Genomic DNA, 72,089 nt, shown 5'->3' with positions numbered 1-72,089 from the left:
ATGCCATTTGCAGCATGTCAATGATGAGGCCGATATCGAGATGCTGTTTTCACAAAGCGCAACTCAAACAATAGCTTTTGGATATTTGGCACGTCTGCCTCTTGTCTGAAGTTGCCATTTAATCTGAGCATTGATAACGTGAGCATCATTAGACCCCAATGCTATTTTGACAGCAAATTATGGCCCATTTCTTCAACAAGATTCAGCTGCCAGTGAAATTAGTTTGAGAAGAAAACATGAAATTTGTCACTCAGAGGCAGAACACTTTACAGTCAGGATTTTATTTGCACAGACAAACATGCTTTTATGAAGGATAATTTAACCTATAATGGGCTCTTCGCATGTTTGTTTTGCATTATGGTCGCTAGCTGAAGTTCATGCTCCATATGTCTATTTCTAAGTAAATAGTTTTGCCTGTAAAACATGGTCTGCATTTAATGTTTACCATGTGGAGTGTAGCGTGAGACTTTGTTTAAACAGATCTTTGCCACTGGGGTGATTGTTTGTACTTGGGTCACATTATGTTGGAAGGCTAGATAACTGAGAGGGCACAGTGTTAGGACCAAATGGCCTTAAAGGCACAGATGATGACGTCTATACGAAGACAATGGGAATGATTTTTACCCTTGTTGTTTGCGGGTGGGGGTGGGGGGTGGTGAATGGGTGGAGCCAATCACCCAACCATTATAGAACATGTCCCATTTTCGTTTCCATTTTTGAAATAGAGATAATAATTGTCAGATTCTTTTCGGTGGATGATCTGTTTGGCCGGTTTCCTACCCAAGCGGGGGATAAAATTACCCCAGCTTTCTCCCTCAGGTGATCAGCATCTACCACTTTAAAGCACTTTGATCCGTTTAGTTGTGCATTTTTGCAGCAACTGTCATTCTGCTGAATGCCACAGGCTATTAAAAATGTTGACAAAAGTGATAATGGGTGTTTCTCTAAATAGGATATATCTCAAGTACTGGTCATAAAACCCAAAGGTTACCATGACTCAGAGAATTGTAATGATGGACCAGCAAAATAACATACCTTTTAACAACGCAGCTGCATGGGCTATTTTCAATATTTATTTTTAACTGTTAAAATTCCACGGTTCACTGCATACGCAAGGAAAATTCTTCCCAATACCAAAGGAATGCATTAACGGCAATGGAGCCAAAAATCAGATGCACTCCCACTGTAGATCTGGCAGGAGTGCAGTGGAAGGGTCAGAAATTTAGGCAGGACACAGGAAGGCAAGATCACAGCCTTCCCTGGGATCTTTCTAAGGGAAAAGCTCTAAGAAAGGCCCAGGGCTTTAAGAAGTGTCATGGTTGGAGATGGGGACCCAGCGATAGGAATTGCCTCCAGGGGTCAGTGACATAGAAAGACAACAGAAGGCTAGAAGGTCCATTGGGACCAGCATCTCAGCCTGCAAAACGATGCAAACGGGACTGACCTGCAGGGGATTCAGGCTGCAGAGTGGCTTGGACCCCTGCAGGACAGAAGAATTTTGGCCAAATCTATTGCCCCACCCACTCCCTTATTTAGTTGTGTGTTCTTAGAAAATGGCTACAGCCCATTTGTGCCCTTGCCAAAGTTAAAAGTTCTGCCAGGGTGAACGGAAAACTGGACTAATCTGGATCGGCATCTGGTGATCCTACTGGAAGTGCGTACGTGCGGCTTCTGGGTGAGAATAGACTGGGGTTCTGTCGTGACACACCCCATTGTCAAGTTGTCACTCATTATCAATGTCCACACATGGCCAACTTGAGAAAGGGGAATCTGGTTGGAGAACGCACAGGAAACAGTGAGGATATAAAGAGAGAGGGGGGCTCAGGGCCCACATAAGGGAAGTAAAGTTAGGACATAACAGGGCAGCTTGGTCATGTGGAATGCGTATCCTGTAATATGTGGAAAGTCGTGGATACTGCAGATGTCCTAGATGACCATATGTGCAGGAAGTGCTGCCAGTTACAAAAACTTGAACTCTGGGTTTTGGAGACACTGTGGCGCATCCATGAGGCTGAGAGCTACATGGATAGCATGTTCAGAGAGGTGGTCGCATTGCAAGCTAGGAGCATTAATGCAGAAAGGGAATGGGTGACCACCAGGCAGTCCAAGGGAACCAGGTAGGTAACTCAGGAGTACCCTGGGGTCCCGCTCACTAATTGGTTTTCCATTCTGAATACTGGTGAGGGTGTTGGTCCCTCAGAGGAGTGCAGTCAGAGCCAAGTTTGTGGCACCACAAGCGGCTTGGCTGTACAGGAGGGTAGGGAGAAGAAAGGATGAGCAATAATGATAGGGGATTCATTAGAGGAACAGACAGGTGTTTCTGCAGCTGTAGACGTGACTCCAGGGTGGTATGTTACCTCCCTGGTGCCAGGGTCAAATATGTCACCCAGTGGCTGCAGGATATTCTTCTGTGGGGGTGTGGGGGGTGGGGTGGTGATCAGCCAGAGGTCATGGTCCACATTGGTACCAATGACTGAGGTAGGAAGGGGATGTAGTCCTGTGATCAGAATTTAGGGAGCTAGGTCAAAAATTAACAAGCAAGACCCGAAATCTAATGATTTCCAGAGCACTCCCAGTGCCACATGCAAGTGAGTACAGAAATAGGAGGATAAGGCAGGTGAATGCTTGGCTGGAAAGGTGGTGCAGGAGAGAGGGCTTTAGCTTCCTAGGATACTGGGACTGGCACTGGGGAAGATGGCACCTTTACAAGCCAGACAGGTTACACCTGAACAGAGCTGGGACTGACTTCTTTGTGGGGCGTTTGCTAATGCTGCTGGGAGGGCTTTAAACTAACTCAGCAGGGGTGTGGGGACCAGGAGAGAGCATTAGAGAGGAATACCAGGATGCACAAAATACTGGGAGAGACAGGTAGCACTAGAATTAAGAATAGTAAGTTAATAGGTGGAGTCGGAGTAAGGGAGAAAGTCATGAAGTCTAAACCAGGGTTACTGTGCATGCATGTGAATGCACAGAGCATGGTAAATAAGACTGGGAGTTATAAGCACAGATTGCCATGTGGAAATATGATGTGGCAATAACACAAACTTGACTCAAGGAAGGGCAGGACTGGGTGTTAAATATTCCTGGGTACAAGGTGTTCAGGAAAGATAGGGTAGGAAGAAAAGGAGGAGGGGTGGCGGTATCGGTCAAGGAGAGCATTGCAGTGCTGGAGAAAGAGGATGTCCCAGAGGGTTCAAGGATAGAAACAATTTGGCTAGAGCTAAGAGCCAAAAAGGGTGCAATTACATTGCTCAATGCAGCCTATAGATTGCCAACTAGTGGAAAGGATGTAGTGGAACAAATCTCAGGGAAATTACAGAGATGCAAACGTTATAGAGTAGTTATAATCGGGGATTTTAATTACCTGAATGCAGCAGTGTAGTGGGAGTGTAAAAGGTGGAGAGGGGGCAAGAGTTCCTAGATTATGTTCAGGAGTAATTTCTACAGCAGTGTGTTCAGTCCAATAAGAGACGATGCACTGTTGGACCTGGTACTTGGAAATGAGGTGGGCCCAGTAGATCAAGTGTCAGTGGGGGAACATTTAGGAGGCAGTGATCATTGTATCATAAGGTTTAGGATGACGGTAGAAAAGGACAATGTGCAATCCAGAGTAAGAATAATTAACTGGGCAGGAAGCCGACTAGACTAGGCAAGAATGGAGCTGGGCCAGATAGACTGGAACCAAAGGTTGGCGGGAAAAACTGTAGCTGAATAATGAAGAAATGGTTCGGGCACATTCAATGTTTATTCCCTCAAAAGGGAAAGGTAGGGCAAATAAACCCAGAGCTCCCTGGATGAAAAAGGAGATAGAAATTAAGATGAAGAAGAAAAAGTGTAGGTGTAAGGTAGAAAATACATTTGAGAACCAATTGGAATATAGAAGGTTCTGAGGGGAGGTGAAAAAGCAAAAAGAGGAGCAAAGAGGGATTATGAGAAGAGACTGACAGCCAACATAAAGGGGAATTGCAAAGGCTTCCATCGGCACATTAATAGTAAGAGGGTGGTAAAAGGAGGAATAGGGCCGATTGGGGACCATAAAGGGAATTTACACATGGAGGCAGGGGGCATGGCTGAGGTGTTAAATGGATACTTTGCATCTGTCTTTACCAAGGAAGCAAGTACTACTGAGGCCACGGTGACAGAGGAGGAAACTCTGTCACTGGAAGGATTCAAAATTGTTAAGGAGGAAGTGTTGGATAAACTGTCGGTACTTAGGGTTGACAAAGCACTAGGGCCGGATGAGATGCATCCAAGGATATTGAAGGAAGTAAGAGTGCAAATTGCAGGGCACAGGTCATAATATTTCAGTCTTCCCTAGACTCAGGGGAGGTGCCAGAGGACTGGAGAATTGCAAACATTACGCCCTTATTCAAAAAAGGTTGTAAGGATAAGCCCAACAATTACTGACCAGTCAGTTTAACTTCAGTGGTGGGGAAGCTTCTAGAAAAAATTATTCGGGATAGAATTAGTAGCCACGTGGAAAAATGTGGATTGATTAGGAAGAGCCAGCATGGATTTCGAAAGGGGAAATTATGTTTAACTAACTTGCTGGAGATTTTTGAAGAGGTAACAGAGAGGGCTGACGAAGGCAATGCTATTGATGTGATGTACATGGACTTTCAAAAGGCATTCGATATAATGCCACACAACAGACTTGTGAGAAAAGTTATAGCTCATGGAATAAAAGGGACAGTAGCAACATGGATAAAAAAGTGGCTGAGTGATAGGAAACAGAGGGTAATGGTCAATGGGTATTTTTTGGGCTGGAGGAAGGTTTGTAGTCGAGTTCCCCAGGGGTCGGTATTAGGACCCTTGCTTTTCCTGATATATATTAATGATACAGATCTTGGCGTGCAGGGGACACTTTCAAAGTTTGTGGATGATATGAAATTTGGAAGCATTGTCAATTGTGAGGAGGACGGTGTAGAACTTCAAAAGGACATAGGCAAGTTGGTGGAGTGGGCAGATAGGTGGCAGATGAAGTTCAATGTGGAGAAGTGTGAGGTGATGCATTTTGGTAGGAAGAACATGGACAGACAATATAAAATAAGGGGTGTAATTCTTAAGGGTGTGCAGGAGCAGAGGGACCTGGGTGTATATGTGCATAGATCATTGGTGATGGCAGGACAGGTGGAGAGAGCAGTTAATAAAGCATACAGTACCCTGGGCTTTATCAATACGGGCATAGAGTACAAGAGCAAGGAGGTTATGCTGAGCTTATATAAGACACTAGCTAGACCTCAGCTGGAGTATTGTGCACAGTTCTAGGCACCACACTTTAGGAAGGATGTGAACTCATTGGACAGAGCGCAGAAGAGGTTTAGAAGAATGGTTCCAGATATGAGAAACTTCAGTTCTGAAGATAAGAGTAGAGAAGTTGGGCCTGTTCTCCTTGGAGAGGAAAAGGCTAAAAGGAGATTTGAGAGAGGTGCTCAAAATCAGGAGGGGGCTGGACAGAGTAGATGGGGAGAAACTGTTCCCGCTCGTAAAAGGATCGAGAACGAGAGGGCACAGATTTAAAATGATTTGCAAAAGAAGCAAACGTGATGTGAGAAAAAACTTTTTCACTCAGCGAGTGATTTGAGTCTGGAATACCCTGCCTGGAAGTGTGGTGGAAGCAGGTTCAATCGCGGCATTCAAGAGGACATTGCATGATTATTTGAATAGAAACAATGTGCAAGGGTATAGGGAAAAGGCAAGAGAGTGGCACTTAGCCATAATGCTCATTTGGAGAGCCAGTGCAGACACGATGAATGGCCTCCTTCTGTGATTCTGAAGTGCTGAATGAGAAAGTTCAAAAAAGGCTAAACAATGGACAGAAAAAGGACCCTTTAAAGATCTGGTAGCAAGATGAGGCAACTTGAGTGATACTCCTGTTCAATGAATAGATTTTAAACTCATGAACCCAATCCAAATATGATGGCCTAAGACATACCAGGGAATTAATTGAATCTAGTCTTGTTTCACTTTGAATTATTATATTATAAAAGTATTATAAAAGGTGTTCTACTGGCTAAAGAATAATAATTTGGCCAAATAGAAATAGATAGACTCTCGCTTTGATGTCCAGCATACTATCCTAGTTATTTATCAGGGAATCTCTATGAATGGGTTAAAAGTATTGAGATACTAGATGTGGGAAGCAACATCCAAAGAAATCCAATGACCATACAATCAAACATCATAATTTTGGCATTTAAGTAAAGGTCTAATTCAGGAAGTATATACATAATTATGGGGGAGAGAAATTCAAAACTATCTATTTTTCCAGTGTGAAATTGATGTTGGAAATCTAAATTTCACGTCGTGATCTGGTTTGGCTAAACCATGCCAGTTGCCATATTGGTTTTGAGCAACTTTTAGTCATCTAAAGTGCCCGCCTGGAACAAGGGTTAGGTTCCTTATATGGGCATACTGAGGTCCCACACCAATGCTAAATGAGAATTCAGCTCAAAAATGGTGGAACATGCTTGTTCCATACTCCATCTAGTTGTACCAGCCATCGAGCTGACTAACGTGCGATCCTTGAAGGGACTGCTGCTCCAGGGATTGCCTTTCCTGGACCTGCCTACAGACCTAACCTGCCAGCTAGCTCAGTGCAGGAGCCAGGTGTTATCCTGCAATCCCAAAGCCGCAGTGGGGCAGCAACTTGCAGTTCACAGGTGGTATTTATGTGGAAGGCCCAAAACTGAACTTGGTTCAAGAAGGCAGCTCACACGCCTTCTCCAGGGCAATTAGAGATGGACAATAAATGCTGGCCTAGCCAGTGATGGCCACATTGCATAAATGAATTTTTAAAAATCCTCGGGCAGACATGGCATGGTGGTCTGTTGACTTTACACTTGTCTAGGGCCCAAGCTGGATCTCTCCCCCCATATCTTTCCTCTTTCAAGTGTCCAATGCTGAGAATTTGAAACCACTCTTGGCACACCTGGATCAGGTATGAATAAGCTGCCAATACTTCCAGCTGTTGTGACCATATTGCTTTAAATGCTCAATGTTGAAACTACTTGTAGTTTAGCAATGTAAGAATGACTTCACTTCATTTTCTTTGCACTTCTTTGAACAAGAATGATATTTTCATTAGATCCATGACTCCAGATTCCCAATAACATTGATGTTAAAAATGTTCTTCCTGATAAAGGTGAGATGAGTTTTGGAAAGGGGCTTCTAACAAGGTGCCCAGGGCTCCTCATACCACAATCGGTAAACTGGTGCCGTATTAAGCCATTGAAACCCTGAATGACTCAGATTCAACATTTGGTACATATTAGCACCTCTTGACCATTTGCATGTATGCTCCAGTTCTGTTCACTGCATCTACTCTAGAATGGAGGGAAACTGCCAGGTGATTGTAGTCATAGGAACATTCAGATATAAGAACAGAAGGCCATTCAGCCCATTGAACCTGTTCCACCATTCAATTAGATCACAGCTACTTATGTATCTCAGCTCCATCCACCCACCTCAGTTTCATTACCCTTAATACCCTTGTCTAACAAAGATCTATCAAGGGCAAAATACTACAGATGCTGGAAATCAGAAACAAAGAGAGGAAATGCTGAAAATACTCAGCAGGTCTGGTAGCATCTGTGGAGAGAGAAACAGAATTAACCTTTTTGGATTAAATGTCATCAACCTGAAATGTTAACTCTATTTCTCTCTCCACAGATCTGGTGAATATTTCCAGCATTTTCTGACTTTAGTAAAAATCTATCGATCCCAGCTTTGAAATTTTCACTAGCAGCCCATTCTCAAGATGGGTTTTGGGACAAGAGTTCCAGATTTCCACTATTCTTTGTACGAACGGAGTCCAGTGACTTCCTGTTATAAACTGCTCGAGTAAACGCCCCCATGAGGCAAAGAGAGATCACGTGAAGAGGAGAGAATTGTGCGTTCTTCAGGATTCACTTTCCATTGCTGGCTTTTGCCTATTGTTGGTAGACACCTTCCTTTTCATACGCATAAATACAAACACTAAAGTGGAAAAATGCATGGTTAAGCTACCTGACTGAAAATGGACCATAGGCTATGGTTAAAAAAAAGGGCAGACAATGAGAACATATTATGAGACTTGCGCACAAATTGCGAGGGTCATATGCAAGCAATTCACAGCTGTATTACAGATGGGTGTCAAACTGCTCCATGTATAGTGCATATTGGCAATCTGCAATGTTGTATGACGTGCTATACTGTAGATCAATTAAAGAAAAGTTACAAAGAATGCTTAAGATTATATCCGGTGATGTTGTTAGCAGTGAACGAGCTGACTTGTTGAGCAATGGTAGAGAGATAAACCACGGACAGTAATTGATGATTGAAGTGTAGTTGCAGACGGCGCAGAGAGGCTCCGGCATCTATTTTAAGGAAGGATAAACAAACATCTGTAAAGATTTGACAACAGCCAGAAGAATGTTCATTTTGTTCAATGTGGACAGCAGCCTCAAGTGTCTGCTTCGAGCAGTATGAGGCTTTATCTACAAAACGTGTGGGCCATTATCTGTATAACAGTGGTGGTAGGTTGTGCCAAAGTAAATAAGTTTAGCAGCTGTGGCTTAGAATGCCTTACACTAAGATCATTTTCACGTGTGAGCAATTTTTCATTAATCTCTCAGCGGGTTTTTTGTTTCTTTTGGTATGAGAAACACAGTGACTATTCACAGGAAGGATGATTTTGGCATCCCTGTCATGGGGATGCATGAAAGAGCCATTTGGATTCCTTATAACCTTACAAACTGCACCAATCAATCTATGCGGCCATTCCAATTCAGGAAATAATGAGAGGGAAGAGAGACATCTTAGACTGAAACCTCGATGCACAAAGAAGGATCGATTGACAACAATGTAATTTCTTCCAAGGCAGAAAGTATTATAACCTACACCTAACCTAACATGCAATTAGGCCCAAATCTTTCCCAAAGTTGGGCTCTTGGAAATGAAAGGTACAACATCAAAATTAGCAAAGCCCTGATTTTTCACGTGACCCACAGGACCCAACGTATCATTTTGATTTGTGAGGAGTGAATGCGATGTGTTACATAATGCTGTTTCTAGAATGTGCCTATTGGCCTTTGCCCCTCATTCTTCACAGAGGAAGTGTCATTCTGTTGCTCGTGATATTCAGTAAGCTTAATTGCTGCTGCTTGAAAACAGATATGAGGGAGCTGAATCCCCATGAATCATTTAGGAGAGAGAAAGACACTTTTACCATCAAAGAGCACCCCAAAGATGATTAAACCAGTTGGAATTTTGCCCCCACCAAATCTTTTTATTGTTTTGAGGCCAACTGGTCAATAATCACATATAAAATCCTGAGGGGTCTTGACAGGATGGATGTGGAGAGGATGTGGAAGAATCCAGAACTAGGGGGTCACTGTTTAAAAATAAGGGGTCACCCATTTAAAACAAAGATGAGGTGAAATGTTTTCACTCAGGGGGTTGAGAATCTTTGGAACTCTCTTCCTGAAAAGGCGGTGGAAGCAGAGTCTTTGAATATTTTTAATGCAGAGGTGGATAGATTCTTGGTAAGCAAGGGGGTGATAGGTTATCGGCGGTAGGTGGGCTGCAGATTTCAGGTTAGTATCAGATCAGTCATGATCTTATTAAATGCGGAGCAGGCTCGAGGGGCTGAATGGCCCACTCCTGCTCCTGGTTCATATGTTTGCATCACATTTAAGTAAGCTAAAGCTAACTATTTGGACATTTCAAATATTTTTGAGAACACACCAACATACACCAATCATATCAAGGGATATTTTTCCTTTATGGTTTGGAATTTGAAAATTCCCTCTGATAATATGCCTGAAGAAAATAGATAATACCCATTTATACAGGGAGCCAAGAACAGTAATAATTACAAGCCACGCATAGTTGGCATCAAAATTATTGATTCATTTCTGTACCCCTGTACAAGTTGTGTTCTACTCCTAACTAAAAATTTCACTGCCCTGATTTGATGGAAAATAATAAACCCAAATCAATGGGTGATTGCCATTTTGGTCCCAAGTTCTGAATTTGATCATGAGAATGAAAGAATACCAATTGCTCTCACTCACACCCCGAGTGCCAAACTGGAATATAAAGATATCTAAATAGCAAATAGTTCATTTGTCTGACAGCGGAGTACTCAAAGCTTTATGAAGTTAGTGAACAGGTTGGCAAGCTCGTTTCATGGGCAAGTCATCAAAGTCTTGATAGACAACATCTGGCAAGAGATGTTAAACTTTTCAGATGGCTAAAGCCTGGAGGCAGCCTCCCAACAGCAGGCTGGAGGTGGCCAGTGAGTCCTCCTTTTATACCTTCCCCCCTCCCCACCCCTTGCCCCACGTCCCTCCACTCGGGGCCCCTGCATGATTATGGCCTAGCAGCTGTGGCCCCACTTACTTTCACTGATTTTTTAAAGTCTTTAGAGGGCACCTCCATCTTGAGGTGGCTCGCTGCCACTTTCCTACATCGCCCAGTGAGGTTGCTCATGGGCCCAGGCGCCCGCATTGGTCCTCGCCTCAGAAACCATCGAGGTCAGGGCACAGAAATGGTTCTGTGTCTACTGTGTTGGAACAGGGAAGGAAACTGCTGACCAGGTGGGGCTCAGCGTTTCCTACTAGAAGGACCCAGGAGAAGTTCAGAAGAAGCTTTATAACTTTAAAGGAAAAAGCAAAAATATCACAATTTTTTCATTTGGGTTCAAAGGACAGTCATGATAGAATCTTTATAATGTGGTGTGTTAAAGATCTAAGTGGAATTAATAGAATCTTCACACAACCAGGTAACTGAATACAAGATTAAATTTTGCATCAGTGCTACTATGTAGCTGAAAGATATATTCAGATTCTAAAATGCTAAAGTGAGAATGTAGCTAATATATTTAAATTATGTAATATCTGCCAAGAATTTCTCAACCATAAAATTAATGAACCTCAAGTAGAGATGAAAGTATTTTTGCCATAAGGTAATTGGGTCAGCGGAATAACACATCCTCAATAGCAGACACTATATTGCATGTCTTTTTTCAAAAATCTTTATGAATAATTTATATCTATTTGACAATGGGAAAGATAAACATAAACCCAGATCGGTAAATATTTCATGTTGCACAATTGCTCTTGTGGGGATTATAAAACAGGTAATCAATCGTGGCTATCAGAGGGTGGTTAGTAGTTACATAGGATTACATAAGATATACATCACAGAGACAGGTCATTCAGCCCAACAAGCCCATGCTGATGTTTATGTTCCATTCTCATCTCTCCCTGTCTTTCCTCATCTAACTTTATGTCAGCATAACCCTCCATTCCCTCATCCCACATACACTTATCTAGCCTCCCCTTAAGTGCGTCTCTACTATTCGCCTCAACCACTCCCTGGGTGGGAGTTCTAACAACTCTCTTGGTAAAGAAGTTTCTTCTGAATTCCCTATTTGATCTCCTGGTGACCGCCTGATATTAATGATCTCGAGTTTTGTTTTCCCCGATAAATGGAAACCCACACTATGGGAGGGTCCCCAGCATGTACCCATCTCTGAGCAATCGTGCTGCTCCCAACACCTGTGGGTAGCTAATTCAGCAATTATATCCCCTTAGGGACAAATTGGTGATGCCGCCAGAATTTACTGGTGACAGATGGACCTATCCGCTCAGGCCATAGCCTGGAGGCAGCCTCCTGGCCGCAGGCTGGAGGGAGCCAGTGAGTCCTCCTTTAATTTCTGACCCCACCACGTCCGTCCACTCAAAGCCCCTCCATAATTATGGCCTGGCAGCTGTGGCCACACTTACTTTCACCAATTTTTCATGCCTTCAATGGGCACCTCCATCTTGAGATGCCACTTCCCTACATCACCCAGTGAGGTTGCTCACAGGCCCGGGCATCCCCATCGGTCCTCTCGCCCCTGCTGCCAGCCCTATATTGAACAGGGCTCCTGGAAGTGACCGGTTAATTTGCCAAATCTGGGTGGAACCCACAGGCCGGGGCACCTCAGAAACCTTTGAGGTCGGGACTCAGAAATGGTTCCTGCCCATGGTTAAAAACTAAGGTGGTAAAATACCAGCCTCTGTACCGACTCTATCGAAGATCCCTATTAGGTCACCCTCAGCCCTCTCTTTTCAAGAGAAACGAGACCCAGTCTGTTTATCCTTTCCTGATAAGTACAACCTCAGAGTTCTGGTATCATTCTTGTAAATCATCTTTACACCCGCCCAGTGCCTTGATTTCCTTTATATAATATGGTGACCAGAACCATTCACAGTTCTTTAACTCTACAAGATACAGTTTTAGCTTAACCTCTCTACTTTTCTACTCTATCCCTCTGGAAATAAGCTCCGATGCTGGGTTTGCCTTTTTTTTATTGGCCTTATTGACCTGCATTGCGGCTTTAAGTGATTATCGATTTGTACTTCAAGATCTCTTTTCTCCTTCTCCTGATTGCTAACTTCTATGACGTAAATGATTTCCTTATTTTTCTTTAAAAAATGTAATATCTCACACTTGGCTGGAGTTTAATTTGACTCTTTTAGATGGGAGGAAATACCATAGAGAAAGTTAGCAGTGAGCTCCCTTAGCTGATTAAACGGTGAGATAGAATCCATGGTTGGGCACCTTGCATATGGTGACTGCTAAGATAAGGCCAAAAGGTTTTACTGTTTCATACAGCCATGCCCAGTGAAGGACTGTTCTATTCATAACTTCAAACCTAGACTCTGTTGTACGGGAGCTTCTACAACTGTATTTTATGTTTTAAAATGGACATAACAAGGTGGCTAAGATGGTCACCAATGATCAGGTGACTCTCCCTAATTCAACACAGGTTATCCTCAAGATTCCACAAAGTTCCTAATTGAATCACTCTGGTTGGGGAGCTCGCTCATGAATGGACATACCCAGACAGGACCCCTCTGTGGAATTCACGCCTGCCATTGTTCAGACTCAAACTCAAAATCAGTGGACTTCCAGACTTCAGGTCTCCAAGTTGGCAACTTAACTGAAGGAGAACTTCAGAAAACCAGTCAACCACATGTAGGTGTGAATGACCATCATCTATCTTCATTGTATAGCAATAGCATTCAGCTTTAAACCATTCTGAGTGGACAGTAGCAGTTGATCATGTGACCAAAACTGCCTTCTGATACCAAAATCCTTTATTATCCCAAGGACCAGAACAAGTACCCTGCAAAGAACACCACTGCAGAATACCAGATGCCGAACAAGGCAGTAATAACGAAACCTTTTAAAACTTGGAGGCTGCTATATCTTATAAACATCCCAGCCTGATTCCTAATCCAAGTCAACCTGTAAAGAAACATGACCTCCTGGTAAGAAAATCTATAAGTGTCTAAATTTGCGACGTGATGAACTTCCATCTCTTCGAGGGAATCCTGCAATAATCCCGATCTACAACTCCAGCTACTGAACCCACCTAGACTGTTTTTTTGGAATGAAATGCTACAATACCAGGCCCAGAATGACTGTTTTCCTATGACAAGCCAAACACACAAACTATTAACTATTCTTTTGTTTATCAATTATAGAAGTGTACTATTCTCTTTAACTGTATCTTCCTCAAGTGTGTGTATGTGTGTGTGTGCATGAGTGATTTAGCCTTTAGATTTTCAGGGTGAATGCACGAGTAAATAATCCTCTTCATTTAAATCAACAAAAGCATGCTGCTGTTATTTAAATTGGGGGCTGAGAAACACACACATCTTCCTTCCCAACACCACATTAATTACAGACAGTAAGAGAAAGGTTACGAGGGTTTAAGTCCTCTCCTGACCCTGTCCATAACATATACCTTCCAAAGCTATTTTTTTTTAATGGTAAAGGTGTTTGACAGAGCAGATACTGTGAAACTACCTCTTCTGGTGGGGAAAATCCAGAACAAGGAGGCTTTATTTTAGAACTGGAATTGGGCCAGTTGTGCGTGTGAGATCAGGAAGCATTTTTTCACACAAAGGGTAGTGGAAATCTGGAACTGTCTCCCCCAAAGGGCTATGAATGCTGAGTTAAATTATACTTTCAAGACTGAGGTCCATGGATTTTTGTCTGGCAATAGGGAATATGGAGAAAAGTGTGCAAATAGAGTTGAGTTACAGATTGACCATAATCTAATAGAATGATGGAACAAGCTCAGGAGGTTGATTGGCCTCCTCCTGTCCTCCTGTTAAAGGCTTGATTCTAAATGACTGTTTTTGTAACATTTGCAAATGGTCAGATCAATAATTAGATTTTCTAAAACGCCCTCAAAGGCTCAGTGAGTATATGCGATACTGAATCCTTTATACCAGGTAAGTCCCAGGCTCCTGTCTTTGGGGTCGGGCTATCACCTGATTTCAGCTCCAATCAGCATCACTTTTCCCTGGCTAGGAATGACACTTCTTTAGCTGCTGTGTGAAGTTTCCTTCCAGAGACTACACGTGATTCCGTGTCAACTGAAGGCAGCAGTGGATTTGAGAATGTTGAACAATGTGCTGATGCCCACCTATGATGAATGGCCACGGCATGTACACTGGGATGTTACTAATGCCCTTAGACACTTATCCACGCCGCTTCACCACCAGCAGGAGAGGAGCAAAGAGCATTCACTACATCCTGTTTTCAAAAGAACTACTTTCTGAGGCCTAAAAGGGCAACTCAGACCGCCTGAGGCTGTTTGCAACTTTTGTGTCATATTTAACAACAAGATAAGCTTTTCTCCACTTATCAATGCCATCACTAACTCCGCTTATTTCCACCCTGTGACGTCGCTCCAAATTGTCCCGCCTCAGCTCGCCTGTTTTGAAACCCTGATCCTGACCTCTGTTACCTTTAGACTTGACAATTCCAACTCACCCTTGATCAGCTTCCTACTTTCTACCCTCCGTAAACCTTGAGGTCTTCCAGATGTCTTTTGCCATGCCCTTAATCACACCGAGTTCACTTGCCACCTTGTGCTCACTGACCTTTATTGGCTCCGGGTTAAGAAATGCCTTGATTTTATAACTCCTGTCCTTGCTTTCAAATCCTTCCATGGCCTCCCTACCTCTGTAATCCTCTCCAGCTCTCTCAAGTCTCTGAGATACCTGCGCTCCTCCAATTCTGGCCTCTTGAGCATCCTGATTTTAATAGCTCCGTCACTGGTAGTTGTGCCTTCAGCTGCTAGAGTCTTAAACTCTGGCATCCCCTTTCTAAACCCCTCTTTCCTCTTTTAAAATGCTCCTTAAAACCTCGTCTTCGACCAAGCTTCTGGTCATCTGCCTTAAGATTTTCTTATGAGCTCAGTGTCATATTTTGTTTGATAATTCTCCTGTGAAGCATCTTGGGATATTATACTACTTCAAAGGTACTACATAAATACAAGTTTTTGTTGTTGTTTATAGTTAAAAAAAAAGCACTTTTTTTTTCTTTAAGCAGGGCTTAGACATCAAATCACTCATGATTTTAATTATGGCATATTGCAGCTTTAAACTCAGTAATAAAAGTGGAAAAGGAAACCATAATGTGAGCAATTTCAATTAAGTATTTTTATTGAATGCATAAAGCTCCAAGAATAACAGTATAATTGTCTTGTTATAATTATTAATGTGCCATTACTTCTATTCTCCTGGAACCACTCCACAGTGTAATTCTATGTAACAAATTCCCGGACTCTTGGAAGCAATACAGGAAAAATCTTGTTGTTTTATAGACAATCCTTTTCTTACCCTTAATCTCCAACATACCTTTCTCCATCACAACCTTTCTTGTGCCCAAGCGTTTTTGATACTGCTATGGCATTACTTCTCAGAACTTTCCTTTCATGTTCCTCTTATGTCCCAAATACACTTTCTTCATGGTTTTCTACTCTCCGCACCCTCACTGCATCGAAATCAAGACTTATCAAGCTGCTACCCGCTTTAATTCTACCACAGAACTTCAAATCTTCTTACCTCACTCAGACTTTGCTTCCTCTCATGTTCTACCATTAACACCAAATTCAGCCACTACCTCGCTGCTACCCTCATGATTTGCCTTGCCTCCTTTTCTACTCTTGTCTATGTTACTGACTTATGTTCTCGACTGTAAAATGTGATCCGCCATTACTTTCTCGATGAAATGGTATTGCATCTGCTTCATTTACGTGGAAATGAATAGGTTATTAATCTCGAGTAACATGTTCCCTGTGGAACTCCAGTCTTAGCATTAGTATTGACAAATGCTAATTAGTTAATTAACAAATTAGTATTAACAAAACCAGGGGTGGGCAAGGAAAGATGGTGGCACAGTGGTAATATCACTTGATTAGTAATCCAGAGGCCCCCAGGTGAATACTCTGGGGACAAGGGTTCAAATCCCACCCTGGTTGCTGGTAGTTTGAATTCATAAATAATTCTGGAATTGAAAAGCTGGTATCAGTAATGGTGACCATGTTGTGTTGTAAAAACCCATCTTGCTCATTAATGTCCTTTAGGGAAGGAAATCTGCAATCCTTACCTACATGTGACTCCAGTCCCACAGCAATGTGCTTGACTCTGAAATGGCCTAGCTGGGCAATAAATGCTGCTCTTACCAGCGACAGCCACATCCCATGAAGGAAGAAATTCTGACGGCAGACAATTTTGTGGGTACTTCATTATTACTTTGTAATGTTCACAGCAGGATTATTTCAGAGTAAACTAAAACACATTAAGTTCTGGATATGAAAAAAAAACTTGTGCTTCTCTTAGTGCTTTTCATAATGACCAGACATCTCAAAGTGCTTTACAGCTAATGAAGCACTTGTTTGAAGTGTAGTCACTGTTGCAAAGTCGAAAATGCAGCAGCCAATTTGCGCAGAGCAAATGTGAAGTAATAATGACTAGATAGTCTATTTTTAGTGATGTTAAAAGTTGGTCAGGACACTGGGGATAATTCCCCTGCTCTTCTTTGAATAGTGCAATGGGATCTTTTACCTCCATCCAAGCAGGGGGATGGGGGTCACGGTTTAACGTCTCATTTAAAAGACAGCACTTGCAATTATTTTTTCTTTAGTGTTGTATTCAATTCCTTGGAGTGGGATCTGAAGCTTGAGAATCAGAAGCAAGAATGCTACCAACTGAGTCAAAGCTGACATTATTACAGGCTGACTGCATCATCAGATGATGTCATCTGAAGGCAGCACTAATATCTGTCACATTGTCCACAGCTAAAATTCTCCCCACAAGAAGATTTTGTTGATGTTAGTTAGCATAGTTCCTCATAGCAACAACAAATGGTGGAAGTGTTTCAATGAAAACTACTTTTGCCCAATAGCTGCCTGAGCAAACATACTGCATGGACATCTGTAGGTTCAATTCTTGATCAATGGGAAATTAATTGATTTTGGTCAGGATAGCAATAGGGTCACACAATTGGCCTCTGAACTAGACGATAACATCAATTGGCATTCCTTTTCCTAATTCCCTACATTACAACAGGGACTACACTTCAAAAGTGCATCATTAGCTGTAAAATGCTTTGGGATATCCTGAGGTCATGAAAGGTGCTGTAGCAATGAAAGTTATTTCATTGTTTAGCCACTGTAACAGTGACCCTTGCTGGAAAATGTGCAAGCATGAACATTGATGAACGACTTTAGGAGTGATTTTGACTATGGGTGACAGCGTAAAATGAGGGCAATATTGGATCAGCCTCTTGTTGTACATCTCTCCTGATTTTCATTTCTCTCTGCAAAGAAGCATGATGGGCATTGATCCGATATCACCTGCTTTTCATTATCATCCAAAGTTACAATTGTCCTATTCAGTGAGGGCAGGGTAGGAATGTAATTCCCCCTCCATGACCAGATTGCCCGGATCAACACACACGGTCTAGATTAGGACTGCCCAAACTGTAGGTTGTGACCCCCCACCCACTGCACCCCCCACCCCATTCCCGACTTCCCCCACCCCCTCCACACCTCCCACAAGTAGGGTTGTGAGATGAGAGTTTGCGGTCTTGAGCTTCGAGGTAGCAATGGTTGCCGTGGAGCTCGAATTGATTTCTGACAACTGTGAGGCCCCTTTAAATGCTTGCATTTTTTTTTGTTGGTTGGCGTAGCCTAATGGACTGCCCTCTGAGGCCCAATTGCTGCTGCCAAAAAAAGGCCTATGAATAGGGAGGTGTTCGTTTTTGTTCTGGAGAAACCCTGCCTTTTCATCAACTCCCCACACGCTCAACTCCTGTTTACTCCCTCCCTCCCACATTCAACAGCTGAAGCCTCCACCTCTCCGCTCAACAACTGAAGCCCTTCCCACCCCATTCAACAAGTGAAGCCTCCTCCTCTCCCTGCCCAATAACTCTTGTAACCCCCAAATTTTCACTCTGGAGCCACACGGAGTCTGAGGCATTAAAATGTCACATCACATCACAAAAGACTTTGGGAAACACTGGTCCGGATTCACGTGTGAATAACGGGCACTTTGGAAAAATGCTGAAGCGATGTTGTGGAATCATAAATCACTCGTCACTGAAGTGAAAGGTAGTAAGGGTGGAAAATTGGAGGGGAAAATACTATTCAAGGAAAGCAATCTCAAGGCAGGAGTGTGATGATAATAAATCCCTGCCCACACTCTTCAGTAATCTTTTCTCTTTGTAATTACTTCCATCTGGCAATTATTTCATTTATAATTGTCATTGAATTTTTGCTTTTATAGAATAAAATTCAGGAATACCATGCAATAGTTTGGTGTGATTGGATTATAATTTACCTCTCTTCTGCCCTGCAAGCATGGCTGATAACATTGTGAAAATTGTATCCTTCAGTAGGTTAATATATTTGTTGGTATCTCTAATTGAATTAGAGATTAGGACATGATTATCGTTTTCTTAAGAACTGCCTAATGTTGAGACTTTCTTCAAAAATGCATCTCGATAAAGACTGAAATTGTAACAAGATTACAGCTCAAACAGGATTAAAGATACCAATGATTCTACTGAGTTAATTCCAAAAAGGCCTTACCAATCAACTCCACTGGAAGTTTGAACTAAGGCTAACTTTAAAAGGATCTCAAATTAAATTTTGGTTTGATTACTTAGTATTTTGAAATATTTCAGAGTACAGGTATTGAAAGACACCTCAAAGCGAATTGATAGAAATTGTAGCTCAATTTATTCATCGCATTTCAATCACCCATTAAGGCTACTAAACTATCATTGCAAACTGACTGAACAACCAAATTTTGTGACCCTATCCTTGACAAGATGTGCAATGCATACTCACAAGACGTCAGTCACCAAAAGAGAAAAGGCTTGTTGAAAGTAAAGATCAATGTAATGCAGTATCCTCTCTAGCCGCCTCCTGTGCCTAACCTTCATTTACTACAATACACATGAATGATTTCCAGAGACATTACCTACTGTACGAGCATGCATGGAATTCATTTCACACCTTCCTAGGATTTAGAATCAATAACCCAAATTGTTATTTGCACATGCATAAAACAGGAAGTGTAACATGAAGGATTTGCCATTGTTAGAATAACTGCCATCATATTTTACTTTGAAGATCAGTAAAATTGGTGCTTTTAGCTACACATAAAGTCAAGCTTATTGAGAAGGCAGCACACTTTGTTCAAGCAGGACTTAAAGCATAAGCATATTCCACTCAATTATACGAAAAGTTATAACACAAGAACTAGAAGCAGGAGCAGGCCATTCAGCCCCTTGATCGAGCCTGCTCTGCCATTCAATAAGATATGGCTGACCTTATTGTGGACCTTAGCACCACTTTCCTGTCTGACCACCCCCCCCATAACCCTTGACTTCCTTGTCAGTCAAAATTCTATCGAACTCGGCCTTGAATGCATTCAATGACCCAGCCTCCACTGCTCTCTGGGGAATGGAACTCCCCTCTGAGAGAGAGAGAGAAAGAAAATTCTCCATATCTCGTCTTAAATGGGAAACCATGAATGTTTAAGCCATGTTCCTTGTATCTAGACAAGGGAAGGTTCACAGGTTTGGTGAGAGGCAATTCTGTGTTCAACAAACAGGAAAATGGGAATGCAGCTGAAATCTCGCCATCTCATCGGATAGCCATGCAAATGTTGAACCAGCTTCTCATGTGCTCCGGCTCAAGAATGGAACAAGAGGTTTCTCGCCAAGAAATATCTACAAACACATGTGAAATGCAGCCATTCAATGTTGTATAACTTTTCTCCTTGGAGCCTTTGTTTATCATGTTGGATAGTGTGTCCAACAGCTGGTGACAAACAGCAAGTACATTTGGAAACACTGGGTAACCAGGAAAAATGGTGGTGCCTGTGTGGAGGAGGCGGGGGTGTTACAGGTATATAGCGAAATGAATAAACTTCAGCTCACACTAAAATATGAAATCTAAAACGAATTAATGACTGGGTGTTAAGATCTGGCGTAAAATAGGACATAGTACTTGCAGGAATCATAATCATTATCTGGAAGGATGCATTTGAATTGGAGAAGTTCCAGAGCAATGGGAAGGGGGGAAGAATTCCCCTGCACTGTGCGTCGCGGAATCGTAAACCTCTTTATGAGGAACGAGTTTACCATTTCGTCAGGTATGCAGAGAAGAACTTGTCAATGTGTGCTGAAAAGGCACGGAGATGGGTCAGGGTGCAGCAAAGCAAAAAAAATGCCCACAGAAGGTGAGAGCAGGTAGAAAATCAAAAGCCACCAAAGCAGACCGGACTTTTTACGCAATTAGATTTTTTGAATATTCATGCAAACGTATTGGGTGGAATCGCCCCAGATTTGCACTAAGTGCGGCGGGTGGGTGGTTAAAACGGCGTTTCTCCCATCAGCCGCAATGGCGGCTTTTCCCAAACCCGCCACATTAGTTATGCATTCCCGGGAAACACTACGTTTCCACGGCGGGCGGGCTCTCATTCGCCATCATCACAGCAGACGCCATGTTTTAAAGTCCAGCTGCGCACACACATGTCAGAGCTTCCAGCCCACGGCTGCTACAAAGAAGACATGGCCCTGTAAGGCAAAAAGACTGCAGCCCCGGGTTCAATGATGCAATCCTCGAGCGTCTTTTGGACGCAGTAGGGGCTCGCCGTGATGTTGTCTACCCACGCGCTGGCCGCAAGATAGGCAGCAACCTCACTAATCCGGCTTGGGAGGCAGTGGCAACGGTGGTCAGTGCCAAAACCCTTCAGAAGAGGACAGCCACCCAGTGCCGCAAGAGGATGAATGATCACCTCCATTCCGGTAACGTTAGTTACTCTTCTCAACGCTCTCAACTCACACACTCACAAACCCATCACACATCCACAGGGCCCTCACTCACTGCCAGTTCAAGCGACATCACCATTCACTCTCTCACACTCACTGTAATTGTCCTCATCCCATCCATGGGACCACTCACACATGCCAGGTATACTTATCATCTGGCCTGGCAGGCATCCTGATACACTCTCCCCATCTCTACTCACGCAGGACAAGCTGGCACACAACAAGAGGGGGAGGTCGCAGACCAGTGGAGGAATGCCTGAAATCAAGGTCCTCATGGACTTTGAAAACAGAGCCATCCAGCTGGCCGGTGAGGATCTGGACCATTCCTGTGCTGACGGTGAGGTCGGTGGTGCTCTACCAAGTGAGGATCCAGCAGTGCAACATCCATCAGATAACCATGCTGTGAGTGATGTGTCCTGTTCCACAGGCCACTGCCAGGCACTAATTATCTCTCCGCGCTTTCACAGGCACATCTGGGAAACAGCCGATGGAGTCCACGAACCAGGGCCTCCAATCAAGACCCGAAGAAACCTCTGAAGAAGATGGAAGCAGCCTCCTTGAAGTCCCATCACAGTATTAACCCACACCCTCCACCAGCACAGAGACACACACCTCACTGGGATCGAGCTTTAGAGTAGCTTTGGGATCACAATCTGGTGAGCACATCGCACTGTCTGACCCACAGCAGGCAGAGGCAGGGACTTCCCAGGTCCCCGGCACCTGAGTCTGAGTCAGATGATGAGCCTCTGGACTCGGTCATATTACAGTTGCTGGAGCTGCAAAGGCAGGCTTGGGAACATCAGAAAGGGATGCCGGCTGCACTCTACAGATTGCAAGGCACGATGGAACAGCCTGTCCGCCTTCAGGCTGAGGTGATAGCGCCGGCATGCCAACGCACCGAGGTCCACACTGGCAGGATGGCAGCCATCATGGAGACCTTCGTCCAGGATGTCACTCCTGCACTGCTGCGCGGGCTCAACTCCATCGCCAATGCCATAGTTGGCCCCCAACAGTATCAACGCAAGGGGGGTGCGGGACAGCTTGATCTCACTCCAGCTACCACTTCTCTTCAAGGAATCAGCCAGGGGCCCTCGGGTACCCAAAGGGAGGAGGATCAGCAGGTGTACCGCCCCCTGGGCCATCCATCCAGGTGATTCCAGAATTGTATGGCCCATCTGAATCCCCTCTTCTTATGATCTCAGCAGCTCCAGCTTCACAGGTCGCGGAGAGTGCCTCTGCCACATAGCAGGACCCCAAAAGCAGGCCAGGGCCCTCCAAGTCTTGGCCCTCCAGAGGACGCCTGCCAAAGTCATTGCACACAGGGCATTGCAGTCAGCAGGCTGCCTCCACCTGCACTGTGTATGTCCGGGGAGCACTAGGACGTAGCGGCAGGGTTAGAAGGTTAAGAAGATGTAGTTGCACAGCCTGGGCACGGGTGTTGATCACTTGTATATACTGTTCACTATTGTCAATAAACTCCCAAGAATGTCTCCCTGCCTATGGCTCCTTGTTCTGATGAGCAGTGTTCATGTCACTCGGATGTGAAACCTTTCTGCACAAGATAAAGGCAGGTGTCTCAGTCCAGGGCCTCTTACCTGTGCTTTGTGCAGCCTTCAGACCAAAGTGATGGTCCAACCTCACACTCCCTGGAAACATTACTGGTGCTGGTCATTGCTGCGAGAATGTAGTGGGCAGGTGTCACAGAGTTCCATCATTCTCTCTGTGTGCTCTCAGCACCTTTAAGGTGGGGCTGGCCCCCATCACACCAGCATCTGTGACCGGTGATGCTGTGCTCCTGAAGGATTCAGGTGCTGAAGGCTGACAAAGGATCAGATGCTTTTAAAGTTTCACGGCCACATCTCTATGATATGACCCTGATCACAGAGCGCAAGCGAGCTGCCCTCGGCCAGACATTCTCAGAGGCAGTGTGAAGATCTATGGAGTGTCCTCACTGCATGTCGTCAGCATCCTCCCACACTTGAGTGACTCTTAGGGCCTCCACTGCGTCTCCATGACAGAAGCATTCTCACAGAGGGTATGTGCACTGCCATAAGCCAGACTGGAGTCAAACATTCATAGATGCAATGTGAGGATTTTATGGTTTCTCCTCACTGCATGTCATCATCATCCTCCACAAATCTAGCAGCTATGAGGGCCTCCCGAGTGTACCTGCCTCCTCTGGCCACTGCGAGGGCCTCAATGCCATCATCGTTGCCTTCGAGGACCTCCTCACCTTCATCCCCATCAACATCCTGCTCATCGGAAGAGACGTGCAGCTCCTCCATCTCCTCAGCCAGCTCCTCTCCCCATTGCAGCGCCAGGTTGTAAAGGGCGTAGCAGGTGATGACGATGTGTGACACCCTCTGCGGACTGTACTGCAGGGCTCCACCAGACCGGTCCAGGCACTGGAACCTCATCTTCAGCATCCCGATGGTTTGCTCCACCAAGATGTGAGCTGCAGCATGAGCCTCGTTATAGCGTCGCTCTGCTGCAGTCTGAGGCCGCCGCACAGGTGTCATCAGCCACGGCCTCTGTGGGTAGCCCTTGTCCCTGAGGAGCCAACACTGCAGCTTCAGTGGACCCTGGAAGACACCAGAGATCTGTGACCGACTGAGAATGTAGGAGTAATGGACCCTCCCTGGAAACCGTGCACAGACCTGCAGGATGCGTTTGTGGTGGTCGCACACCAGCTGTACATTCAGCGAATGGAATCCTTGCGGCTGACATTGTTGTCCACATGTTACACCGGAGATCGGAGTGTAGTCGATGGCACTCTGCACCTGTGGGACACCCAAAATCTGGGCAAATCCAATCACTCTTGCATCCTGGGTGTCCTGGTCCCGGGCGAAATACACAAAGTTGTGTGCCCTCTCTAAGATGGCATCCATGACATCATGGATGCATTTTTGGGTGGAGTCTTGTGATATCCCACAGAGGCCACCTGTGGAGCCCTGAAAGGAACCAATGGCATAGAACTTGAGCACCACAGTCACTTTCACGGCCACTGGCAATGGATGCCCTCCATGTCCCCGTGGTGCCAAATCCTGCAGCAGGTGGCAGATGTGACCAACCAGTTCGCTAGACATGCACAGTCTTGGTGACATTGGTTCTTGATCATCTGCAGGAATGAAAGGCAGCGTCTATAGACCCTGGGTCTAGCTAGGCGCTGACCAGCAATGGCTCACTGTGGCTCTTCAGCACCATGTGTGGGAGCCCCAGCTTCCTGGGGGTGCTGCTCCTCCCTCTGCACAGCCAGGAGCCTCAGTTACTGTCTCCTCAGTCATCTTTGCTCTCTGTACGCCATGAGGCATACAGCTAGTTCACCAGGCTCCATGATCCTGAGATACTGATCCTACAGGATGGAGGAATGAGATGCATGGTTTAGCATGGGTGTACTAAGAACCTGTCTTGGTCAAGTCTGAAAGCCCCTTCATGCATCCCGGAGAGTGCTGGTCACCACTTGGATGGCCAGAGATTGGTGCGCTGCATGGCTGCCTGAAACACCACCCACTTCCGCCTCACTTCACCCAACCAATTGACAGCAGCTTTGCCCATTGGACTGCAGGCTGTGCTCTCAGCTCAGGCACAGGCATTCTCCTAACCCACACTGCAAGGCTGCACTGTTAGCTTGAACCATGGGGGAGACTGGACCAATCCGGGATGCTGACATTGCAAGGGGCTGTGAGCATCTCCACCAGTGACTGCTCCATGGCCAGATTTAGCGAGGAGATTGTACAATGTGCCCAGTCATCCAACTGTTCTGTGCCCAAGGGGTGAAAAGCTCTGGAGCACTTGGTGGCACTTTGAGGGGAGAGCTGCCCTTTGAAGGTGGGGGCAAGGGCAGCCCTTATACCCAACCCCCCCCCCCACAACTCACCTCAACTGCAGGGCAGCCTTTACTTCCCCCCCCCCACCCAACTCCACCCCCAAACATGCCTCAAATTCAGGGCAGCCCCTGCTCCACCCCCCAAAGCACTTCAACCACCGGGCAGCCAAGGTACCCCACTGCAGGACAGCCCTTTCTCCCTCCGCACCAACGCGCCTCAACCTCAGGGCAGCCCTTGCCCCCTCCTCCACAACGCGTTTCAACCTTGAAGTCCGACAGGCGACCAGGGCGAGTGCTCCACAACGTTACTGTGCACTCACCTCCGAGTTCCCTTCAAAGTGCAGCCCGCCAAGTGAGCTGCAGCGAAACACGTCGGAGTGGAATCACGCCAACATGGGCGGATGATCCAGCAGAGTTAGGGGAGAGGATGAGTCCTGCCAGGCTGGGTTTATAATGATACGCTGATGTGATGAGGCTCCAAATGTCCGAATGTAGGGAATGCGGCCACCCATCAGCGGGCAGAGTGGGCGATCGCAAGTTGGTTTCACGACTCCATGAAACCCATATTTGGCTTTCCCGTCATATTGCCCGCTCCCACCGCCAAACACGCCCGGCACCAGCGGGCACGGAAAATCCTAGAAAAGTTTTACGGCAAATGGAAATAAATGCTTCCCCGGTTAACATGACAAATGTTCTGATTTTATTAATGGGGTATAATGATGGTGGGCCTATTAATGTTCCTTCTCACAAATGGTTGGCAGCTTTTAAAGAAACAAGTGGTTAATTTGACTTTTTCCTGTATTTTTTTTGTCCGTTCTTTTCTCTTTTCTTCTTATTGACCTCTCTTTATTTATCAGCGCTGTTACCAGCTGCACTAAATTACCTTCTGGGTTTCGGGAGAGCTGTCTGTGTACCACATGACAGAGCTGTAAATGCCTCCCTAGTTTTATGTGCTGTGACCAAGATCAGACAGTATATAGGGGATTTAAGTTACTCAGCTGACAAGTTAATGTTCACAGATAGAAACACAGCACAGGAATAAATTACTTGCAGGGATTAATAAAACGGCAAAGTATGTCGAACAAGAGCACTGTAAAAGAAGCAGATAACTACACTTTGGGGCATTAAATCAGCTTAATAGAGTTCAGTACTATAGATAAATGGCACTAAAGCCTGGATTTTCATGCTGACAGAATTGTAAGCACCAGCATTTGCAGCATCTTTATTCTAGTGACAGCAAAGACACCAAAGGATTGTGTTTGGGGGGGAGGAGGGGGTCTTCCCATGGGCATTGAGAAAATGGGTGCTTATTGCAGGCAGGGTACCTGGTTATACCTATTGATAAGATCAACAGTGTCCCTACCATGATATCTTCAAAGAATTATTCCCACCGTACCTCTCTGCTAGACTGGAATGCTACCCTCAGCCGAATGGGCATTCCTCAATCAAGTGAATAGGAAGGATCTATTTCTCTTGGCAGAGAAGTCAATCATCAGGAGGCACAGATTTAAAGTAATTGGTAGACGGAGTAGAGGGGAGTTGAGGAGAATTTTTTCGGCCAGCGGGTGGCAGGGGTCTGGAACTCGCTGCCCGATAGGGTAGCAGAGGCAGAAATTCTCTTTGCAGGTGAAAAAGCACTTGGATGTGCTCTTGAAGAGGTGACTGACCAAGAGCTGGGATGTGGGATTAGGCTGGAAGCCTCTTTTACAACTGTCACAGACATGAAGGGCCAAATGGCCTCCTTCTGTGCCATGGATTTGTAGGGTTCTAATCCAATATTGTACTGTTTTCCAGTGACAATCAGAGGGGATCAAAACATTGTTTTTCGAATGTTCCACTCTCCCCACATTAACAGACAAGGAAATGACCGCTAAAAAATTCTGAAGTAAGTGAACAATTAGCGACTCATAACTATTGGCAAATGGCAAAACGGTCGGATTAATAATTCGGGTAAGAGATGAGTTGTCCACTGGTACTGTTGGCAGGAATCCCACTGCTTGCAAAAACCAAACTCCAGTCCTAGCTAATAACTAAAAGGCCATCAACAAGCAACCCAGAATTAGTTGTGTTTTTGTGAGAGGATGGAATTGGTACTCTCCAATTGTCTGCACCTGCGTATCTGACAGGGAAGGGAACCTCCAAATTGTCATTAATCCCAATATTTTATAATGATTTAAAATGTGTGATGGGTGCTCATCTGATGAGCAAGAAACATTACATGGAGTGGTAGCAAACTAAAGCTCTTTGGATTTGCCTTCTGGACCATGGTCAGTTAGCTGCTCCCAACTATGGCAGCAGTTCAATTGCGGCAATTACCCTCAGTGTCACCAGGTTAGAAGGGGGATAAATTTTCCAAAAATCCACCTCAAATCACAGCCCTCCATTAGCGAATGCCTTTGGGCAGCTGTCAGGTGACAATAAAATCTGGGTTGGCTCCCATGCTTGAATAGCTGTCCATATTCATGTCCGAGGTTTGCAGATGCAAATGGGCAAATGGATAAGCTACCAGTGCTTGTGGAAACTAACTGAACAAGATTCTGATTGGTTGGCAAGTTTACTCTGAGTGGTCGAGGCGTTGCCATGGAGAAAGCAATGGGAAACCATAGGGTCCCCAAGCTCCCAAGTAATTCAAAAAAGGCACTAGGCTTGAACATATTCCTTTTGCTTGCAGAGAACAGGTCCCTGTGGGTGAATATCTGCCACTTCTAGCAAGCGTAAATGAGTGTAAATCAGGGTCAACTTGCCAACCATCAGCACCCTTTTCTCCTGTAGTATAAATTGTTGTGATTGTTTGAAGTTTGGCATTCTTGCATTTGTCCTGATGTGTGCAAGATGAAAAGTTTCAGCAAGTGTCTCTCTTTTCAGCAGTATTCAAGTTCTGTATACCAAGCGATAGAACAAGAGTCAACAATTTAGGAAAGAATAGCAATAAGGAGGACAATAGAGAAGTGGATGTGTGACCATTAAATTTATGAATATTGAATAAGATTTGATACTATTTTTGAAACTTTTTAAAGGCCCTTGGAGACACAAGGCACTGTATTGAAGATGTTTTTTCTTGACTCCATCGCGTCCTATAGAACAACTTAAATGATTTGCACAAGATAAAAGCAAAATTTGCAGTTGTGTCTGTTGGACACTTCAGGCAAGGTTCTCAAAATTGAGGCAAGTGCTTCTGATGACAACAGTAAAAATTAAGAGCAGGACGAGACCATTCAACCTCTCGAGCCTGTCCTACCATTCAATTAGGTTATGGATGATCTGGACCCCACAAGAACATAAGAAATAGGAGCAGAAGTGGGTCATGTAGGCACTGGAGCCTACACTACCATTCAGTAAGATCATGGCTAATCTTCTACCTCAGCTCCACTTTCCTACCTTTGTTCCATATCCCTTGATACACCTTAGCTAACAATTACCTCACTCTTGAACATTTCAATTGACTTAGCACCTACAGGCTTTGATGGAGTTTCACCGACCCTTTATGTGGCAAAGCGCTTCCTGATGTTGACAGTTTAGCATATTTGGAATACAAAACATTTCTTAGTACTTCAGCGAAGAGCGTATTAAAATATGTGGTAATTAAAAGTTGCAAGTTAGTGGAAATAAGTTCTAATTTATTACAGATAGGTACCGTCTAAATTTGATGAAATTCCGATGGACAGAGGACAGAAAGGTACTGATGTAGCCTTATTCCTCCTATGGTTCAGATCCTCAATGAAGTACTTGAATGGTTAAATTTATATGTACCTCAGCATCTGTAATACAGGAATTGTGTATTGGTTTGCAATTTTAATTCAACATTACCCTTTCTTTAATATCCCATCCACCATTTCCCTGTTACCCGCTGAATGTGTTTGTCCATTTTTTGTTACTACATGATTGTTACACGTTTGTATGTTCTTAACTTGATTACTTACTCCATGTGCGCTTTTTTTAATGTTAGTCGCACTGCAATTCCGTCTTCGGGCTGTGAATGTGTTTTTTAAACAAAATACCATTATTATTATGCAAATTGAATCAGAAGTCCTATGAATATACTGCAAATCTAGCTTTTCAAGGGTTGAGTGTTCTTTCCATTGGGAAAGCAGAAGTGATTTTGTCTACTTTCTGTTAGTCAAAATAATCTTTCATCGGCAAAAATCACAGCTATTAAAATAAATGTTTGAGTGTCGGGAAGTGATGTTTGATTTAGTTGAAGGTTAGAGGTGTCTCCTAACAAGCACACAGATATCAGGCTGGGAATAGAAATTTGATATGTGGAGGATATGTGAAGGGGAAAAAAACATGTGGTACTTGGAGTGAGGTGTCAAAAGTTTATGCAATCTGGAGCCTGAAGGAATAGTAGTAACATTTGGAAGAAATATTGTAACTGAAGCAAGGCCAAGGATACAAGAGTTCCTGTCAGACAATTCAGCTTTGGAACATGAGTAGTTTATGTACTGCCATTGTTTTATGGCATTTGAGCTAACACTTTTGACTTATTGCATAATGGCTGGTGCTATTAATCTTTCAAATGTCAAATTAGTTTTGCGATCTTCACATGGGGACTATAGCTCACCTGTACTAATAGTTCAAAGCCCACACCATTGTTCTTTACATGAAAACTAGCATTAGAAGTTATGTAAATTATCCACAGAATTCAACTTGTGCAAGCTATCGAAAACAACAAATTACGTCTTCAATTTGTCATCGAGAAGTCGCAAATTGGGAAGTAAACAGATGTTTAAAGGAGCTGTTATATTCGATGCTAAAACTTTACTAGAAGTCATTTTTGCCAGTGGAGTAGAAAATACACACATAAACACACACAAATGAACACATACATAGTATTGCTGAAAAAATACATTTTGTTGAAGCTTTATGTCTTGCACCCATCAGGACAATCACAAAAATACCAATGTCAAGGGAAGCAACAACTTTGTGCTGCATAAGAAGAGATTGGTGATTGGTTGGCAAATGGTAGAGGCATTGCCATGGAGAATGCACCAGTTAATGGTGACTAATAGTTAACTGCCAAGCACTGTTTGAAATTTAAACCAGGCAGCTTGACTCTGATTGGTCAAGGCATTGCCCTGAAGAATGAACCAGCCAATGGCTATCACTTATTTTGTTTAGCTGAAACAGGCATGATGTGTGTACACGTTCTTTATGACGGCTGGTTCATTCCTCAGGGCAATGCCTTGGCCAATCAGAGTCAAGCTGCCTCATTTAAATGCTCAGCAGGTAACTGTCAGTCACCATTAACTGGTGCATTATCCGTGGCAACGCCGCTACCAATCAGAGTCTACTTACCAACCAATCAGCACTCTCTTCTCATACAGTATAAAGTCACTACTTCCCCTGACGTTGGTACTCTTGCGATTGTTCTGATGAGTGCAAGGTGAAAAGCTTTGACAAAATGTCTTTTTTCGGCAATACTCAAGTTCTACGCTACCAAACGACGATTTGAACATGTACATAAACACACGCATACGTATTCATTTCTAATTTTGCTTGGAACACCTTTTCTCAGTTGAAATGTAGGTGGACTTCTCCCCACCATGGGGCTCTTTGGTGCATTGGTTGAGTTTTTTAGAATATGTATCTCTTCCTTCTTTGGTGCCAAACATTTGCCCTGAAGATGGAAGGAGATGCCTTCCAAAACTTGACTGATGTGTCAGCACAACATGGTGAGAGAAAAGCCTGCTGGCGTTTTGATTATTAGTGCTTCACAGTGAATTGTTTTATTTGCATTGGTGTTACCTTTTGCTGCCATGAAAACCATTTTAACAGTTTTGACAACAAAGAATAGGAAATCCAGTTAATATTTCTAGATGGCTGTTGAATCTAAGGCTTTATGTCCTGCTGTGCAGCTTGAAATCATAAAATGTTAAAGCCCTACAGAGCAAAGTGAGGAAATAAATTGTTTGCCACAAGTTGGAATTATTTTCTTCCTACCTCTTCAATAATTTTGAACACGTCCACTAAGTCCCTACTCCTGATATTCTCTGAATACAGCCCTAAGTTTTTTTAAATTTTTAGCCACGACTATAGTTTTGCGACCCCAAGACAAAGGGGTCACATGATTGAATTAAGCATAAAAAAAAATTGCATTTATATGGTGCCTTTCACAACCACCAGATGTCTCAACGTGCTTCACAGTCAATGAAGTACTTTTGAAGTCACCACTGTAAGGTATGAAATGCAGCAGGCAACTTACACACAATAAGTTCCCACAACAACTTTATAATAACCAGGTAGTCTTTTTTCTGTGATAGGCACCTTGTTCTTTTTGAAACAGTGCCATGGGACCTTTTACAGCCACCAGAGAGGGTTTAACATCTCACCCAAAAGAGAGCACCTCCAACTGTGCAGCACTCCCTCAGCACTACATTTTTGTCTCAGCATTAATTTTTGTGCTCAAGTCCTGGAGTGGGACTTGAACCCAGAAACTCGTGAATTAGAGGCAAGAGCACTAGGGACTGAGCTTACACTTTGAAGACGACTTCCTTCATTAAATGCATTTGGCTCTTCAAGAAACATACTGTGCTATATGTTATCTGGAAACTTGAAATTCCAAATTACACTAAAGTCTGAATGAAGAGATTATATAATAAATTCAGAAAATTTGAGGAAGTGAATTAATACGATCCTTTGTTGGACAGAACTGAGTGGTGTCATGGGTCAAGACACTGTCCTTTCATCTCTGGACCCCTGGGTTTGGCTGTATCCAGTCTAACAGAAGCAAAGTAATTTCTCTCTGCTGTATGCATGGGTCCTACATAAAACAAGCTATTTTCCAATCGAGTACTGCTTGCAGCAGAAAGACTGAAGGTGTTTAGAAGGAGAAAGGCATTTGAGTATCCCAAGAACATGGTACAGGCAGCCTTGACAAAAAGAGGTAACGTGATTAGACTGAGATTGGAACAAGTTAGGTCAGGCTGTCCGAAATAAAACTTAATTAAAAACAAATAGTAGCCATTAATCAAGGAATACAGGCAATTGTCGCATGCTAGATTTAGAGCATTCTGGGCTCATAAAGCTCTGGTTAGGCCTCCAGCTGGAGTATTGCATCCAGTTCTGGTCGCCACACTTTAGGAAAGATTTGAAGGTCGTTGGGAGGGTACAGGGGAGATTTACCAGGATGGTTCCAGGGATGAGGGGTTTTAGCTACAAAGTTAGGTTGGAGAAGCTGGGGTTGTTCTCCTTGGGGCAAAGGAGATTGAAGAGAGATTTCATAGAGGCTTCCAAGATTATTACAGCTTAGGTAAGGTAGACAAGGAAGAACTCTTCCTATTAGTGGAAGTTTCCCACGGTTGTCCATCTCCTCGAGGCGTGCAGCCTGCGAGGCTGGTAAAATTCAGTGTGATGGCACCGTTGTAAAGAGTGTGCCACAGCCAGGGTATTGCATCCAGTTCTGGTCGCTACACTTTAGGAAGGATATGAGGGTCCTTGAGTGGGTGCAGAGATAGTTTATCAGGGATGAAGGATTTTAGCTGCAAGGTTAGGTTGGAGAAGCTGGAATTGTTCTCCTTGGGGCAAAGGAGATTGAGGAGAGGTTTGATAGAGGCGCATAAGATTGGGAAAGGTTTAGATAAGATAGGCAAAGAAAAGCTCTTCCCATTAGTATGATGGTACAAGGCCTAAGAACACAGATTTAAAATTTTGGGCAAAGGATGTGGTGACTTCATGAGGGGAGTGGGAGGTAGAGGGTGGCTGGGGTGGGGTGCTGTCGGTGATGTGGGAAAGAATGTTTTTACTCACTGAGTGGTAACGTCCTGGAACTGTGCCTATGATGGTGATGGAAACAGGGCCGATCAATGATTTCAAAAAGAAATTGTACTGGGACTTAAGAGAAATAAATTTACTGGGCTATGGGGTAGAGCAGGTGATTGTTATACCGAGAGCCATCATTGACCTGATGGACCAAATGATCTCTTTCTGTGTATAATGATTATAGACTCATAGACGTTTACAGCACAGAAGGAGGCCATTCGGCCCATCTGTGCCGGTCAACAACGCTCTGACGTCACTAATCTCATTTCCCAGCACTTGGCCCATAGCCCTGGAGGCCATGGCAACACAAGTGAATATCTAAATACTTCTTAAATGTTACGAGAGTTTCTGACTCAACCACCCTTTCAGGCAGTGAATGCCAGACTCCTGCCAACCTCTGGGTAAAAGAATTTCTCCTCAACTCCTCTCTTAGCCTCCTACCTCTTACCTTATATCAATGCCCCCTGATTATTGGCCCCTCCACTAATGGATTCTCTGATTCTAGAATAATAAAGTGCAGAGGAGGCCATTCGGCCCATTGAGTCTGCGTTGACCCTTTCCAAGAACAATCCAGTTAGTCCCATTCCTCTCCTCTTTCCCCATATCCCTGTAATTTTATAAACTAAAGTTGAGAGACAAGAAAATAACCTGTGCTCACCATAAGAAGCATCAGACAGAGGATGTGTAGACTGGCAGGAACCATATGGTACAAGCAGACAAACAAATCCTCCTAGATCAAAGGTTTTGGGAAGAAATCTCCTGCATGACTGAAGTGAGAGAAAAATCCAGCTCAAGTAGGTAACACACATGGAGTACTTAACTTTGATTTAATTGTGAAATCATGTGCAAGAGACAGGAAGGAACGGGTGATGAGGGAATTAAGCAATGGAAAACAGGGACATAGGAAGGCACCAAACAGCAAATCTAATTGCAGGGAATGTATGGTAAAGTATTATTAGGCCCACATATGTGAGTGTGATAGAGGGGCTGCTGAACCTGTTCATTTAGGTCTCTGGAAAAGCACAGCACAAAGCAAACAACAACACTGTATCCTGGAATGTTAAAGCTATCAGTAGCTTTGCCAAAAGATCCAATGTTTTGGCACATCTTCCCTTTCAGAAATGAGATATCATCCCGTGAAAAGAAACGTATTTGAGATGAAAGGGGCAGAAAGCACAAAAAGAAGCTGGATCAGAGAAACGCTCATGGCAAGTTACAATGCCAAGAGCAAAGAGGTGACAATGCCCTGGGGAAAATCACTCCAACACATAGCAATAGGAAGGAAAAACTGGGTAGAAGGGAATTCTCATAAACTCATATTCTCATAAATTTCTCACAAACACTATAGAAAAGGGTACTCCCATCATCATCAAATTAGTTGATAATATCAATCTAAGTGGGCCAGCTGGCCAGTGCATGGGGAGTTGTAAGTATTTAATAGAATTTGAACAAATTCACCAGATGAGCTCAGTGACTTAATTCCTAAAATGAAAAATATACAGTGATGCAGTTCAATCTAGGAAATTTAACTGCACAATAGATGGATCACCATCAACCATGAAAATAAAACAAAAAATGTATGTAAATAACAATCACACACCAAAAATATCCAGCCAATGAACTTGCTAAACATGAACTATCAATATTGAGAGGCATCAGTGATTCAATATAAGATAGTCACTATCATGTTCAATTGTTCAGTGTTTGATTATGTGTCTGGTATCTGTTCTGTGTTCACTGTGTGCAATTTGTTGAACTTGGGTATGGTTACTTAGAAAAAGAAACTAAACTGTTGGCAAGCTGTTGTAAGCATGAGGTCAGACATTTTTAAAAAAAATTCTGTTGCACACATGCAAACTGGAGTGTCGTCTCTGCGTATCTCCAGGACATAAAACACAACAGTCACCAAGAAATCCAATAGGCAATTCAGAAAAAAACCTGCTTACCTAAAGAGTGGTGAGAATGTGGAACTCGTTACCAGATGGGAGTCTTCAAATGAAAAATATAAGCATTTAAAGGGAATCTAGACAAATGTGAGGGAGAAGGGAATAGAGGGATACAATGATAGATTTAAATGAGGAAAAGTAGAAAGAGACTTGAGTGGAGCATGAAGGTCAATATGGACTAGTTGGGTTGAATGGCTTGTTTCAGTGCTGCTTTTCCTATGCAATTCTATGTAATCTCTCAAATAAATTTGTTTATATGTGATATGAGAGGAGATGCTAATAATTTAATTAATTATTTAACATACCAATTTTTGTCACTTTAACTTCTATAGGACATGACTACATTGAGGGGGTACAGAAAAGAATCAGTTGTTGATTAATGAAGGGGGCATCACAGAATTGGAGTTATCCTAATTGGAATTAAGAAAGAAAGAACTTATATTTATACAACGCCTTTCATGACCTCAGGACATCGTAGCCAATGAAATACTTCCAAAGTGTAGTCACTGTTGTAATCTAGAAAATGTGAGAGACAGCCTTGTGCACAGCAAGGTCACAAGATAGCAAAGAAACAAATTGCCAAATAATCTGTTTTAGTGATGTTAGTCAAGCGATAAATAATGGCCAGGACACTGGGCAAAACTCCCCTGCTCTTCTTTGAATAACTTTGTGGGGTTTAATGCCCACCTGAGAGGGAAGACAGGGCTTTGATTTAATGTCTGCTGATAATGCAACACTCCCTCAGTATGGCACTAAAGTGTCAGCCTAAATTATGTACTCAAGTCACTGGAATGGGACTTGTACACCCAACCCTCTGACTCAGAGATGAGAGTGCGAATCACACAGCCAAGGCTGAGAGATGACAAAACCTGCGTCCTTAAAATGCTAAAAGGCATTTGGGTGGGTTATTTAACATATCTAAGGCTACAGAACTACAGGAAATGAGTGAAAAATTGGCAAACTTCATGTAAGATTAGAGATTAGAAAAATGCAGATTTTTTTCCCATTGTGTAGTAAATAGTTGGGAATGATTGCTATGTTCATGAACTCTTTAAAAAGCAGCTGGATAAATATCTGTCTATGAAAGGAATTGGAGGTTATTCGGATGTATTGAGATATATAGATGATCAAATACTCTCTAGGCCAATATGGCACCAGCCCTGTTCCAACCATAAAAGGGCCGCACACTACAGTGAAGAATGTTAGATTGCTAACCCACAGTTTTACATTTAATTGCCTTGGGGACCTGGGAGGAATTTCACAGAGTGTTCCATTCTTGAAGTCAGTTGCTTACATCAGAAATAAAGTATGTTCAGGGCAATCCATGACAGTAAAAATTGGACATGATTTGCTAGAAAGAGCAGGCTGATAGGATATTAAGCCTTTATATATATAAAAAAAAAAATCCTTATGCTCCTCCCTTCTTAAGAACTTTTCCATTCTGGCCCATTTCTAACTGCACTTACTTAGCTTTTGTTCCAATTTAGAGGTCTCGCTGGTAATTAGAGGGAACTTCGACATCATGTTAACAGATCAGTTAACAAGTAGGGCTCACAACGGATGGTGCTAATAGCTGCATAGGAACTAGGACTTCCACTTTATGCAATTACACATTTTGTTTCTGACATTCCGGGCTCCTATACCTTTATCGCTTATTCTTGGCAGCTAAAAATTGCAGGAAAAAAATAACATTCTGAAAACAGCAGTAAAGAAAAGATGAATTTGCATCATGTGCTCACATTTCTTTTTCTGTCAATTGATTTCAACAAAGAAGAAAGAAGCAAAAGCTGTAACATATCTGTGCTGTCAGCCAAGGCGTTTGGTACATTTATCTGCACGGAGATTAAGGGACTTGTGAATCAGCACCTCAGTATGAACTTTCTTATATGAGAGTCTAACAAACCTATTACCTAAGTGGAGCAAGTGACAGGGGTAATGTCTCTAAAGCACATTGTTCAGCAACAAACTACTAAAACAATTCTAGAGGGAGTGCAAGAGCAGAGAGAGCTGGGGTATACTCTCTTTTAGTAAATAATAAAATTTAATAATAAAGCAAATAATCAAATAATAATAATAATCAAACGGGGTGACAGTCCCTGGTGGGGGTACTGTAACTAAAACAAAAACATTAAAGGAAACTTAACTAACTGAACCAAAATATCATCCCCGGGGGTGAGGACGCACCCTAGCCCCCACAGCGCTCACCAGTCACGGAAGTCCTCAAGCATTCCTATGCTCCCTCGCCAGGGCCTGGCCACGAGGGACCTGGGGTATATGTGCAAAAATGACTGAGGTGACAGGAGTCAATAAAGCTTATGGGATCCTAGGCCTTATGAACAGAGGCATAGAGTACAAAAGAAAGGAAGTTAGGGCAAACATCTGTAATACACTGGGTCAACCTCAACTGCAATATCGTATCAAATTCTGGGGCACCATACTTTATGAAGTTTGTGAAGGCATGAGAGATTATGCTAATTTTAATTAATAAAAGCCAAAGATTGCCAGCTCTTGAATGAGCCAGATCCTATGAGAGATTCAGAAAGTGTTGGGCCAAAACTATCTGAGTTCACTTTCTGCAGTGGAAAATCTTCTGGTTTGTAAGTCTGAAAACAGCATTATTTTGCTGGTTGGCTGCGAAATCAAACTAACCCAATAACAATTTCCTCTGGTTGAAATGTTGCATGAGATTTTCGTTCATTGTGAGTGCTGGCTTAATTGGAAGCTAAAACATTGATCAGTGGATTAAATTCTGGCCCCTCACCTCTGAAGCTAGTTTAAATTCTAGCCCAGATTAATGAATTAAAACCCCCAATCCAGTTTTTGTGAAATGAGTTTGGACATTCTCAATCCAATCCCAGTGAGCATGTGTCTACAGCTACAAACTGTCCTTCATTCAATATTAATACCACATAAGAGAGCACCAAGATAGCTGCTGTGGGAAGTGGGACAAACAATCACACTGCTACATTTATCTGAGGCTGTGGTGCATTATTAGGGCAAAGTAGGTGCAACTTAATTGAGAAAACTCAGCAGATCTAACAGCATCTGCGGAGAGGAAAAAAAGAGTTAATATTTCGAGTCCATATGACTCTTCTTCAGAGCTAAAAGACTTATGCAACTTAATCGTTACCTGGCTGTGACACCCAACTTGCAAGACCTTGATATTGGCACTACAGCCTAGATTTTCTGCTGCCCTGGTTCCATCGGTGGAAGAGTGACACCTCTCAAGAGAATATCTGCTTCCCCAGAGGCAACTTGCACTCGTGTCATGGAAGCCTTCAGCTCCCACATTGAGAGAGCTCTGATGGAGGCCATCTTGTCTGGCTTACCACTGTCACTGGCCAAGTGAAGACCACTCGCTGGCAGCAATGTTTTCACAGGGTTTAGCATTCTCTCAGGAGTCCAGGTCCGGTGCCTGATCCCCGAATATGCTGCCGGACAAGAGCTGGACAATGAGCTGGTTTGGACACGCAACTTAAAAGCTGGTCCTTCTCAAGGCAGTGGCTGTCAGAGGCAACAACCTCCTCAGTGCTGTGAGGCTCAGACACACAAAGAACAGCCCACCATTCCTTCCATCTTGGACACTCGGGTGGCCCCTCGATATTTGGAGTTAACAAAAGATTGTAAAGCACATGGAGGCACCAAGGGAGAAGAACCCTGGTGAAGACTGAGGAAATTCTGTACAGTATGACACATGTTAATGCAATAAAATGGAGTGAGACAATTTTTCTCTTTTTAGTTTCTTGTCAATGAGGAGTGTTATGGGAAAGGGGATGGTGCTGGGTTAATGGGAAATTGCCAGAGTGGTAAAAGCTGACGATTGAAGGTTGTGGGGATGTTTGGTCAAGTACATGCATTAGGGTTTGGGTGCGTCCGTGACTATGTATATGCATTAGTTATTCTCATAATTGGGTCTTATCAGAGCATTTCTGACATTTTTTGGGCCAAGAATAGAGTAATCCCATGGATCATCCTCAATCTCCGTCTCTTCACCGTCTGCTTCCACTTTTCCTTCCTTTTCCATACTGTAGCTAGAGCATCTTGCAGAGCACCACTATTGTCCAGCCCAACCAGCGGAACTGCGTTTAGCATTTCAAAGAGTTTACTTGGTGACTGGACTCCTGAAGAAATATGGCCATCCTTTTGAGCGACCTGGCTCCCATCGTGTGCCAAAAACTAATGTTCACGCAGTTGCACAGGCGCACTCTTGAGTGGATGCCCAGTGCCACAATACCAACCATCCTGCACCCAAGATGCACCCATAGCAGAACTGTGCCCACCAGCTTCTTGCACAAGAGGAATGGTCCGCCTAACTCCAAAGGCTCCAGCGGGGTCTTCAGCAGAGGTTCCCAGTGGACTGCCACGGGATCAAAATCCTGGGACTCCCTTCTTAACAGCACCCGGAGTTTACCTGCCCCAGATGGACCACAGCGATTCAAGAAAGCGGCCCACGAAATAATTTTTTAAGAGTCCTACCCTGGCATTTACACTGCAATCAAAGGCCTGCAGATTTTTCAGGCACATTGTGCTCTGATTAATAAAGGGTAGAGGTTATCCTTCTCCTTTAGGTATCATGCTCTAAGACAGTTTTGCCGACCATGGACTTCTACTGGATTGGTCCATGATTATGCTTGGCAAAGTGGTTATATCATATCTGGAGTACTGTGTTCAGTTCTGGGCCCTGCACATCATGGCCGATTGGAGGAGGAACGTGCAGATTCACCAGAACGATACGGGCCTAAAAGGGTTAACTAATGAGAGCATAAACTAGGCTTGTACCCCCTTGAGTATAGATGATTTAGCAGTGATCTAATTGAGGTGTTTAAGATCATTAAAGGATTTGATGGGGTAGATAGAGAGAAACTATTTCCTCTGGCGGGGGAGTCTAGAACAATAACCTAAAAATTAGAGGCCATTGAGGAGAGATGTCAGGAAACATTTCTTCACAGAAAAAGGGTAGAGGAAATTTGAAACCCTCTCCTTCAAAAAATCAACTGAAAAATTCAGAACTTGGGGAGGTATATTTTTGTTATGCAAGGATATGAAGGACCATGGAGGCAAAGGTGTTTAAGTGGAGTTGAGATACAGATCAGCCATGTTCTAATTGAATGGTGGAACAGGTATGAGGGGCTGAAAGGCCTCCTTCTGTTCCTATGAGGAATAATTACAACCAAAAACATGAAGCCATCTTTTCTCTTTACAGATGCTGACAGGCCCCGCTGTGTATTTCCAACATTTTCTGTTCCAATTTCATTTCAATCAATGTGGCTGTAATACTCATATACATGTATAATGGGGTGCATTTCCAAGCTTGAATGCCTTGGATTTCTCAGTGCTAGATGTGGATGTAATTTAACTCCAAGGGGTTGATTGTGCTCACCAGGCAGCAGCTGCTCAATGATAAGGAACATTGGGCAGAGGGTAAAACATACAATTAACCTACTGCTGCCCATTGACTCCTCGAACATAATGAGGGAAAATGCTCTGTTTTGGACGTGGATCTGCAGCTCCATGAGCCTGTAATTAATAACCTTTTTTAAAGAGCTTTAACAAGCTAAATTAACCCCTTTTGATCTTTTTCTCTTTCTAGCTTTTCTTAATCCTTTTCAGAGAAGTAAAAGAATGTTAAATTTGAACAATGCATTTTCTGATACTTGCTCTCACCATTTCGCATTCCCTGCATGTTATCAGTGTTATAGAGCTGATTTTCCAGGCAATTTTTCTTGGTGGAAACATTGAACTTTATTTACAAGACGGCAGCAGACACATGCATCAAACTCTACAACTAAAGAGAAACTCTCTCCTAGAGGTTCCCCGTGCTCTTAACTCATAGGTTTACACAGTTCATGTGATCTTACAACACTGGATTATTCTTAAAGCTACAGTCCTACGTTTGTCAAAACTATAATGACTACACATTGCCAGTTTTATTGTTGCATGATGCTGAACAGCCTTATGAAAAGAAATGACGAAAAGGTAAAAGAACTGAATTAAAATCATACGAGAATGCCAGATCTGCTGTTTACCCATGAATATAGAAGAAGCCTGCTTCGGACACCATGAAGTAGACTTTGTAGTCTTAATGGCAAATCTTTACATATTAATGATAAATTTTTACTCACAACTCTTAACTATATACATATTTACAGTAGAAGGTGCAAGTATGGAGCTGACTCCAGTCTAGGCCGTTACCCAACTCTATCCATCCCTGGACTGCCCCTGGCTTTGGGTCATGAGCAGCCTTACATCACTGTGTGGGCAGTACTGTACTCAGTCCCACATTAACCATTTATGTACCAGACCCTACTACCACAGGTAAGGCTCTGGGGAAGTGTCATACAGACTCGAAATGTGAACTCTGTTTCTCTCTCCACAGATGCTGCCAGACCTGCTGAGTTTTTCCAGCATTTTCTGTTTTAATTTTAGATTTCCAGCAACCGCAGTATTTTGCTTTTATTCTACTGTTTACCCATTTCAGTTACCAAGCAAAACCATTAGCAGTTGCCCAGTTTGTGCTGCATTATCACCGTACAGTTTAGCAGCAACAAGCACCAGAATATACATCAAGACAGACTGCACAATGGCCACTCACACTGACACTGATCTGCCTGTGGTGATATCACTGTGCGACAAACATTGAATCCAGCCCGATTGCTTTTTTTTAATACTAGTTTTGATTAACCCTTCCAAATTTGTGCTGCAGCCTTGGAAAACAATGCCAGGTATTTGAAATTTCATAGGTGTTCCAACGTAAATAGGAGTTCTAATTCTCTGGCTGCTAATTCCTAGATGGGCTAGTTTTGACGGCATTTTAAGATTGCTGCTTTCCTAGCTGGTAAAATGCAATCTTACTGTTCCATGTACCTTATACAGTACTCCTCCCTGTCTCTGGTGGATAACAAAGTCATCCTTAGCATCATTATTGTGCTTATTAATGATACAAATTCCACCTCAGGGCTGTGCTGAAATTGGAAAATCTGCAACGTTCAGGGAACATTGCAGGTATGAATTTGAATTCTGCTCAACTTGTGGTGGGATATATGAGGTTTTAAAATTGAGGCCTTTAGGTTTTAAGCAGTAAGTGCCACCCAAGAAGCAAAGCATATCAGAACGTAAACAAAGCTAACTCAAGATATTTCTTGATGCCGTACAGAGTTTACACTGGCAACCCTTATCTAATTTAGATCCCTGGAAAAAGAAGATAGATAATACCAACATATTGGGAAGATATTTTATTATCACGCCCAATTTTCCAAAACATGTGACATTGAACAGCCTTTTGTAAAACAGCAATAAGGAGTGATAGAAATGATAATAACTTTAAATAACTGGAATAGTAATTAGAAAATAAAAACACTATTGGTGACCATGAAGCTATTGGATTGTCATAAAAATCCAACCAGTTCGCTCATGTCTTTTAGGGAAGGAAATCTGCCATCCTTATTTGGTCTGGCCTATATATGATTCCAGACGCACATCAGTGTGGCTGAACTGCCCTCTGAAATGGCCTAGCAAGCCATTCAGTTATACCAAACCACTACAAAAGAAGTATAATGAAGTGAGAGGAATAAGAAAGAAAGTGTTGCAAAACAATTTTGAAAGAATTTGCACACAGCAGTTTCCCATAAACAGAGATGTGAAAATGTCTACATAACCTGTTTTTTTTTAAGTGATGTTGACTGAGCTATGAATATTGGTCAGGACAACAGAGAGAACAACCTGATAAAAGCAAAATGCTGCGGATGCTGGAAATCTGAAACAAAAACAGAACAGGCTGGACAAACTTAGCAGGTCTAACAGCATCTGTGGAGAGAAAAACAGAGTTAACATTTCGAGTCTGTATGACTCTTCTCCAGAGAGAATACCCTCACTCTTCTTCTAAATACAGAGAGTTGGAGCTGTTTAGGGAGGGAATTCCAGTGCTTCAGGCCCAGAAGCTGAAGGCACCAATGATGGAGCGATAAACATCAAGGATGCACAAGAGGCTAGAATTGATTAAAGTTAAATCACTAATGACTCCTCTAATTGATTCCAATGTGCTGTTTGTCACTCCAATACAAATAAACTGGCACTAAAACAATCATCTTCCTTGGAGTAAATAGCAACTGACTCATTTACAATATATTTTAAACTTAAGTTACACCTTATCCAATGAATTATTAATGAATTGTATAAAAGGTGAATCGGGCCTATATTTTCACCTTTGGCTCCAGCCACCTCGATTTACAGTTGCCCCGAGACTCAAAATGCAATTGACCCAGATAAACTTGCCTGTTATCTTTGATGAATGTCTGCTCTTAATCAGTCATCCCATTTCTTTGTTAGATTCTCAAAACCAACGTTTAAATTTTCTCAACCTAAGTGGCAGGAAACGGCAGAAATGACAAGCAGAATTCTGCCGGCCAATGGGAATTACTGCTGCCCAGGAAAACTCTTGACCACACAGATTTCTTACCTCGTCCAGCTTAACTCCCCAGTCTTTACTCATTATAGAACCAATTGGGTCGAGTTAACTTTCACAGACTCAAGAGTAGGAGTGGGGGTGAGGTTAACTTTACCTCCATGGGCCAGGGTGAGGGTGGGGCAGTTAAAATAGAGTGGGAGAAGTACCCACTCCATTCCCCCTCGCTAGCATTTAACCTACGTGATTTTCCAGGATCCCAGTTAGGCATCATACATTCTTGTAAATGGGTGTCCTATTAAGTCAATAGGACCCCAATGGTCAATCCGGAAGGAAGTTGGGTCCATAATAGCTGGTCCGCCAGCAACAACCCAATCAGAGTGATGGAGAGGCCCTGTAAGGTATGGTTAAGGCACACCTTTGTCGGCTCCATGTTCCTCCCTTCAGGCCCCACAAGGGAAGTGTAGGTCTCCCCTGCACTTATTGGACACTCTACTTTTCCTTTCTTGATCTGAGGCCTCAGCAAACTCTTCCCCTTCTTTAAGCAACACTTGGATCATGAATGCATCACAACGGGCTCTGATTGAGGGTTCTAACTTGACATACTGCACTTCAGCTACCCAGCTCCCCAACAGTAAATATTTGCGCACCCAAATCCAGGTGGCCTTCTTTGAATTAACAGGCTGGTACCTCCACATCTTTTACTTCAGCTCTCCCCTAGCCCACAGGAGGATGTCACTCACTCCTCATCGACTGAGCCTCACCCTCATTTACTCATTCTTCTTGCAGAAGAGAAGGCTTCACAATCCCCACCAGGAGTGAGTCATCAGGTAAGGGCATTGCCAGCTTTAAACCCCTCATGCCCTCTGAGGAAAAGGCCACGGAGCTCATGAAGAGGCACTCTGCTCTTGCTATGGGAGTTGGCACGGTCATTGGTATATTGCCAGCACCAGATGGTGACTGGACACTTACCTTGTCTTCCTGACAGCCTCATGAAGCATTTTCCACCCCTTTCATTAACCTTAAGAGGATAATGTTCCCTCATTCTTTGCTTGTATAGGGAGACCCAAAGGTAGTGAGAAGGTCTTTATATATTATTTAATGGTCACTGCATGAAGTAGGAGACCCTCTCCAGGACTTGATGGCCAAGGGAGGCGCATTCATAGCATGGCCAAAAAAGTCGCATGTCAACCTGAAAATCCTTCCAACACACACCAATGGCAGGTGGTAAGAGCGGGAAAGATTCCTGGTCAGCCGTGTGATGGAAAGAACGTTGGAGCCTCTCCCATCACTATCCATAACTCCAACCTACAACATGAGTGCATGTTTCCACAGCAACTCAGACTTACTGAGTGAACTGTAAGACACCACCATCAATGAAATAGAAACACAAAGGGTTTAATTTTAGATATTATCTAAATATTATTTTCGGTAGCAGTGTTGGCTAGAATGGTTGCTTTTGATGTAGTGTGCCTATAAAATGATATGATCGAGTGATATTATCAAGTGTTTCTTTGAAACTATACACACTAAACAAAATTGAAATGTGACAGTCATGATAGAAAGTGGCATCAACCAAGTAACAAGAACTTCTTCCGAAGAAGTGTCATATTGGACTCAAAACGTTAACTCTGTTTCTCTGTCCACTGGTGCTACCAGACCTGCTGAGTTCTTCCGGCACTTTCTGTTTTTATTAACAAGAACTTGTACTTCTTCTAGAAAGGACAGAAGATTCCTGGACACCAGTTGAGAGCTTTAAATATTTGGCTATTGCTGAAAAAAACATGTCTAAGCTTTTTGTCTTGCACTCAGAGCACACTTCACAAGAATACAAATATAGGGGGAAAACAACAATTTATACTGTATGTGAAAAGAGTGCTGATTGGTTGGCAAGTGGCATTGCCATGGAGAATGCACCAGTGATAGTGACTTACTTGGCTGTTAACTGTCAGTCACCATCACTGGTGCACTGTCTATGCCAACCAATCAGCACTCTCTTCACATACAGTATAAATTGTTGTTTTCCCCTTAGATTGGTATTCTTGCTAAGTGTGCTGATGAGTGCAAGACAAAAAGCTTCGGCATGTCTCTTTTTTCAACGACGCTCAAGTTCTGGACTACCGAACGACTTTTTATGTATTTGTGTTGAAGAATTGCTTTCCTGTCGCTTAAATAGCACAACTAACAAATGCCACAGGAACTAAGATTAATATAAAGGAGTAAGGACAGTTCTGCAATCTACAGCAAAGATCGAAGGAACTTTTAATCAGAAGATTGAATATTGTGTTAATAATAGATGAGCACATTGAAACAAATGTCTCCACCAGATGGCAGGACATAGCCAAAGGAAATGCGGATGTGTGCTGTATGAGAATTCTGTTAAAACCAAAAGATTCCACGGCATTTTTTCAAGATAAAGACTAGGTAGCGATAAATTGAAGGTGCAGGTGAGTTTATTAAAGGTTGCAGTCCTATGTGGCTTGTGTCACTCAGATCCTCCTGATGTCTTCAGGCAGCCATCATCACAACATATTGAAATCTCATTCACAAATGTTTTTCAATGTGGGGAATGATGCTCAGTTGAAGGGGTTCTCCAACATAATTTTAAAATACTCCTGGAGCATTGGACACTGTATATATTCTACATTCAGTTATAGTGCAGTGGATCATTATACAGTTACACAACGAAAGCAATTCTTCCGCCCAATACTGTTACCCAAAATAGTCACAAGTGTAGATTCAAGGAATGCTGTTTGCTTGCAAGTAGCTACATTCTATTTGCCTGAATTTACAATCATTTTAGCTCGTTCTTTTTGCTTGCATGATGCAATTTTGGAAAATTAATTTGAATCCAAGTCTATAGGGGACATACCTAACTTATAAAGTAACTGGAGAGCACTGGGTCAATTTAGAAATCCTTTAGCTGTTAGAATTGGCAGCGCATTTAATTTATTTCCCATTTGCTGTGCTTATATTTCAGCTTTCAGTTACTAATCTAAAAACAGTGAGTTACAAGGTAGCAGGATCTTTCCTAACAAGATAACACAATCCACTTTGTTAGACGCCCTACAATTTTGCATGCTGCTTGTGTCCAGGGTTTCAGACATATCAGTTTCCCATCAACCTTAATGAATGGATTATGTGCTGATAAATCACTGAGTATTGACCTCTTACTTAGCACTAAATCTGCAATGCCCTGCAATCTGACAGATTATTACATGGTTCTCTGACTGGTTAGGGAGTAAACCTCTTCAAATGCCTTAGAGTGCAGAGGAGTAAATGTCTAATTGTTTTATCTCTAAACAACCAAAGAGGGGGAGATTGGACTAAGAACAGTCAAAGGTTTGCCTATCAAACTGGAAAAGTTAAGTGATAAGGTTTAACACCCACCATCTCTCACTGATTAGAGTTTCCTTGGGACAATCTTCATTTTATTGTCACTCCAGTGAGATGTAGTCTTTGATTTAGGTGCTTAGGGAGAGGAAACAAAGAATAGGAACAGGGATCACACAAGTTGGTTTTCAACAATGGCATCACTGTGTGCACAGGAATCTATATTTAATAATCTGATGTTTTGCCTTCCATGTAAAATTTGAGTACATTTGTTTATTAATAAAACAAAGTTTAACTGTTTGAGAAAGGTGTGTTGTGAAAGAAAGATTTACACTTCTGTGGCACCTTTAACAACCTCAGGATGTCCCAAAGCCCTTTACAGCCAGTGAAGTACATTTGAAGTGTAGTCACGGTTGGAATATAGGAAACACAACAGCCATTTTGTGCACAGCAAGCTCCCACAAAAGGCAATGTGACAGTACCAAGTTAATTGATTTTATTGACATTGGTTTTGCAGAATCACCGGATTGTTACAGCACAGAAGGAGGCCATTCGGCCCATTGTGTCTGCACCGGCTCTCTGGCAGAGGAATTCACCTAGTGCCACACACGCATCTTCTCCCCATAACCCTGCACAGTCTTCATTTCCAGAGGATACAAGTAACATCCCAAAAATAGCTGTAAACCAGGAAATGGAAGAGAGGGAGGGACTCAAGAAAATTACAATCACCAGAGAAGTGGTACTGAGCAAATTGTTGAAGCTGCGGGCTGATGAATCTCCAGGTCCTGATGGACTTCATCTTAGGGTCTTAAAAGAAGCAGCTAGGGAGATAGTTGATGCATTAGTTTTAATTTTCCAAAATTCCCTCAATTCAGGGAAGGTTCCATTTGATTGGAAAATAGTGAATGTAACTCCTGTATTCAAAAAGGGAGGGAGACAGAAAGCAGGAAACTACAGGCCAGTTAGCTTAACATCTGTCATAAGAAAATGTTAGAAGCTATTATTAAAGATGTTATAGAAGGGCACTTGGAAAAATTCAAGGTGACCAGGCAGAGTCAACATGGTTTTCTGAAAGGGGAATCATGTTTCACCAATTTTTTGAAGTTCTTTGAAGAAGTCACATATTCTCTGTTTACAGGGGAACTGGTGGATGTACCGTACTTAGATTTCCAGAAGGCATTTGATAAAGTGTCACATCAAAGGTTATTGTGGAAAATAAAAGCTCATGGTGTAAGGGGGTAGTATATTGGCATGGATAGAAGATTGGCGAGCTAACAGGAAATGGACAGTAGGCATAAATGGATAATTTTTGGTTGGCAAGATGTAATGAGTGGTGTGCCACAGGGATCAGTTCTAGAGCCTCAACTTCTTACAATTTATATAAATGAGTTGGATGAAGGTACCGATGGTATGATTGCTAAATTTGCTGATGATGCAAGGATGATGCAAGGCAAGGGTACAGAGGGATCTGGGTATCCTAGTGTATGAATTACAAAAGGTACAGCAAGTAATTAGGAAAGCTAATGGAATGTTATCATTGGTTGTGAAGGGAATTGAACACAAAAGTAGGGAGCTTATGCTTCCGTTATACAGGACAGTTATACAGTTATACATGTGAGACCACGCCTGGAGTACTGTGTACAGTATTGGTCTCCTCATTTGAGGAAGGATGTAAATGCATTGGAGGGTTTACTGGACTAATACCTGGAATGGGTGAGTTGTCTTATGAGGAAAGGTTGGACAGTCTAGGCTTGTATCCACCGGAGTTTAGAAGTGTAAGAGGTGACTTGATTGAAACATCTAGGGGAAAAAATTTCTCCCTGCCGGGCAGGCCAGTCAAGAACGGGCACGGGCGGGCACGGAGCCGATCGCCGCCCGCAATCGGCTTCAAACCGCCATTTTACGTGAGCAGGCCAATTCAGGCCCGCCCAGTGTGAGGTGGGCCGGGCTGCGCTCAGCGATACCTGTGCGGGCGGGGCCCGTGAAAGAGCACAGTAACCTCCGTGAGGCACGGAGCTGCCACGGGGAGATTAAGTTTCATCTGAAACTTCAAAATAAAAAAAGTTGAAAATCATTTACACTATGTCCCCTCATGTGACAGTGTCACATGAGCTGGGTCATGTTTATCAAATGTTTAAAAATATTTATTAATTTAATAAACCCTTCATGAAACGGATGAGGTTTCATGAAAAATGCGAAGGCCGCCTGAGCTCTTTGCCCCCCCGCCAACCTCCAGGTTGGATGGGTAGCCCTGACAATTAGGTTAATTAGTTTATTAATGGCCTTAAAGGGCCTTTGACAGTTGGGCGGGCACGCAGCTGACTCTGGCGCACGCCCGCCGAACGAAAGATCGGAGTGATGCGCGGTGACATCAGGACGCACGCCTGATGTCGCTGTGCGTCCTTTTATGTATCGGCATGCGGGGCCTGCCCCCTCACGCCGAACCGAAAATTCTGGCCATCAGATCCTGAGGGGTCTTGACAAGGTAGATGTGAGAAAAATGTTTCATGTTGTGGATGAATCTAAAACCAGGGGTCACTATTTAAAAATAAGGGGTCGCTCATTTAAGACAGAGATGATGAGGAATTTTTTTCTCTCTTCCTCAAAAGGTGATGGAAGCAGAGTCTTTGAATATTTTTAAGGCAGAGCTAGATAGATTCTTGATAAGCATAGGAGTGAAAGGTTATTGGGGTAGGCGAGAATGTGGAATTGAAGTTACAATCAGATCAGCCATGATCTTATTAAATGGTGGAGCAGGCTCGAGGGGCTGAATGGCCTACTCCTGCTCCTAATTCATATGTTCGTATGTTCATAGGTAATAATCCAATTCCTTCATTAATGGCTTGATTGAATCTGCCTCCACCACACTCTCAGGCAGCACATTCCATTCGTTGCATGAAAAAGTTTCTCCTCGTGTCTCCATTGCTTCTTTTGCCAATTACCTGTGTCCTCTCATTCTTGATCCTTCCACCAGTGGAAATGCTTTTTCTCTATCTACTCTCTCCAGACCCTCATGATTTTGAATACCTCCATCAAATCTCCTCTCAGCTTCTCTAAGGAAAACAGTCCCAACTTCTATGTACGCAACTGAAGTTCCTCATCCCTGGAACCATTCTCCTGAATCTTTTCTGCATTCTCTCTAATGCCTCCACACCTTGCCTAAAGTGTGGCACCCAGAACTGGATGCAATACTCCCATTGAGGCCGAACTGGTGTTTGACACAAGTTTATTGTAATCTCCTTGCTCTTGTACTCTATGCCCCTATTAATAAGGCCTAGGATGCAGTATGCTTTATTAACCACTCTCTCAACCTGCCCTGTCACCTTCATTGACTTAAGCACATGCAGACTCAAGTCCCTCTGCACTTGCACCCCCTTTAAAATTGTACCCCTTACATTGTCTCTCCGTGTTCTTCCTATCAAAATGAGGGATAAATATTGGCCAGGATGTCAGGAAGAACTCTCCTGCACCTAGTTGAATAGGTAATGCACTAAATCCCTAATGCTTGGGGGCCTTGTAATGTAAGTCTGATATCACTGACCACCCCCACCCACCACCAGCACCATCCCCCCACCCACCACCCACCTCCACTGAATGCCCAGTCTTCAGTTTATTGCTGTGCTGAGGTGCCAAAAAGAGGGATAATGCCTTTTTATGTGAGGGAAGAAGGCAGCATGGGATGGAGGTATTAGAAGGAGGGTTGTCCATGGGCCATTGATGGGTACCAGCTCTGGTGTCCTACCCTGGGGAATGGCTACCAGGTAGCCATCTTGGCTCTGGTTCTGGGATGAAAATGAAAGGAATAAATCCTTCGGTGGAAACATTAAACATTGAATCTCCAATTAATTTGTATGACTATTAGAATTGGTTCAAAGATCTACTATGCCAGCTAATTATGTTTATCAGCCTTTCAAGTGTCATACACACTCGAAACGCTAACTCTGTTTTTCTCTCCACAGATGCTGTCGGACCTGCTGAGTTTTTTCCAGCAGTCTCTGTTTTTGTTTCAGATTTCCAGCATCTGCAGTATTTTACTTTGATAAACTATTTGCCGCTCCTGATTTATCCGCCAATTTCTGCTGGAAAATGCGAGTGCTAATGGTCGGTTAGGACAGGGTCAGGTTCATGTGCCCTATCCACTCACTGTCCAAACTCATATTGGAAGAAATCCACTTGGAATAAAGGTATTGGAGGGTTACCAGTGCGTGCACAACCTATGTGCTAGCTTGAATCCTTCAGAGAGAGAAGGGGAGGCATTTTAGATCGGGAGGAAACAGCAGCGAGAGAACACACAAACATTGCTTGTTATTTAAAGATTATATGTGAGAAGTCACCCTCGGGTTAAAGGAAAAGCCAACAGTCATGCACTCTTCAAATGCCATTTCACATTGTTTGCTTACTGTTGCTTTTTTTTCCTCATCTCTTCCTAGTTCATGACAATGAAATCCTGTGTCTGGGTTGAACTGTATTTGAAATGCTATTAAAACAGCAAACAGTACAAATATACTTAGCCATCACCTACTGACAAACCCTCCCCTCGCCTCCCCCCCCACCTTTGTACATACACGCACACAGACACACACACACACACACACACACGTATTGCAATGCTACACCATGCAAATCTACTTGCGTATAGAGGGTTTGGGCAGTCAAAACTTCCTTAAATATTATATTTGTGGTAATTGTGAAAACTTTTAGATGTTCTCCAATGGAAGGTATAATTACACGGATTTTTTTTGGAACAGATCAGAACAATTTTTAATCAACCATAATTATGTTTCTTTTCAAAATGTAATTACACCTTAATTTGCACCTTTTCTGGCTGTTTTTCCTTTTTTTGGGAGCAGTCTTTGTGACATGTGTAACATAATATTGTGGTGCTACATTGCGAACATGTCTGTGAATGGCAGAACAAGTGGCGCTGTTATTAATCATCGCTAATCAGATATTGAAATAGCATTGCACATGCCCAATGTTTATGTTCACATGAAGAAAGGTTTTGTTCTGGGTAAAATAGCCCCTGCTGCAGGGTGCGTTCATGCTATGCCAGGTATTTTGCTAGACAGTTGACCATGAACCCTGCAGCAGAGATGTCGACCAGTAGAATGTGCGCAGCCATAGATGCCTCAGGAATCCGTCAGGCTTAATAATACAGAACCCGAAAAAAAAACACTGAAGTGTTCAAAAAAAAGTATATTACAGTGGGCTGCTCCTGTGCAAAGATCACACAGTGAAATGACTTGCAGCAGGCAAAATACAACACAGACTTACACCAAAGCTGAATTTTAATGAGCAAAATATGTCTGAACACATTTCATATCATTAGGTGTCAGTACACCAGCCACTATCTGTCATTGTGCAACTTCTAATAAACTCTTAGGATTTTTTAAAGCATTGTCATTTGTAAAGGCATTTTTAATAATAATGCTTTAGATACCAGTTGAGCAATGATGGAAAATTGTCCATTATTCACCGGCAATGTGTTCCTGCTAGTTCATTCTCATTGTGATGAGACACTTGGAGCCATTCAACCTCAGGTTTTGGTCTAACGCAAACTGTAAAAGTCCACTAAAATAAAGTCAGGAAACTGGCCATGACATGATATAATACCGCATAAAAGGTAACTGAAAGATTAGCTTTCTTTTCTTATTGGTTCAAAGCCTTTATGTCCAGCTTTCCATAAATTAATATTCCGCAGTTGTAGGCGAATGGCTTTGTTGTAAGATAACAATTAATATAACCTCCTCTTCCTCTTTGTTCATCTCCGACCGAACAGTGTCTTCAGTCAAGAAGGTTAGGCATCCTGGTGCACTTCTGACAGTATCCCCATGCTGCTATATGGATTCACAGACTGGTTACAGCACAGAAGGAGGCCATTCAACCCATTGTGCAAGAGCAACTCAGTTTTCTTTTAAATTTATTCTTTCACAGGATGTGGGCGTCACTGGCTGGGCCAGCATTTGTTGCCCATCCTTAACTGCCCCTAGAACTGAGTGGCTTTCTCGAGCCACTTCAGACAGCAGTTAAGAGTCAACCACATTGCTGTGAATCTGGAGTCGCGTGTAGGCCAGACCAGATTTCCTTCCTTAAAGGGCGTTAGTGGGCTTTTACAACAACCAAACACAGTTGCCATGGTAACCATTGCTGAGGCTTGTTTCAATTCCAGACTTTTCTTTAACTAATTGAATTTAAATTCCACCAGCTGGTGGAACTTCCCACTGGGTTTCCACCAGGTGGGATCTGAACCCATGCCCCAGATCATTAGTCTAGGCCCCAGGATGACTATCCCAGTGGCATTACCACTACGCCACCATCTCCCACTAAGTTAGTCCCACTCCCCTGCCTTTTCCCTGTAGCCCTGCAATATGTTTCTCTTCAGATAATCAACCAATTTCCTTTTGAAAGTCACAATTGTATCTGCCTTCACCACACTCTCAGTTGGAGCATTCCCAATCCTAGCCACTGGCTGCATTAAAAAAAAATGATTTCCTCATGTGGCCTTTGGTTCTTTCATCATTCACCTTAAATCGATGTCCTCTGGTTCTTGGCCCTTCCACCAATGGGAACAGTTTCTCCCTATCTACTCTGTCCTCATGATTTTGAATACCTCTATCGAATCTCCTCTCAGCCTTCCCTTCTCCAAGGAGAATAACCCCAGCTTCTTCAATCTATCCACGTAGAGAGCCGCTCGTTCCTGGAACCATTCTCGTGGATTTTTTTTTCTCAGCACCCTCTCCAATCCCTTCATGTCCTTCCGAAAGTGTAGGTTCCAGAATGGGACACAACACTTCAGTTGAGGTCAAACCAGTGTGTTATACATGTTCATCATAACCTCTTTGCCTTTGTAACTTATTCCTCTATTTATATAACTAGGAAATGTGTATCAAAAAAAACCGCCTGAGGTTAGTTATTCCTCTGGATTCCTCCTCCCTCCTAAGGAGAGGAGCACCTGATCCCCTGCAGCACTCCCTTACAAAAGCACAACTGAGTTTAGGAAAACACCAAGTAGGAGTGTAGAGGAATGGAGGGACAAAGCAAGGCTCTACCATTCTGTCCTCTTAGGCCTCCAACTCACTGCATTGCTGCACCACTGCAGTAATGAGCAGGGAAGATTAAATGCACCCCTCTCTTCACTTTAGTTTGGAAATTCATTTTTATTTGTTTTCACTCCTTATTCAAAGTGTTCTTCAAATCAGCATTGTTAGTGTTTCAGAAGTACATCTATTTCATTATATTATATATGTCTGCAAAACATTGATGTCCAAGAACTCTGGTAGCAGCATTGTCACAATGTAGTCTAGATCAATTCAATATTGATGTAGTCAGTAAATATATGAAGTTAGATCATTTTCCATTAATTATGCAATCAAAACAGAAACAGCCAATTTGCTGATGTTTACAGGGTGGTAAATCTAATGACCTCCATTTTGAGACCGTTGCCGGTCCATTATGGGCAGGCTAATCAATTTTCTCGTCTACCTTCATTCACGTTACTATTCACGGCTCTAGGTGGAAACTCATTAAGGTGTTGGGACTTGAAGCTTGATAAACAAGTTATGGCCATTTCAATGATTGGTCGCCAGCTCCTCCCAGTCATTAAATTCAAGGCTGCCGTGCTTCCAGGAGAGCTTCAGAGTGTCTTTGAAGTATTTGTTTGTCCTCCCCTGGTCATTTCGGTGTTGAGAGAACAGGACCTGCCAGGGCAGATGATCTTGAGCCATGTCGACACAGTACCCAGTCCATGGAAGTTGATTTTGAAGGAGTTTTGTCTGAATGCTGGTGGAGCTGGCTTCAAGAAGGACACTACCATTTGCTCGATGGTCCTCCTATTGAATTTGGCAGGTGTGGTGGAGGTATTGCTGATGGAATTTCTCTAGCGCTCTTATGTGTCACTGATACATAGTCCAGTTCTCGCTGCAGGACAGGAGTGTGGTACGACAACTGCACAGGGGCAGAATATTATGCTGGGTGTGTGGGTGCGCACCTGACACGCCTGAGCATAAAATAACGCATGATGACGTCAGGCGTGCATCCCAACATCATCGCGCAGTCTCGCGATGTTTCATTCGGCGGGTGTGCGCCAGAGTCGGCTGAGCGCCCACCGATAATTAAAAGATTTATTAAGGCCATTAACAATCTAATTAACTTCAAATTTACGCCGTCCGTCCCACCTAACGGTTAGCGAGCGGGCGAAAAGGCTAAGCGGCCTTTACATTTTTCAGGAAACCTCATCCGCTAGCGGTGTGAGATTCCCAAAGCAAATAAACATTAAATAAAAACTTTATTTTTGAATTAAAAACATGTCCAATCTCATGCGACAGAGTCACATGAGGGGACATGTTTTATTAAGTTTTTATTCTCTTCGTTTTTTTTTACACAGCGCTTCAACTCCCTGAGGCAGCTCCGTGCCTCGGAGATTGAAGCACTCTTTCTTGTGCATGCTCCAACTGCTAGGCCCAGCTCTCCCTCCTCCCCCCACCCACAAAGGCAGCACTGCCCTTCGCAGTCCACGCAGGGCAGGCCTTAATTGGCCCACCCACCCCTGCCGAACAACCCCGCCAAGGGCAAAATCCTGCCCCAGGAGATTTGTTGGCTTGCAGAAGCATTTATTGTGAAACACTCGCTACCATAGTTTACAGAAGGCTTAGCTAGCACAGCTGATCTGTTGTCATATATCCTGGTCAATGTTCAAAGAAATAATGAGCAGTTTGGCAATAAAACAATTTAAGTCTTCAGTTTATCATTCTGCAGTCAGAAGGAGCATTAGAAATATGGCATCAAGCTTTAAAGACCATGATTAAAACCTATTGTAAGGAATGTCCTAATGATTGAGATAAAGGAATTCCATTTTTATTGTTGGCCATTAGGGGTGTCCCTAATGAATCCACAGGATTCCTTAGCCAGAGGACCCATTAAATTAATTAAGGAAAAATTTATAAACCAAAGCTCAGAGACAACCTATGTGTCAAATTTCCAGGAGAGATTAACCAAAGCGTGAGAGTTCACCAAAAGGCATTTGAAAATCACTCAACCAGCAATGAAAGCCAGAGCAGAAAAAAAGGCCAAAGCTGGAAATGTTATCACTGGAGATGAGGTGTCAGTATTATTTCCTATCTCTGGTGAACCATTAAAAGTGTGGCTCACTGGGCCGTCCAAATTAACAAGAAACTCAATGACGTAAATTATATAGTGAGTACTCTAGATAGGAGGAAAAGTCAGGGAGTGTGTCACGACAATGTGTTAAATCAATATTATGACAAGGAAGATAGTCAAGATAAGAGTGGTAAACGATGTAGGAAGTGAAATAAAAATACCTGAGCAACTGGAGAATGAATCAGAAGTCAAAAATTCTAAAATTGATCCTCCAATGATCAGATTGAACAATACAGGGGTGCGTAAAAATTTAGATGTAATATTAAGCTACCTTCCAGAAAATTGTTGAGGTGATTTACAAAAGTTATTACAAACTCATGAATCATTTTATGTGAATAGGCCAAAGAAAACATTTTGCCATACAGGATGTTAATGTAAAGGGTGCATCACCCATAAAGCAACATCCTTACAGACTAACCCTGGACAAGTTAGCCCAGGTGAGGGAAGAGATCAAGTTCATGGTGGAAAATGACACTGGCCAGGATTTTCTGTGCCCCCTGGTGTCAGGCGTGTTCGGTGGTGTGAGCGACAATATGACGAGAAGGTCAAAGTTCTGTTTCATGTCGACTTGAAACCAGTTTGCGATTGTCTGCTCCACCCACTGATGGCTGGCCACTCTCCCCACCATCAGATGTTGGGAACATCGTTGTAATACATCAGCATATCATTATAAGGCCGGCCCCCCAGAGTCGTCCCCGCTCTCCACTGGATCATTCGCCCAAGTCATCATGACTGCACGCCAAGGTCTTTCACTACAGCGTATAAAAGGCGTGCACTTGGCAGGCTGCACTTTGAGGGGAACGCGGAGGTGAGTGCATAGTAACATTGCGGAGTACTCATGAGGGATGCCTGTTGGACTTCAAGGTTGACGCGCGTTGTGGGGGGGTGGCAAAGGCTGCCCTGCGGTTGAGGCACGATGGTGGGTGAATGGCAAGTACTGGTCTGCAGTTGAGGAGCATGGGGGTGGTGGTGGCAAGGGCTGCCCTACGGTTGGGGCAACTTAGGGGGGGGTGTTTGGTGGGCAGGCAAGGGCTGCCCTGAGGTTGAAGGTAGTGCACAAGCACAAGGGATGGGGGTGTGGGGTGGACAAGGGAAGCGGCCATACATTAGGGACACCCTGTATAAAGTGACCATTCCTCTGCAGCTGAGACAGTTCAGACGCAGCCACATTGATATGATTGGAGTCGGGTCTCTAGCTTATCTGCCCACTCAAGCAACGCAGAGGCATCAAAGTGCCACCAAGCGCTCCAGAGCTTTTCACTCCTCGAGCACAGACTGCAAACTTATGAGTGTTTTTGTGCACTGCAGAGCAGTTGAATGATTGGGCACATTGTACAATCTCCTCGCTAAATCTGGTCATGGAGCAGTCACTGGTGGAGATGCTCACAGCCCCATGCAATGTCAGCATCCCTGATTGGTCCAGTCTCCCCCATGGTTCAAGCTAACAGTGCAGCCTTGCAGTGTGAGTTAGGAGAATGCCTGTGCCTGAGCTGAGAGCATAGCCTGCAGTCCAATGGGCAAAGCTGCTGCCAATCGGTTGGGTGAAGTGGGGGCAGAGGTGGTGAGGTTTCGGGCAGCCATGCAGCGCACTAAACTCTGGCCATCCAAGTGGTGGCCGGCACTCTCCGGGGTGCGTTATGGGGCCTTCAGACTGAACCAAGAGAGGTTCTTAGTACACCCGTGCTAAACCAGGCATCTCTCTCTTTCGTCGTGCAGGAGGAGTACATCAGGAGCATGGAGCCTGGTGACCTTGTGGTTTACAGAGATCGAAGATGACAGAGAAGAGAATGACTGAGGTGCCTGGCTGCGCAGAGGGAGGAGCAGCAACCTCTGGAAGAAGGGGCAGCTGGGGCTCCTGCACATGCCACTGGAGAGCCAAGGCAAGCCGTTGTTGTTCGGTGCTTAGCGACATCCAGGGTCTATAGACATCACCTTTCATTCCTGCAGATGACCAGAACTGGTGTTGCCAAAGACTGCGCATATCTAAGGAACTGACGAGTCATATCTGCCAGCTGCTGCAGGATTTGGCGCCAAGGGGACATGGAGGGCATCCACTGCCAGGGGCCATGAAACTGAGATTTCTCAATTTCTATGCCACTGGCTCCTTTCAGGTCTCCACAGGTAACCTCTGTGGGATATCACAAGCCTCCACCCACAAATGCATCCATGAGGTCACGGTAACAATTTTCGGGAGGACACACAATTTTGTGCATTTCACCTGGGACCAGGACAGCCAGGATGCAAGAGCGACTGGATGTGCCAAGATCTCAGGTTTCCCACAGGTGCAGGGTGCCATCGACTGCATTCACGCTGTGCTCAGATCTCTGGCGTAATACGTAGTCAACAATGTCAACCACAAGGGATTCCATTCGCTGAATGTGCAGCTGGTGTGCAACCACCACAAACGCATCCTGCAGGTCTGTGCATAGTTCCCAGGGAGTGTGCACGACTCCTACATCCTCAGTCGGTCACAGATCCCTGATGTCTTCCAGGGTCTACAGAAGCTGCAGGGTTGGCTTCTCGGGGACAAGCAGAGGCCATGGCTAATGACACTCATGCGATGGCCTTAGACTGCAGCAGAGCGACGCTATAACGAGGCTCATGCTGCAACTTGGTGGAGCAGACCATCAGGATGCTGAAAATGAGGTTCCGGTGCCTGGACCGGTCTGGTGGAGCCCTGCAGTACAGTCCACAGAGGGTGTCACACATTGTCATCATCTCTTCTGCTCTTTACAACCTGACGTTGCAATAGAAAGAGGAACTGGCTGAGGAGGAGCTGCGGGTCTTCTCCAATGAGGAAGACGCTGAAGGGGATGAGGGTGAGGAGGTCCTCGAAGGCTGCGATGATGGGGAAGAGGCCCTCACACTGACCAAACGAGGCAGGTGCACTCGGGCAACCCTCATAGCTGCTAGATTTGTGGAAGATGATGACAACAGGCAGTAAGGAGACACCATAGATCCCCATATTGTATCTATGAATGTTTGACTCCAGTCTGACTTATGACAGCACGAATACCCCCTGTGATAATGCTCCTGGAGATGCAATGGAGGCCCTAATAGTCGCTCGATTGCAGGAGGATAATGACGATATGCAGTGACGACACACCATACATCTTCACATAGCCATTGAGAATGTCTGACTCCTGTCTGGCTGAGGGCACCTCGCTTGCGCTCTGTGAACAGGGTCACATCATAGGGACACATCCATGAAACTCTAAATACACCTGATCCTTTGTCCACCTTCAGCACCTGACCCCTTCAGGAACACAGCGTCACCAGTCACAGATGCTGAAGAGATGGGGGCCAGCCCCACCTTAAAGGTGCTGAGAGCACACAGAGAGAATGAGGGAACTCTGTGACGCTTGCCCACTACATTCTGGCAGCAATGACCAGCACCATCGAGGTGCAGGTATCAGTAATGTGTACAGGGAGTGTGAGGCTGGACCATCACTGTGGTCTGAAGGCTGCACAAAGCACAGGGAAGAGGCCCTGGACTGAGACACCTGCCTTTATTTTGTGCAGAAAGGTTTCACATCTGAGTGACACGAACACTGCTCATCAGAACAAGGAGGGAGACATTCTTGGGAGTTTATTGACAACAGTGAACAGTATGTACAAGTCATTAACACCCGTGCCCAGGCTGTGCAACCACATCTTCTTAACCTTCTAACCCTGCCGCTACGTCCTAGTGCTCCCCAGACATCGACAGTGGAGGTGGAGGCAGCCTGCTGACTGCTACGCCCTGTCTGTGATGACCTTGGTGGGCGTCCTCTGGAGGGCCGAGACCTGGAGAGCCCCAGCCTGCTTCCGGTGTCCTGCGATGAGCGAATGTCACCCTCCTTGGCCTGTGGAGCTGGAGTTGCTGAGGTCAAAAGAAGAGGGGATTCGGATGGGCCATACAATCCTGGAATCACCTGGATGGAATGCCCCGGGAGGTACACCTGCTGATCCTCCTCCCTATGGGTGCCCAAGGGCCCCAGGCTGATTCTTTATGGAGAAGCAGTAGCTGGAGTGAGATCGAGCTGCCCCACACCCCTCTCGCATTCACACTGTTGGAGGCCAACTATAGCGTCAGCAATGGAGTTGAGCCCGTACAGCAGTGCAGGAGCAACATCCTGGACCAAGGTCTCCATGGCTGATGGATGTTGCACTACTGGATTTTCACTAGGTTGGGCACTGCCGACCTCACTGTCATTACAGGAACAGTCTAGACAGTCTCAAGCCAGCTGGATGGCTCTGTTTTCAAAGTCTGGCATTCCTCCACTGGTCTGCGGCCTCTCCCTCTTGTTGTGTGCCAACTTGTCCTGCACGAGTAGAGATGGAGAGAGTGTAAGCAGGACGCCTGCCAGGCCAGGTGATAAGTATGGCTGGCAGGCATGGATGGCAATGAGGACAGTTACAGTGTGTGTGAGAGAGTGAATGGTGACACCCCTTGAACTGGCAGTGAGTGAGGGCCCTGTGGATATGTGATGGGTTTGTGAGTGTGTGAGTTGACAGTGATGAGAAGAGATAAATCACCCTCTTGCGGCACTGGGTGGCTGTCCTCTTTTGAAGGGCGTGGGCGCTGACCACCGCCTCCCAAGCTGGATTAGTGATGCTGCTGCTGATCCTGCGGCCAGAGCGAAGGCAGAGGACATCGCGTCGAGCCTCTGCGGCCAAAAGGCGCTCGAGGGACGCGTCATCGAATCTGGGGGCTGCAGTCTTTTTACATTTCAGGGCCATGTCTTCTTTGCAGCGGTCATGGGCTAGGAGCTCTGAGATGTGTGCGCGCAGCTGGACTTTAAATATGGCGCCCGGCGTGCTGAAGCGGCGAGGTGATGGCGTGGCGGGCGAATGAGAGCCGCCCGCCATGGAAACGGCGTGTTTCCCAGGAATGCATAATTAATGCGGCGGGTTTGGGACGATACAGCGTGAAAAGCCGCCATTGCGGCCGGTAGGTAAAACGTTGTTGTTGTTGTTTTACCCGCTCACTACCGCACTTAATGCAAATCTGGGATGATTCCTCCCATTACTGAACTGAGTCACAGTAGCTGACGCTCACCTATTGTAATGATACCAAAACCGGATGGAGTGCAGCGATTACGTACAGATTATCACAAATTTAATGTGGTAACAAAGGCAGGTTTATATCCAATTCCCTGGTTCGAAGATTGTATTGAAAAGATTGGATAGTCAATGTTCATTACAAAAATTGATTAATTGCAGAGATATTGGCAAGTTCCATTAACCAATACAGTCAAAGAAATATTAGCTTTTGTAACCCCGGATGGACCTCATCAATGCAAAGTCATGCCTTTCAGATTGAAAAGTGCACCAGCAACATTCTAGAGATTAACCAACAAGGCCATTGAAGGATTGTGCCACTCTTGTATATATTGATGATTTGGTTGTGTTCAGCCAAACCTGGGAGGAACATTTACAACACTTGAATCAATTGTTTGATCAGTTACAAAGGGCCGATTTGGTCATAAACTTGGGAAAAAGCGAATTTTCCAAAGCAAAAGTAACTTATTTGGGCCACACTGTGGGACAATGCCAAGTAGTGCTTATAAAAGCAAAAATTAGGGCTATCTTGGATTTTCCAATGCCTAAGACTTCCTTTAGGGAAGGAAATCTGCTGTCCTTACCTGGTCTGGCCTACATGTGACTCCAGACCCACAGCAATGTGGTTGACTCTGAAATGCCCTCTGAACAAGGGCAATTAAGGAATGGCAATAAATGCTGGCCTAGCCAGCAATGTCCACATCCCATAAAAATGAATTTTAAAAATAAGAGATTCTGTGGTGTGTAGGCACGAGTGAATTCTATCGGAAGTTTGTTCCAAATATCAGCAGCATAGTGGCTCCCCTGACAAGCTTGTTAAAGAAATGCATGAGATTTGAGTGGACAAAGGAGTGTCAAAGTGCTTTGACAGAGTGAAAGCTGTACTGACTACCGCACCAGTTTTAGCAGTGCCGAATTATGCTAAGCCAGTTAAACTGGCTGTCGACGTCAGCAATGTATGTGTTGGTGCAGTTTTGTTACAAGAGATGGGATGGAAATCAAACGGCCAATTAGCAACTTTTCTCAGGGGTTCAATTCTTGCCAGCAAGAGTACTCAACAGTGGGAAAAGAGACTTTGAGTTTGCTGTTGGCTCTACCACATTTTAAAATCTGCATCTCTAACAACTCTGCAGAGACTATCATTTATACAGGCCATTATCCATTGACCTTTCTAGCGAAATTTCTTACCAAGAATCTGTTTTGTTGGACTTGAATGCTACAACCATATAATTTGAAATTTATTCATGTAGCAGGAAGAGGCAATATTATCGCCGATGCCTTATCAAGAGTTTAAATGTGGAGGAACATAGATGTCATAATCAGAATGGACTTGTGTGAAATATAATTATTATTGAATAGTCAAGTATCATTGTATAATATAAATACATTGTTCTGTATAATTAAGATAGAGATTAAGAAGGCGGGATTGTTTAATAGAAAATTAAAACTCCTCTTGAAGATGTCTTTTTGTTTATTTTCCTTTAGGGAGTTGTGATGAACAATGTATAATTTTTAAGTTGATTTTTTAAATATATGTATTTTTGTGTTCAGTAAGTCAAAGTGGTTCCAGTTTCACTTGGGTATTTTATGAGCCTTGGTGCCTAGAAGTCTGGGTGGACCTGTGGCTGAAAGGTCAGTCTTTTGGGTTTGTTTACATAGATTTAATGAGGTTTTACAACCTCCAGAGATGATCCTAGGCCTTGGCTGGGTGTCGTACCAGCAGCAGCCACTGCCGGTGGCACTGACGTGCAATTGAGCTGCCGGACCCTGATTGGCCGGCAGCTCTTAGTGGGCAGACCTTCTGCCCTGGGTCCTTGATCCCAGGTGATGGCCTGTCAAGTGCCTGATTGGTACATGATGCAGTGGGCCTTGCCAAAATGAGATGACAGGGAGGTCTTGCCGGCAGCTAAGATGCCTGTCACCGCCACCAGATTCCCCTATAAAGTAGTTCACTGGCTGCAAATTGGTTTGGAAAGTTCTGAGTTTGTGAAAGGTGCAATCTAGTTGCAAGTTTTTCTTTCATATTGATTAAGCAGTAAGATTCAATCCAACCTTTTGCTACTCAGTCATTTGAGACAGAAGGCTAGAAATTACTGTTGAAAGTATTAACAGTTGAACATTAACGCATTTTTAAAAAATGCCACCATTAACGTGCAGCAGAATTCAGAAGGTTAAGGGGTGAATTGATTGAAGTTTTCAAGATAATTGGGGCAGTTAAGATAGGGTAGATAGAGAGAAACTACTCCTGCTGGTTGGGGAGTTTTGGGATAGGGGCCATAACTTAGAAGCCATATCTTTCAGGAATGAAACTAGGAAACACTTCTTCACACAAAGATTAGTAGAAGTTCCAAACACTCTTTTGCAAGCAACAATTGATGCTGCATCCATTGTTAACTTTAAATCTGAGATTGATTGGTTTTTAGTTAAGGATATGAGATGAAGGTGGGTAATTGAAGTTAGGTCACAGATCACCATGATCTCGTTGAATCACCAAAAGTTAGCATACAAGTTCAGCTAGTGATTCCCGGAAACCAAGAACTGTGATTGTACTCGAAAGAGTTGCAATCTGTGACTGTTGATAACTCGAAAGAGTTTCAGCTAGTGATTAGGTAGGCAAATGGACCATTGATGTTTATTGGAAGGGGAATCGAATATAAAAGTAGGGAAGAGTTGCTACAACTGTACAGAGCATAATTGGACTGTATCTGGAGTACTGTGTACAGTTTTTGTCTCCTTACTTAAGAAAGCATATAATTGCATTAGAAGCAGTTCAATAAAGGTTCAGTTAATTGATTCCTGGGATGAAGGAGTTATCTTATGAGGAAAGGTTGAGGAGGGCCTTTACCCTTTGGAGTTTAGAAGCATGAGAGGTGATCTTATTGAAGATCCTGAGGGCACTTAACAGGGTGGATGCTAAAAGGATGTTTCCTCTTCTGAGAGGGACTAGAACTAGGGAGACAGATTAAAAATTAGAGGTCACCCACTTATAACGGAGGTGAGGAGAATTTCCTTCTCTCAGAGGGTCATTAGTCTTTAGAGAGAGCAAGGAGCAGGATCATTGAATATATTCAAGTCTGAGTTAGATAGGTTTTTGATTGTTAAGAGAGTCAAGGGTAATGACGGCAGACAGGAAAGTGGAGTTGAGGCCACAATCAGATCAGCCATGATCTTATCGGATGGTTGAGCAGGCTCAAGAGGCCGAATGGCCTACTCATGTTCCTAGTTGTGTAATGGCAGAAAAGGATCAAGAGGTTAAATAGACTCCTCTTGTTCCTGTGAACCTTTAATAATACCATAAAAATGCATTAAACAATAACCCATTAATACCATCAGAAATTTCTAGCCTGGAATAATCTTCTGCCACTTACTGCTAAAGACCTGTGAAAATAATATGAAACACAGTCTATGTTTCTTCCTTTCAAATCATTAAACTGATTTGTGCAAGGAGAACATTAAACAAAAGATTCTGAAAAATTTGCATTAAATCCATTAAAATACCTTTTAGCCATTAACACTTTTCGAAAAATAAGTGGAACTTTTGCTTGTGAAGTAATTTGGTATTCCGGTAGGTTATGAATTGGGCATGGACCAATAATATACATACTTAGCAACTTTTTCGGAAATTTATAGACTTATATTTGCAAAAGCCAATAATCTACAAGCATTTAATGACTTGAGTTCAAGGAGCTTATCTGGGGTTTCATAGTTGGCTCAAGCTGATAACAAAAATTTAATGCCAGATAAAAGTTAAGAGAAATGCTTATCTTCACATTGATTAATTACTATTTAATTATTACTTTGATAATTTTTGCATTTTGCAGCCTACAGGACTAATGCATTGAACTTCAGATCCAACCTTCAATTACTGTCTTAGTTCATAATTCATACACAGGAGCTTTTCCCATCATTTCTTTCCCCCCCACCTAATGCCCCATTTAACTCTTCCACCACTTCCCATTAAATTCTTTCAGCTTTTCGCTGTTCACCCACAGTGCAAACAGTTACTTTGGCCAAAGTTATCAAAAATAACCTGTGTGACTGCAATTGTGGCATGTTATACCTCCCTGTATGGCCGTCAATATAGTTTTACACTCTATCTGTACTCCATGATCTACCTCCATAATGCTGTCATCCTGCAGCATCTCAATGTAGCGAGCACATCTCCTGCACCTCCTCCTCTCTTCGTCTCCAAATTCCGCCCTGAACCCTATTAACCGTCTGCACGGCTGCCTCTCAGTGACAGTGCCTGGAGCCTGGGATCAGATTCCAAATGTATTCCAATGGCACCCTGTTTTATATCTCCACCATCGCCCTCAAATTCATGACTTTTTACTGGCAGAATTTTCTTCAGCTGATCACTGGTAACACTGAAGTTGACAGGTTAGGGTCCCAACAGAAACTGTTCATCCAGTCCCTGGTTTCTACCACCTTCCCACTCTGTCTAAAGGTGAACCTGCCAACCAGAAACTCGAAGCCCTTCTCAAAACCTGGACCGAGATTCAAACCCCACATCCGATCCTGTATCTAGATAACTTAAATATTATGATGGAAAGGTAGAGGAGAAAGAACTTGCATTTAGATAGCGCCTTTCATGACCTCAGGACATCCAGAAGCGAAATGAAATAATTTTGAAGTGTAGGCACTGGTGTAGTGCAGGAAATATGGCAGCCAATTGGGGTACAGCAAGCTCCCACAGAATAAACAATTGACCAGACAATGTAATATTTTAATGTAAAAGCAAAATACTGTGGATGCTGGGAATCTGAAATAAAAACAGAAAATGCTGGAAAAACTCAGCAGAGCGGCAACTGTGGAGAGAGAAACAAAGTTGACATTTTGAGTCCAACATATTGAACTCGAAACGTTAACTTTGTTTCTCTGCCCACAGATGCGGCCACATCTGTTGAGTTTTTCCAGCATTTTCTGTTTTCATTTAATACTTTATTGTGGTTGACTGAGGGATAAATGTTGGCCAAGACACTGGGGAGAACTAGGTCCCTACCTCATCCTCACTGATGCTGAAATCCTGTTCTACATTTTTGTCACCTCCAGGCTGACCTTCTCCAACACTTTCTCTGAGCTCTAAGTTTCAATTTGTCCAAAACTGCAATGCCCAAACCATATTCTCGACTAAGTTTCACTCACTTTTTAATCCGACCCCACCTTCACTGGGTGCCATTTCCCAGTAACTTTATACCAAGGCCTTGTTTAGCTTTGGTTCTTCCAGCTTCTGCATCTTCTCCGATCCGTTGATTGAACCGTCACTTTTCACTTTACTGACAGTACTGACTCACTCCATCATAGATGGCAAAGCGTTTAGACTTCACACAGCCTAAATTTTCAGCCTGAGTCCCTTTGTGTTGCTCTGCCTGACTTCACCTTCAAAAGCCCCTTCAAAAACCTACTTTTTTTTTCAACCCAAACTTTGGCCACCTTCCCTTTGTGAGCATTATAGAAACATAGAAACTAGGAGCAGGAGTAGGCCATTCAGCCCTTTGAGCCTGCTCCGCCATTCATTATGATCATGGTTGATCATCCAACTCAATAGCCTGCTCCCGCTTTCTCCCCATATCCTTTGATCCCTTTCGCCCTAAGAGCTATATCTAACTCCTTCTTGAAAACATACAATGTTTTGGCCTCAACTACTTTCTGTGGTAGCAAATTCCACAGGTTCACCACTCTCTGGGTGAAGAAATTTCTCCTCATCTCAGTCATATCCAGTATCCTCAGACTGTGACTCCTGGTCCTGGACTCCCCCACCATCGGGAACATCCTTCCTGCATCTACCCCGTCTAGTCCTGTTGGAATTTTATAGGTTTCTTTGAGATCCCCCCTCATTCTTCTGAACTCCAGCGAATATAATCCTAAACAACTCAATCTCTCCTCATATGTCAGTCCCGCCATCCCAGGAATCAGTTCACTCAGGGAGTCTGAGTTGCAGTGGTAACATGCACATTGTAGCCTGGAGCTATGGATAGTGATGGTAGAGGCTCCAGTGTTCTTTCCAACACATGGCTGACCAGAAATCTCTCCTGCTCTTATCACCCGCCACTGGCATTTGTTGGAAGGATTTGCAAGGTGACAATCAACCTTTTTGGCCACTTCATGAATGCACCTTCTGTGGCCATCAAGTATTGGAGTGGAACTCAAAGTTGGAGCTTCTGGCTCAGAGACAGGGACACTACCCACTGCACCAAAAAACCTACCACCCCTGCAACACCCCCCTCCTCCCTTCCCGAACCCATCTCCCATTTCCAGCTCAGTGCTAACCCCCACACCTTCCAGGTTGGGACTTTTCCAAAGTTCAAGCATTGTTCAAGTACAATTTGGCTTTCATATTCTTCTCTTCATTTGACTCTGCCTCAGAGTGTCAGCCATTACTGCTTGCATTGCCTTGTGGGATCTCCTTTAAAGAAGTAGCAAGAGGTCAATGAAGGGGACCAGGGATAAAAACAATACTTCTTCCTTTCTATGGACAATGAATGCTAATGAAATTGAATAACGTGGTGAAAAAGAAAATGATGCATGAAGAAACTATGACTGTCATTTTACAACAGGATAATCATTGTGCTTGGGTCTAAAATGGAATGAGGATCTGCAGCAGGAAGGGTATCATAATCACTTTTGCGGTGTCAGTTTAATAAACAAGTATTATGAGGCTGATATGAAGTGAGAATAGAAGTGTGGGTGATGTGCAGTACATTGAACCTTCATTATGGGGACGTAGGGAGAAGTTTGATTCCCTGCTATGCTGAGTTCTCAGTTGTGTTGCTGTAGGATGATACTAATTGGGCAGCAGACACTTCCTGGTAGCAAAGGAGGGATGGGGTAATTGAAAGTGAGGATACCTCCAGGTCAGTCAAACATGTCTCCTGTAGACTGGTTCACAGCCAAATGTTTAGGGAAATGTTTCTCATCCTTCCACGTTTTATATAGGTGCAATGTTGCACAGGAGAGATAATGCTACCCCGGAAATGGGCTGGGAGGCGGTGGTGGGCAGGTGGTGTGCGGGGTGGGGAGTGCAGTGCAATTGGTGGAAAGGTGTGGGTTGGAACCCCCTTTGCCTTTCCAGCACACCACCCTCGATTAAGTCCAGGATGCGGAGGGTCAAGGACGGCCATCCCACCAGAGGCCTATTGAAGCCCAAGAGGCCACTTAATGACCACTTATGGGCCTAATTTTACCTCCATGTTGGCAATCTGCCAGGTAAACCCTGGTGGATATGCTTGAGGCTCAGTTGGGGGCACGTCTCTCCTACTTAGGCAGCTGATGCCCAAAGAAAAGACCCACTGATGGCAAGGGCTGTCCTCACAGGAAGACCCCCGCCTGCCCTCCCTCAGTGGAACCTCCCTGACTGCTCCCGGTGATCCTCCTCAACCACCTTTCCTCCAGGGCTCCAGTGACAATCTTCAGCCTGCGCCTACTGCAGTACCAGCAGTGGCCACCACTCCCAGCGGTACTGCCATGCTGGAGAGCTGCCAGCCGCTGATTGGCCAACGACTCTCAGAGGCGGGAAATTCCCCCTGAAGATGCCAAGGACCCTGTTGCCAACCAGGTAGCTGGCTGATTGGAATTAAATCAGGTCAGAGGGGCCCGGAATGACCACAGTGGGGTTACCACTGACACTCCAGCTGGTGGACGGCCCCCTGCCATGACAATCAAATTCTGCTCTGAAGGTGAGAAAAATTCAAATATCTTGCCAAAAATAAGAGTCTGAGAAAGTCGAAAACATTTTTAAAATATGGATGGGTTTAGCATGTGCGGATAAAGAATATCGTTACCCAAAGCGCCAGCTATAAGTGGCTCAGTCACTTATAAAGACAAAGTTTTCATAGCACAAAATAACCTTTTACAACCATACAGCCAATAGAACATCTTATAAACGATGCAGATCGGAGTATAAGCCCCCAAAGGATCTCACTTGATCTTTTCTAAGGTTCCCCAACTATACTTCACTCAATAACCTGTTAGAATAAAATTGCACCATGGCACAAAATGGTGGGAGCACAATCGCCTTCGAAAGAAGTTTAAAAATTCTACTTCAATATTTCGCAAGGCTTGAGAGGAACCATTGAAAGTTTTCAATAACAATATGTAAAGTTTACAGAACAAAAGACCCAGTCCATTAGAAATGATGTAATGCTGCAGAATGCAGGCTCTATACTTGTAACATAAAACTGAACTCTTGAAATAAGGAAAGTCACTTTCAGGCCAAATGATTCCTTGTACCTGGGTATGTCATTGTGTGCATTACTAATGGACAATCCATATGCTACAAAATTTTAATATTCTACTTAAGAAAATATGATGATTTCGAAACCAAGATGAAGGGCCAAGACCCAAAGTAAGTGCAGAATCGAGGCTGAAAGAGGTAAAACAGAAAATAGGGCACAACAGGTTATTTTTTTCCACTCTTTCCAGGAGGATACTTTAAATTGATTAATTCTTCAGTCCCTCACCACCCCAGTGATGCTTTCCTTACTGGGGTCTACGAGTGGCAGGCAGCCAATTAACAGCAGTTAAAGGCCAAGTAAGGCCTTTGTCAGAGGCCGATAGGAATTTTCGGCCTTCTGGTCCCCTCTTCCCATCCCCCTCGAAGGCATAGGGGACTAGACCAGTAAGTCTGGAGGTGGCCACCCCAGCAGCAGACTGGGGCTCTAGCGCTGTAGACAGGCTCTGAAGCCCTCCCTGCCTGTGTGGCCTCAACTCCAGCCACCGGCTGCTTCCACAGCGGTGGCCCAGCTACTAAAGACGTTCTTAAATTTCAAAGTTTAAAAAGTTGGAGAGAGGGCGCCTCAAAATAGAAGCACCCTCGCTCTCACTTACCTGAACTGCAGGCTGCTGCTCCTTCTGAGCTGAGGGTCCTCCGACTTCGAATGCCCGCCCACCATCCTTAACTGGACTGCAAGCCTGCCCTCTGGCAACTAATTGGCCAATTCAGGGAAAATCACTGTCAGGAGACTGTCCTCCACATTATGCAGGGTTTAGATTCCCATATGACCCTGCCTTCCTCTTAACTCAAGAGCAAAACCCTACCCCTTGTTTCCTTAAAAATATTATTAAAACACTCATTACATGCAACACTTTCATATTATGAGCATTATAAAGTTTTATAATTTAGATGGGTAGTCCGTGATGACTAATCCATTTGAAAAGGGGTTCTTCAGCCAAAATTGTTTCACTACCTCTGTTTTAGACTAGTGTAAAGGCATCTTTATCCTGCGCTCAACCAAAGTTATACCTAACCTGAGCATGCTTCAGCCAATGGGAAACATATCCCCTAATGAACTTTTAATAATCAAATTAAAAGGGAAGAAATTACTGTCAGCGATATTTATATTATACTGAAAACTTAGCAAGCTCATAATAAATGCACTGGAGGTGCTAACCCATATAAAATAGGTGGATTAAACTTTCATTAATATGTTAGGGAGAGGAGTTAGATACAACTTAGATAGGTTCATTTAATAACATCACCAACAGTTATTTCTGTTACAAGATATTAGTCGATTTTGTGTGCATGTTCAAATTCTAAATCTTTAGTGATCCAGGCAGTATCGCATTACAGTTTGAATGAAGCAATTCTGTTGAGAATCTCTGTCAATTTATCAAACTTCACAGTTCCACGTTCTGGGGAACATGATAAATGTGCTGGTCTACAAGCTCTTTAAGAGTGATCATTATGTGTTAATTCTTACATGCTTTTGATGTGGTATGTGTATTGCAGTATCAGTGGTTTTCCTGTGGAAACTTGCTGTATCTGGAATATGGAAGCACTTCTCATACCCCCGGTTAGCTTGGCTTCATTGGCATCCAAACAAAATGAAAGATCAGTCTTCTATACACAAATCAAGATATTCTTATTTGGTTAATAACATTTGATTTTTTTTTCTCTTCTTTACTGAGTGCCAGTTAGGTTACTGTCTGCTGATAAACATTGCCACCAACGATAAGAACACCATGTGGTACTTTTCAATAGACTATTGACAAAGGACCCCAGTCAGTTAGATAAGCCAAGCACTGTACACCAGAAAACCAGGCATTGCCGACTGCCCAATCTCCCCACCGTCAGTGTTCTCAATCTAACTGGCAGACTGTGAAGAAAAAAAAAAATCAAATGTTATTAACCAAATAAGAATATCCTGATTTGTGTTTTGAAGGCTGATCTTTCATGTTGTTGAGTAAATCTATAATCGGTTATGGAACTATATCGCCGTTCCTTCACTATCGCGGGGTCAAAATCCTGGAACTCCTCCCTTAACAGCACTACCGGTGTTCCTACACTACATGGACTGCAGCAGTTCAAGAAGGCTGCTCACCACCACCTTCTCAAGGTCAATTAAAGATGGGCAATAAATACTGGCCTAGCCAGTGATGCCCTCATCCCATAAACAATTTTTTTTTTAAAGTAGCGAAGGCTAATTTTTCAATATGCAAACCACTGTAGTAAGACCAGAGAAAAACCAGCCAATATCATATTGGATTCTCCAAGGTAGTTCTCAATAGCTATTTGTATAGTGAGCCCAGATTAGCTGGAAGTGTTCGTAATCAGCAAGAGTGAGAAATATTCTTATATAAAGAAAGATTTGCATCTATATAGCACACTTCATAATCGCCAGACATCCCAATTGCACTTTACAGCCGATTAAGTACTTTTGAAGTGTGGTCACTGTTGTGAAATGCAGCAGCCAATTTGCACACAGCAAGCTCCCACAGATAGTGGTGATCACCAGATTATCTTTTTTTAATGATGTTTATTGAGAACTAAATACCAGAACATCAGGGTTACCTTCACTGCTCTTCTTTGGAATAATGCCATGGGATATTTTACATCCACCCAAGAGAGAAGATGGCCCTTGGTTTAACATCACGTCCAAAAGATGGCACCTCCAATCCTACAGCAGCTCCTCAGTACTACATTAGAGTATCCACCTTGGCTTATGTACTCAAGTCCTGGAGTGGGATTTGAACCCCAACCTTTTGTGGCTTAGATGCAAGAGTGCTACTAACTGAGCCACAGCTGACACCAGACCACGGGTGCCCTTCTTAAATGCTTATTACATTTTCGTTAAGCAGCAAGGTAGTGATAAATGATGAAGAATTACAGCACTTCGATTTCCAGATGGTGAATTTCAACAAGAAATGAAACAAAGGAGGGTTACTTGCGTTGGCATGCCAAGGCTCTCTTTACAAAAATGATATCAAAGGTTGCTTGACAGGAGGAGGAAACCAGAAAGAGAGAAAAAAAAAACACTTGCATTTCTATAGCGTCTTTCACTACCTCAGGACATCCCAAAGTGCTTTGCAGCCAAAGAAGGACTTCTGAAGTCCAGCTGCAATTGTAACACTGCAGTCAGTCTGCACTCAGAAAGCTGCTGCTAACAGCATTGAGATAATGGGCAAAAAATCATTTTAGTGATGTTGGTTGGGGGATAAATATTGGTCACAA

The sequence above is a fragment of the Cetorhinus maximus genome, chromosome 14 (assembly GCF_964194155.1).
Source record: "Cetorhinus maximus chromosome 14, sCetMax3.hap1.1, whole genome shotgun sequence".
Classification (NCBI taxonomy): Eukaryota; Metazoa; Chordata; class Chondrichthyes; order Lamniformes; family Cetorhinidae; genus Cetorhinus; species Cetorhinus maximus.
Note: the sequence above shows the minus strand (reverse complement) of the source record.